This window comes from Camellia sinensis, chromosome 4 (genome assembly GCF_055761805.1).
Source record: "Camellia sinensis isolate YWXY chromosome 4, ASM5576180v1, whole genome shotgun sequence".
Taxonomy (NCBI): domain Eukaryota; kingdom Viridiplantae; phylum Streptophyta; class Magnoliopsida; order Ericales; family Theaceae; genus Camellia; species Camellia sinensis.
Window position 1 is genome coordinate 12,467,024 of NC_138964.1, and position 72,089 is coordinate 12,539,112.

The 72,089-nt window shown below is 34.9% G+C and overlaps 2 protein-coding genes across 4 annotated transcripts; one reads left to right on the plus strand and one right to left on the minus strand.

Annotated features, from left to right (window-relative positions):
* The first annotated feature begins 18,707 nt into the window (after positions 1-18,707).
* Positions 18,708-24,281, plus strand: LOC114281472 (transcription factor bHLH35). Of its 2 annotated transcripts, none has more exons than XM_028223921.2 (5): positions 18,708-19,081; positions 19,561-19,732; positions 19,982-20,212; positions 21,021-21,191; positions 23,932-24,281. In XM_028223921.2, the coding sequence occupies exons 1-5, from the start codon at positions 19,008-19,010 to the stop codon at positions 24,019-24,021; spliced, it is 738 nt and encodes a 245-aa protein (XP_028079722.2). In that variant the 5' UTR covers positions 18,708-19,007; the 3' UTR covers positions 24,022-24,281. The 2 variants fall into 2 exon arrangements, with proteins under 2 accessions (XP_028079722.2, XP_028079723.2); XM_028223922.2 differs by having other exon boundaries at positions 18,815-19,081; positions 19,564-19,732.
* Positions 24,282-25,031: 750 nt separating this feature from the next.
* Positions 25,032-57,049, minus strand: ATLIG4 (DNA ligase IV). 2 transcript variants are annotated; one of them, XR_014366023.1, is made up of 27 exons: positions 56,625-57,049; positions 54,540-54,631; positions 50,917-51,002; positions 50,667-50,803; positions 46,373-46,447; positions 45,844-45,935; positions 45,532-45,603; positions 43,895-43,974; positions 43,734-43,771; positions 43,641-43,647; positions 43,329-43,484; positions 42,434-42,509; positions 38,864-38,988; positions 38,737-38,771; positions 38,585-38,643; positions 36,973-37,056; positions 36,458-36,553; positions 35,952-36,000; positions 35,702-35,789; positions 35,319-35,522; positions 34,531-34,656; positions 34,294-34,393; positions 34,094-34,199; positions 33,763-33,893; positions 33,490-33,643; positions 26,739-26,894; positions 25,032-26,083 (listed from the first exon to the last, which is right to left on the minus strand). XR_014366023.1 is itself a non-coding variant. In XM_028223916.2 (27 exons), the coding sequence occupies exons 1-27, from the start codon at positions 56,967-56,969 to the stop codon at positions 25,378-25,380; spliced, it is 3,483 nt and encodes a 1,160-aa protein (XP_028079717.2). In that variant the 5' UTR covers positions 56,970-57,049; the 3' UTR covers positions 25,032-25,377. The 2 variants fall into 2 exon arrangements, 1 of the variants encoding a protein (XP_028079717.2); XM_028223916.2 differs by having other exon boundaries at positions 33,490-33,651.
* Between the last annotated feature and the right edge of the window lie 15,040 nt (positions 57,050-72,089).

A 72,089-nucleotide genomic window follows, 5' to 3' on the forward strand; every position in this document is an offset into this window, starting at 1 on the left:
GTAGTGTTGCTATTGTTTGTAGTAGATTATTTCATCCTGGGAGATAGACGTCCAAATTCTGAAAGCACCGTGGAGAGGACGAATCTGTCTTAAAGACACAGTGTCAAACACTAGACTTGATCAAATTATAATTCGAAGAAATTAAATCAAGTAAGTTATTTAATTTATTTTCAGTGTTTTATTATTTATTTAAATTAGATTTTAATTTTGTTTTTGTAACAAAATAAAATCTGTTTTTATTTATTTATTTTTATTTCGAGTTTGATTTTTGTAATCAAACAAATTCTCTCTTTTTCTTTATTTCTTTTTATTCTGGTTGTTATTTAGTACACAACAGAATTTAATAAATTTAAATACAGTGAAGATTGTCTTACAATCTTGAGACAGACTCGTTTTTGGAATCTTCATTGTATTTAATTTTCTGTAATCTCATAAAGACATATTCTGGTTGGAAAAACAAATAGTGTTTATGCTATTTGACAGATAGTAGTAATATACTGTCTCTTTTCTTTGACAACTAGTAGTAATATACTGGTGTCATTAACAATTGCAGAATATTAATTTGTGTTACAGAAAATTATTGTGATATTTTATTTTTCTAGTTTTAGTAACAAGGAAAATAAAATTATTTTGTGTTATAATTTATTTTCTGGTTTTAGTAACTAGAAAATTAATTTGTGTTTTAATTTTTTCTGATTTTTGTAATAAGAGATTATGGCTACTGCAACTGAAACTGCATCTGGTAGTGGTACTCCTATTGTTACACCAACACCGATCCAGAACCATGTTCATGTACCAATCAATCATGGAGAAAAATCGAAAAAATTTAACGGTACCGAGTTTAAGAGATGGCAGCAGAAGATGCTGTTCTATCTTACAACTCTTAATTTGGCCCGGTTTCTCCATGAAGAGGCTCCAGCACTTAAAGAGGGTGAAAGTGATCGGCAAGTTGTTACCGCTGTAGATGCTTGGAAAAATTCAGATTTCCTGTGTAGAAACTACATCCTCAATGGCCTTGAAAACATGCTGTATAATGTATACAGTCCTTTGAAGTCAGCAAAAGAATTGTGGGATTCCTTGGAGAAGAAATACAAGGCAGAGGATGCCGGCACGAAGAAATTTGTTGTCGGTAAATTTCTGGACTTTGTTATGGTAGACTCCCAAACGGTAATATCTCAAGTTCAAAGTTTTCAGATAATTTTGCATGATATTCATTCAGAAGGTATGTCTCTTAGCGAGTCTTTCCAAGTCGCTGCTTTAGTGGAAAAGTTACCACCAGCTTGGAAAGATTTCAAAAATTATTTAAAACATAAACGCAAAGAGATGACCATGGATGAACTTATTGTAAAACTGAGAATTGAGGAAGATAACCGAAAGGCTGAAAAGAGGAATGGGAAAAATCCCATTGAGTCCAAGGCTAATGTGGTTCAACAAGTTCATAAACCACATAACAAAAAGAGGAAGTTTACTGGAGATGGTCCTAAACAAGGCGACAACAATGGTAACAAGAAGTTCAAAGGAAAATGTTATAACTATGGCAAGACTGGACATCGAGTTTCTGACTGCCGCCGCCCTAAGAAGGATCATGGAAGTACAAGTAAGAAGACCACCAATCAGGCCAATGTAACAGAATTAGATTACATCTCTGACGGAGTGAATGACATCAACCTCTCTGCTGTGGTGTCTGAGGCTAACTTGGTTGGAAATCCCAAAGAGTGGTGGGTTGACACTGGAGCAACTCGTCATATTTGTGCGGACAAGAAGATGTTCACTACCTACAATGAGGCTGTAAATGGTGAACAACTTTTCATGGGAAATTCTTCTACTTCTACTGTGGCTGGACAAGGAAAAGTTATCTTGAAGATGACATCAGGGAAATAATTGACTCTCAACAACGTACTGCATGTACCTGACATCCGAAAGAATCTAGTTTCTGGTTCTTTGTTAAGTAAAAATGGTTTTAGGCTTGTCTTTGAGTCTGATAAATTTGTATTAACAAAGAGTGATATGTATGTTGGTAAGGGATACATGAGTGATGGTCTCTTTAAGTTGAATGTAATGACAGTTGTACCGAAAGTTGCTATGAATAAGAATAACACATCTTTTGTTTATATTCTTGAGTCAAATTTATGGCATGGTAGATTAGGACATGTGAATTTTGATACTTTGCGTAGATTAATTGGTTTAGATTATATACCAAAGTTTGAAATTAATCCTAATCATAAATGTGAAATTTGTGTAGAAGCGAAACTAACTAAGGCTCCATTTAAATCGGTTGAAAGAAAAACCGAACCTCTAGAATTAATTCATACTGATGTATGTGATCTAAAATTTATTCAAACCAGAGGAGGCAAAAAGTATTTCATAACTTTTATCGATGATTGCACAAGATATTGTTATGTTTATTTACTTAGAAGTAAAGATGAAGCCTTAGAAATGTTTAAATTTTACAAAACAGAAGTTGAAAATCAACTTGGTAAAACCATTAAAATGGTTAGAAGTGATAGGGGTGGTGAATATGATGCACCATTAAATGAATTTTGTGCACAACATGGCATTATTCACCAAACTACAGCACTTTATTCTCCACAGCAAAATGGAATTGCTGAAAGGAAGAATAGAACCCTAAAAGAAATGATGAATGCCATGTTACTAAGTTCAGGCTTACCCCAAAACTTGTGGGGGGAAGCAATATTGTCTACTAATTATGTTCTTAATAAAATACCCCGCAAGAAAACCAAAAGCATTCCTTATGAATTGTGGAAAGGTCGACCACCTTCCTACAAATACTTAAAAGTGTGGGGGTGTTTGGCGAAAGTTGAAGTTCCTGTTCCTAAAAAGACAAAGATTGGACCAAAAACAGTAGACTGTGTGTTTATTGGTTATGCTCAGAATAGTAGTGCATATCGGTTTTTGACTTATAAATCAAAAATACCTGATATAAATGTGAACACTATTATAGAGTCAAGGAATGCTGTGTTTTTTGAACATGTCTTTCCTTACAAGAAAGGACAAGAATTAAGTTCACAGAAAAGAACTTATGATTGTACACAAAGTCAAGAGACTAATGACAATCAAACACAAGAGACTAGTAATAATCTCGACTAACAAGATTTAACTGATGATGAACCAAGACGAAGTAAGAGAGCGAGAATATCAAAATCCTTTGGTCCAGATTTTCTGACGTACCTGTTAGAAAATGAACCTCAAAGCTTTAAGGCAGTAATGACAGGTCCTGAAGCACCTTTGTGGAAAGAGGCGGTTAATAATGAAATTAAATCCATTATGCAAAATCATACTTGGGAATTGGTGGATCTTCTACCATGTTCTAAACCTCTTGGATATAAATGGATATTCAAGAGAAAAATGAAAGCAGGTGGTTCAATTGACAAGTATAAAGTAAGACTTGTAGTTAAAGGTTACAGACAAAAGGAAGGTCTGGGCTATTTTGATACATATTCCCCTATGACAAGAATAACATCCATTCCCATGCTTATTTCCATAGCAGCGTTGTTTAATTTAGAAATACATCAAATGGATGTTAAGACAGCTTTCTTAAACGGTGATCTAAATGAAGAGATCTATATGGAGCAACCCGAAGGGTTTGTAGTATCAGGGCAAGAAAAGAAAGTTTGTCGAATTGTAAAATCCCTTTATGGATTAAAACAAGCACCTAAGCAATGGCATGAAAAATTTGATCATGCAATGCTTACTAATGGGTTTAAGATAAACGAATGTGGCAAATGCGTCTATGTTAAAAACACTGACCAAGGATATGTCATAGTTTGTCTTTATGTGGATGACATGCTTATCATTGAAAGCAGTCAAAACATGATCAAATCAACTAAGCAAATGCTTAACAAAAGATTTGATATGAAAGATATGGGGGTCGCAGATATTATATTAGGAATGAAAATTACTAAAACATCTGACGGATATGCATTATCTCAATCACATTATATTGAGAAAATTCTTGATAAATTTATCAAGAATGATATGAATTTAGCTAGAACACCTGTAAACGTCAACCTTTATTTATCAAAAAATAAAGGTGATGCAGTGTCTCAGTTAAAATACTCCCAAATCATTGGAAGCCCAATGTACCTAATGAATTGTACTCATCCTAATATAGCCTATGCTATCAGTAAATTGAGTAGGTACACTAGTAACCCCGGAGAAGACCATTGGAAAGCGATCATTCGGGTTCTTAGATATCTAAGATTCACCCGTGATCATGGTTTGAACTTTACTCGATATCCAGCAGTATTTGAAGGCTATTGTGATGTAAATTGGATATCGGATACTAAAGATTCAAAATCCACAAGTGGGTATGTCTTTACTCTAGGAGGTGCTGCTGTTTCTTGGAAATCCACGAAACAAACATGCATCGCACGATCCACAATAGAATCCGAGTTCATTGCTTTGGACAAAGCAGGAGAAGAAGCAGAATGGCTTCGTCACTTCTTAGAAGATATTCCAATGTGGCCAAAACCTGTGCCAGCTATTTGCATTCATTGTGATAGTCAATCTGCAATAGGCAGGGCACAAAATCATACGTATAACGGTAAGTTACGACATGTTCGTCGTCGACATAATACCGTTAGGCAGTTGTTGTCAAATGGAATAATCTCTATAGATTATATAAAATCTAAAGAGAATATTGTGGATCCATTAACAAAAGGTTTGACAAAAGACCTAGTGTATAGTTCATCGAAGGGGATGGAATTAAAGCCTATTACATAAAAGTCGTCATAATGGTAACCCTACTTATATGACCGGAGATCCCAAGAACTAAGTTCAAAGGGACAACTAAGTTATGTATGGCTCGCCAGAAATCACCAAGGGATTAAAAATTCCCTACCCACTCCTATGATGAGAGTGATATCTGCAACATATGTTGTATGCAAGGGTATAAGGATAAGCTTTGCTTTTAATGATTACTTATATCTTGATTGAGTCATAAATCAAGACGAGTATAAGGAGATACTCACAATAAGAATCACCTATATGAGTGTTGAATTGGGGCCGGTTCTATGAGAATAAAGAGGCTAAATTCTCTAGAAACACTTATGAAAACCAGGCGCGTTCAAGGCCAAACTGAACACAACAGTGAGAACCACGATGTGTTAGAAGATATTTTGTGTGAAATCTATTGTCTTGGCTTACACAAACGGCTGAACAATTCAAGGCATCGCGTCCATTGGTTAGCCAGTAAGTCCGATAGGTTATCACTAGGAAAGGTTCAAGGCCGAAAGCTACCTATCCTGATGCAAGATATTTTCGACTTATACTCTTTCGATAAAGTCTGCATAGTGTTGCATTTCCGTTGTCATCAAATTCCATTCATGTGGGGGATTATTGGAAATGGTTATAAAATTCTGGGTAAAACCAGAATTTTTTCCTAAGTTTGGTCTATTTTTTAGGTGGGCCCCGTGCGTCGATTTACGCGGGTCAAAGTGGTAACGCGTTCTATGCCGCGTTGTGATTCACGTAGTATATTTGGTTGCTCAAAATCATTACCGAGTGAATGGGAAATTGAAGCCAAAGTGTGCTCCATGGAGATGGAGTTTTGGTGGAAATTCCTTAAGGTTGTAAAATGGCTTGTCCCACATTGATTTGGTGGGAGGTTTTGAATGCGTTTATAAGGCTTGGGTTTGGTACTTGGGGTGTGCCCCAAGGGGTACCCAAGTGTTTTAGAGGGAGAGGTTATGGGCAAAATAGGCTAGACCCATTAGAACCAAAAATCACCACACACGTGCGCGCGCGCGCCGCCGCCGTCCGTCCGGTCGGGCGGGCTGGGCCTGGGCGCGGGTGCGTGGTGTGAGGTTGGGTTGGGCTTGTTCGGCCCAACACTAATCTTTTTAGGCCAAAAACATTTGAATTTAATTTTATTTTTTGGTAAAATAAAATCCATAATTCAAAATTAAACTGGTTTGGTTTTATTGTACATCCAAACAGGGCCCTTCTCGAAATAAACCAGTCTGGTATTATTGTACACCCAAACAAGGCCCTTCCCGTTTTATTATCTGTTTGAAATATAACCTAACAGATTCAAATCTGTTTGAATTCAAAACCAACAGGTTTCATACCTGTTCAATTCAAAACCAACAGCCACCTTTACATCTATAAATAGGCTAGCCTCCCATTTGGATTTTACACCAATTTTTTTCGTACTCCATCCTCTGCTATAAATCTCTGCATCTTGCTGCATTTATTTTCTGAAAGAAAGAGTGTAAACACTTATTGTGTTCATAAGGCAAACAATTTGTAGTGCTACTATTGTTTGTAGTAGATCATTTCATCTTGGGAGATAGACGTCCAAATTCTGAAAGCATCGTGGAGAGGACGAATCTATCTTAAGGACACAGTGTCAAACACTGGACTTGATCAGATTATAATTCGAAGAAATTAAATCAAGTAAGTTATTTAATTTATTTTCAGTGTTTTATTATTTATTTAAATCAGATTTTAATTTTGTTTTTGTAACAAAATAAAAGCTGTTTTTATTTTTTTATTTTTATTTCGAGTTTGATTTTTGTAATCAAACAAATTCTCTCATTTCCTTTATTTCTTTTTATTCTGGTTGTTATTTAGTACACAACAGAATTTAATAAATTTAAATACAGTGAAGATTGTCCTACAACAGTTACACCAACTTACCAAATGACATCTACACATACAGAATCCACAACAGAACAATGACCACATCACTAAAATCCCAATGTACTCCAAAGCCACATTACCATTCACATACAACAACAATACAATGTGAACCTCTAACATTATTGACCCAACATTACATATAAAAATAGACAACGAAGTCGGCAACACAATCAGAATATTTATCAAAGAAGTAAAATAAGGGCATTGAAACATATACCTGACGCCGCCACCAACGCAATAAGAAGTGTACACACACCGATTAGACGTCGGTAACATCAACCCAACGACGGAATGATGTAGTTTTTTATCCTAATCACTATATTGAGAGAAATGGTGTATTTCTAGGGTTTGAGAGGAACCGAACATTAAAATTGCCAACACAAAGATAAGGTTTAACGTTGCCACAAATCAAATAAACAACAAACAGAGCAGTCTATACCCATTAACATCGGGAATTCATAATATTTCCATCTTGTCTCTTTCGTTTTGATTGGGATGGAAGGAAACCAAAAAAGACTACAGTAAGCTTTTTGGGCACAAACGTAACTTTCACATCATCAAATCCCTAATTTACCCATAACATTTGGGACAATACGCACTAACACCATGTACAAAAACGTTAGTACAACTCAAATGAACTTACCAGTGCATAAAATAAAAGATAGGATTAAATGGTTCAAAATTTATGATTTGCGATTTTGTTAGTGTATTACCCTAAAATCTAATACATTTTCATATTATTTTTTTTTTGGTATTCAATGAATTTTTTTTAATTAAATTTACATTAGGTGCATTTAAAAATAAAAAATATATATTAAAAAAATTTATTAGAAATAAAAAAATCCAAATTAAAAATTAAAAAAATATTTGTTTAAATTCAAAAATTATATAACTTGATTGTATTTGTCCCAATACAATTTTAATATTAAAAAAAAATTAAGAGAGTATTGATAGGGTCGAATAAATTATAGGAACAAGTAGATCAAAACTATCAGATTTAGAATAAAATATGAAATTATACCACTAAAATAACTAAATTTAAAATAAAAAAAGGTAAATTAAAATTACACTCCCTAAGATTCCCTTAAAATATAAATTGTCTTCTGTGATTTTCAAAATTACAAATACCTTTTTGTCAAAATTTATTATTTAACAGAATTTATAGAACAATAAAATTTTTAACTACTCTCTTATACAATAATAAAATTACAAAAAAATAATTAATTGAAATATGTTTATGTTATCACTAAAAAATATTGATTAATTTACTGATTTATGAATAAAATTAATCATTTATTAAGCGATTAAAAATTTAAAAAGATAAGATATAATTTTTTAAACTATAAAAGTAATAAAAAAAATGATTGAGAGCTTTAAAAAATAAGCTCTAGAGGGCTCTAATTGTGATGGGTCCTACTGTGATGTGATATTTTGAAAAAATTCTATTTCCACACACCTACATATCTCAATGCATATTATTTCTTAGTACACACACTTATTAATTTAATTATTAATTATTTTTCTCAATCCACAGAATAAATATTCAGTTTTACCTTTAACTCATACGATTGTACACACACTAACTCCTTCTTCCACACACTTGTTAAGTATACCACTCGGTTCCAGACTTGTTGAGAAATTCAAGAGCTCTCTGGCACTACAGGAGCACAACCTCCAAGGCCTCTGAGAGAGGAGATTTGGACCGGACTGTAAGGCCGAGCTACGATAATGCAGGTTGGTCAAATCTCATGGTGCCGAGCTGTGTTCTCAGTTGGCGCAGCCCCCGACCTGTCGTATACATCCGAAGGGATTGGTCGACCAGACATGGATTGAGGCTTGACCGAGCTATGACTGGGAAGGCATTCGGCTGGACGCGCAGTGATTTAAGGTGACCGAGCTAAATCAGCCCGGGATAGACTAAGGGCAAGGCGAGGGTCGGCATGCCTCTAACCCGTCAGCCGAGATGGCCCAGCTTCATATAACCAAGAATGAAGGTAGAACAGGGAAAGGCCCGCATGTCTCGCGGCCGGTCAACCTGGACTGACCGGTCCTACGTAGCTTGGCCATGAGCATTGCACCCTTGCCCCTTGCCAAGGGACAGGTCGGCGATACATAGCTCGGTTGTGCTGTCTGTGGTAGCAATTCTCCACAAAAGCGATAGGTCGGTCGCGGTACTCCAATTGAGTGTGCCACTTGGGCCGATGGCGTGAGGGAGAGGAAATCTGCTCCAAGCACGTGTCAATACCGTTTGGCAGTTATGCGTGTACTGGTTGAAGGATTAGGCCTTACACGCGTAAGGTGGTGAGAGGCGAGCACTGCCACCTGTCCAGGAAAGGACAACAGAGGTAGTGCGCGCACAATCCTGAGGCTGCATGGCCAGCCTAGAAATAGGAGCGGAAGATGAACGTTAGAAGTAAGCAACTTGCGCCATCAGAAACACTTTCTCTCTCTCTAACAGCCTTCTTCTTCCTCAAGTGATCTGACTTGATCGTCAAAGGGTCTATCCGGCACACCACCACCGGGCAGCTCACCGTTCTCTATGTTGCCAGGTAAGACGCCGTCACGTGAAGCTTGGAGTCCAAGGAGCACAGAAAGCAGAGGATATTTCGTTCTCGTACAATTGGCGCTGTCTGTGGGAAGTCTTTGATACCCAAACCTTGCCCTTCAAGCTTCTTCGACCATTTCCATGGCCAACAACGACGAAACTCTGCTGTCCGTCGTCAATGGCGTCACACCAGAGTCTGTCCGACGGAGAGAAGGCCCCCCGAATATTCCAGTCATGGCGGGCCGAGAGACTTGTTCGCGAGGAGCGCGAGACAAGCGCGGGAGGAGTACTGATCGTTCGAAGAGTCCAGAGAGCCGTCGGCGGGGGGGGAACCCAGTGCGCAATGCTTGGAGCACAAACTCAAAGACCAAGACGCCCTCATTCGCAAGATGGCGGCTGAGATGGAGATGCTGAAACGCCAGATTAAGGGGAAGGGTGTTGCTGGAGAGGGCAACCTCAGTGAGCGCACCCCGTCCCCTCGTTCCAGCAGTCACCGCCAGGAGAGGACTCACTCCTTCTCGATCACCAGAAACTATGGGGTTGGAGACTCCGACCCAAGAGAGGGCAGATCCCTCACTCGCAACAGCACCTATCACCTCGCGTGCCCGTCGTCGACGTCGCGATACTCTTTCCCTACCCGTTTCAGAGATCTGAGGGATGTGTTGGAGGAGAGGGCGCGCCATCGAGGAGCTCAGAGAGTGCCGGCGTTGCAGAGGTTGAGCACCCAAGTTCGTTGTAACGAGGAAGTGGCGATGTCGGGGCCCAGGGTGATAGCCTCTGCGCCAGTGGACAAAGAGCTAGCGAGACTTACCGCTACGCTGCTGTCTCCAGAAATCAAGAGTACGCCACTCCTCGCCGGATTCCACCAGTCTAAGTTCACCTTGTATGACGGCAAGACGGATCCGTACATGCACGTGAGTCATTACCAGCAAGTAATGGCTGGACACCGGCGCAACGACGCCTTGATGTGCCTCATATTCCCAGCAAGCTTGGGAGAACTGGGCTTGAAGTGGTTCGAAAGGCTCCTGGAGGGGAGTATTAAGGGGTAGCAGCAACTAACGGAAGCCTTCGTCACCAGATTCAAAACCAATACTCGAACACCGAAGGAAGTTAACCATCTCCTGGGCATCAAGATGGAATCTGGAGGTTCGTTAAAGACATACAACGCAAGGTACTGGGAAACCTACAACGAGATCCTCGACTGCCCTACCAATCTGGCGATCACTCAGTACAAACGGGGTCTCCCAGTCGGACATAAGTTGCGAGATTCGCTCACGATGCACCAGCCCACAACCATGGAGTCCTTGATGCAGTGGATCAATGAGCACATTCATGTGGAGGATGATGTCGCCTCGGCGATCGAGAAGGCTAATCCGGTCGCGGTGGACGGGTGGCGGGGAAGGTTCACTTGGTTGGGCAGGAGGATGACCGCCCAAACGACCGGTCAAAAGATCAACGTCGTGGCTCAAACCGCAATGATAGAAACAGAGGTCGTAGAAACGACCGAGCTGACGCCCCCCGTGATGCAGAGGGGGATGCCAAGAGAAAATTGAAGGCGCGGACCGAAATCACCATGGTCTTTAAAATCTTTATTTATCGCATCTTGAGTGAGATACGAGGTGAGCCTTTTGTCCGCTGGCCGGCCAAGTTGGGGAGTGCACAGAGAGGCTTCAACTCAAGGTTTCGATGCACCTTCCATGAAGAACAAGAGCACAAAAAATGAAGAACAAATATGAAGATACGGGAAACGGAAATAGAAAATGTAATGAAGGGATAGAGAACTCACCAAAAGCAGATGCGAAGCAAAGTAGGCCTCACGAGCTTGAGTACGGCTTCTACAGGAGCAAGAATGGACGAGTTTGGAGATGGAGGCTTGAAGGGAACGATTGGAAAGCTTGGGAGCTAGGGTTTTGCTTGGAAATAAAGTGAATAGTGAGGGTGCAAATGACCCTTCACTTGTGCATAAAAAAGAGGGAAAACCAAATGGCTGCGCCGTTTGAATTTTGCGCATGGAAGACAGCTAGGTTTTACGGTCCAATGGTGTGAGGCCACGTGGCACTGAGAGCGCAGCTGTCAGTACGGCTGTACGACCCTTGACAAGACTGCTGAAGCAATGACTGACCAAATGAGATAGCTCGGTAACGGCTTCGAAGCCGATCACGCTCGGCTTGGCACTAGCGCAAATAGAGGACCGTTAGCTCAGCCATGGTGGTAACCCCAATCACGATTAGCTCGGATGGGATTAAGGGGCAATTGAGATGGGAGATTTGGACCGGACTGTAAGGCCGAGCTACGATAACGCAGGTTAGTCAAATCTCACGGTGTCGAGCTGTGTTCTCAGTTGGCGCGGCCCCCGACCTGTCGTGTACATCCGAAGGGATTGGTCGACCAGACATGGATTGAGTCCTGACCGAGCTATGACTGGGAAGGCATTCGGCTGGACGCGCAGTGATTTGAGGTGACCGAGCTAAATCAGCCCGGGATAGACTAAGGGCAAGGCGAGGGTCGGCATGCCTCTAACCCGTCAGCTGAGATGGCTCAGCTTCATATAACCAAGAATGAAGGTAGAACGGGGAAAGGCCGGCATGCCTCGCGGCCGGTCAACCAGGACTGACCGGTCCTACGCAGCTCGGCCATGAGCATCGCACCCTTGCCCCTTGCCAAGGGACAGGTCAGCGATACATAGCTCGGTTGTGTTGTCTGTGGTGGTAATTCTCCACAAAAGGGATAGGTCGGTCGCGGAACTCCGGTTAAGTGTGCCACCTGGGCCAATGGCGTGCGGGAGAGGAAATCTGCTCCAAACACGCGTCGATACCATTTGGCAGTTCTGCGTGTACTGGTTGGAGGATTAGGCCTTTACACGCGTAAGGTGGTGAGAGGCGAGCACTGCCACCTGTCCAGGAAAGGACAACAGAGGTAGTGCGCGCACAATCCTGAGGTTGCATGGCCAGCCTAGAAATAGGAGCGGAAGATGAACGTTACAGGTAAGCAACTTGCGCCATTTGAAACACACTCTCTCTCTCTAACAACCTTCTTCTTCCTCAAGTGATCTGACTTGATCGTCGGAGGGTCTATCCGGCACACCACCGCCGGGCAACTCACCGTTCTCTGTGTTGCCAGGTAAGACGCCGTCACATGAAGCTTGGAGTCCAAGGAGTACGGGAAGTAGAGGATATTTCTTCCCCGTACAGCCTCTTTCTTAATGCGAAGCCGATCCTTATCCTACTCAGCAATGACCTCCATAACCCTAATAATATATACAAATATATGTATGTAAAAATATATAGTACAGAATGAAACACAGGGAAACCTCTTTCTCACTCATTTTTTGTTTTTATTTTTGTTTTTTTGCTCAAACCCTAGAGAGAGAAGATTGTTGTACTGTTTTGTTTTCATCATTTATAAGCTTGTTTTGTTTCGGAGGTGTGAAGGACATGTGGTTTTGTGTTTATTTTTTGATTTTTTGTTTTCATATAGTGTTTTTGTTTTGTTCGGCGATGGAACAAGTGAGAGTAGGTATTTGATTGTGAAAGCTATAGAAATCTCATATAATGTAATAATTTGGCATTAGCTGTCCGACTAAAAATTACAAAAGGAAAAAAAAAAAAAAAAAAAAAAAAGAAGAAGTTATGTACGAAAAAATTAATATTTTCATTACTAATAGAGTATAAACCTAGATATTAAAGCAATATGATAATTGCTATGAGAGTATTACTTTGCAAGCAATAGATGAGTATAGAGTGTGTAGTAAGCAAATTGAAAATAATGGAAAAACTAGAGTTTAGTTTTTTTTTTACTCAAAATGTGTATATTGAGATTTTTTTATTTTTAAAAGATGTGTACACATAATATTTTTATATAATATTATGGGTATTAGTAGATGTTCATTATGGTCATTTTAATTTAGAATATAATTATCATTAAAATAATATTTCATTAAGTGTGTGTACTTCACTAATTAAGTGTATGAAAATAAATTTTTTTGATATTTTATGTTTGAATTTTTTTTTTTTAATCTTACTACATAAATAGAATTCTCTTTAGAATCTTACTATTAGACGTTTATATCATCACTCAAATTAATATATATTTTTAATAAACGTTAGAAAATATATTTATAATTTATTCAAGTAAAAAAATCACACACGAAATCTTAACGTGTAACAAAACCAGCATTAAAGTCATGATAAAGAAAAATGACTTAAAAAAAAATAAAAAGGAAAAAGGAGTGTAGACGGGTGTACCCGAGGTCACGCCGCATTACATAGAAGACTGCAAAATAATAATAAAATAAAATTATATTATATTATGGAGTGAGTGCCACGTCATTGATTTTTCGTCATCATCACTTATGACTGCCACGTGTTGTTGTGACATAATCAAAAGATAAAGTCGTGACCTCACAAAGATAAAGAATAAGGACCAAGACCAATGGATAATTGGATGGATGACTCCAAAAAGTAGACACAGAAGTGAATTTCCAAGATGCTTTCTTCTTCATTGGATCATAATAAAATAAAATAAAATAAATAGTACAACATTCCTTGCTCAAAGTATTTGTTCAATATTTTTTGAGAAATTTCCACGCTAATTGTTTATAAATATATTTTTTTAATTTTCTTTTACGTTGTGTTCGGTTGAGAAATTTAGAGAGGGATTTGAAAAAAGAAAGAAAAAATGTGTATGAAACTAGGTGAAATATAAGCATGTTTTATTCACATTTCACCTACCTTTTCTATTTCTCTTTTCAATTTTTTTTCAAATCTCCTAATCAAACACAACACTATTATTTGTTAAAAATTTAAAAATTTAGGATGGACATGATCTGATGGTCCATTTTGCCTTTCCAAATCCTGGAAATCATAGTTTAAATTCAATTATAGTGTCGGTTGTGCTTGTAAAGAGTGTTTCAAGCTCAGCTCCACGCATAATCTATATTATACAATAAATTTTTATAAATATATGTATATATATTTATGGGTAGGTTTTACATTCTTTAAATTATTATTATTTTTTTATAAGAAGATAAGGATGTGTATTATATATATCTTATAATTAAAAAAAAATTACATAATTTCATATTTTTTGAGTCATAACTAAAAAAATAAAAAATATCATAATCAAACACAACATGAGATATTACTAAAGATCTCATGAGTTATAATTAAAAATATATATATTTTAGTCATAATTAAAAAAAATAATATAACTAAGGATGCATATAATTCACTTCTGTTAAGGATGTGTATATTAGAATTTCTCTTTTTTATAACATATATTATGTGTTACTATTCATGTAAAATATTTAGGGGTTGTTTGGGATGTCTTAAATAAGTATATTTTTTGTCTTTTTAGACTAAAAAGTTGAGGAAAAAAATATAGATGTTTAGGTTAACTTTTTGACTTTTACGAAAAAATATGTATTTGACAGTGTAGGCTGTACAGTGGCAACAAGATTTGGTGGAATAGGAAATGGTTGTCTCTTTTCCGGGCAATCATTTGGACGGTACCACGGGTCTCGTTTTGCTAATCGAAATTGTTCAATGTATACAACTCGTTGAGTATTATATATTTGCAAAAAATTACGTTGATCGGATATCTATAGCTATCTGATCGGATTAGTTTTTTTGTCAACCGTTAATTATAGCACCATCCATTTTTTATACAAAACTGATTTGATCATGCAGTTAGCGATATCCGATCAACGTGATTTTTTACAAACATACAGTACTTGACAAGTTCTACACATTAACGGTTCGGATTATCAAAACGGGACCTGCGGTAGTACCCCACAGGCCCAACATTACCGTCCAACTTAGTAAATATATATATGTAATTTTTTTTTGTTCCTTTCACGATACTTTTCCATCAATTCAGTACGTTTCACGGTGTAAAGTTAGTTTGTATTAAAATATTATGTATATTAATTTTTTTTATATTTTTAATTTGTGAATAGTGATGACGTTTTTACTTCTTTTTTTTTTTTTAACTTTTTGACTTTTTAATTTTTTTTTAACATCTCAAACCAGGCCTTTTGGAAGATTGAAACTATTAATTTTGAATAGGTTAAACCCAAACCATTACATTAATTATATTTTAAAATATAACAAATACATTTATATTAAGTAATATTCGAGTCGTATAGGTAAATTTGAATTTTTTATTTTTATTTTTATTTTTATTTTTTATTTTTTTTAAGGAATAAAGTATACGCGCTTGATTCCAAACTTGATAAACACTTAAAAGGTTATATAGATTTGGCCAAAACCCAGCTCATCACGACGGTTTGTTCTTATTAAAAATTATCTCTTATGTAACTTTAAACATTAAATATAAATGTTAAGAGAGTCTTTATAATCTTTACGATGAAAAAGAGTGACAAAAACAATTCTTTATATTTCTTCATGGTGACATAATTGTTGGTCTTTGAGGGTTAAAGGTGTGACCTCATTTGAAGCACTTTCTTTTTCTTTTCTTTTTTTACTTTTGTTTTTAGCAAACTTCTTAGGTCTTTCTAAATTATAAGACCCTAAAATTTTTATTAAAAAGTCTAAATTTGAAAATGCACAAAAAAAATTATTGTCTTTTTAAATATTTTTTGCATTTAGTAAACTTTTTTTATTCAAATTTGGCACACCCTTTTATAAAATTTAAAAAAAAAAAATCATTTAATCTAGGAGAACCTAAAAAAAGACCCAATTTGAAAAAGTTTACTATATGTGAAAGAATAAAATTTGATTGGGTGGACTGTGAACAACTCATATCTCTAATGAAGTATTTCACTAGTTGGATGGAAAAAAAGGAAAAAGAAAAACGAAGAGGTAGATGCTTATCATTATGAAAACCCTTAATTTAAAAAAAAAAAAAAAAAAATCTTTGAATATATTTAGTTCTATGAATTTAATAATGATAACCCAACAGGTCTGATGCTATAAATTTTGTAAAATACAAAAAATAAAAAGAAAATAAATTACATTCACCTCGCTTAAAGTTTAAAAAATACAGTTAGTTTCACATTTTTTGACATAATTATACTAGATTCTCTTGAGATTTTAATTTATATAACAGTCATATAGATGAAAACATGAAATTATTATCTTTTTTCTATTACATATATTTATCTTTATTTATTTCATTATTTATCCACTATCTCTATTAGTTTTGATCGCTTTAACTTATTAAAAGAAAAATCAATATAATTATATCAAATTTTTAAAATTAATTATATTTTTTTTAAATCAAAAAAAATTTACCTACTTTTTAAATTAATTCTATTTAGAATTAGATGTGAGTTAAGTTTGTGGTAACATTATTCACCTCCCAAAACGGCACAAAAAGTGAAGAAAGACTACTTTAAAATGTACATGGGATGCGACACATTGGACCCTTCAAGTGCACAAAAAGTCTCTACTCGTTGGGAGAGTATACATGTATTTTTTATTTCCTATTATTTATTTATTTATTTTTTGCTCAAGTGGGACATTATATATAACGTATTGGGCAAGGAGTGTTGCTTGTCTATGGTCTATTCAACTCTTCAATTAACAAAAGGGTGAATTTGGACTTGTAATGCCTATATAGCACTCGTTTGGAATGTTGGATTGAAATAGTTATAAAAAGATAAAAATACATTTTTAGTTTTAGATTAAAAAATATCACATTCAAATTATAATTATTTTATTTTTTTCTCATAAAAGTCAAAAAAAATCGAAAAACTCATATTAAATGAGACTTTTTAGTCTCATACTAAAATAGTTAAAAAGTCAAAAAATCAACTCACATCCAAACAAACTCATAATTTAGCCTATTTTAAGAAGTAGATTAAAAACTTTTTTTTTGGCTTTTTTTATTTTTTATTTTTGAAAAAATATACAAAAAAATAGAGAGGTGATGTGACTCATAAAAATCAAAAAGTCAATAACCCTTCGTTTGGCATGTAGGCTAATTTGGCTTTTTGACTAAATTAGTTACAAAACAATAAAATAAGTTAAAAAATTAATAAGACAAAATATCGCATCTAAACTATAATTATTTCATTTTTTTTTTTCTAGTCAAAAAACTCAAAAAACCCAACTCAAACAAACTTTTATCCCTAAATAGCCAAAAAATAAAAAGTCAAAAGGTCAACTCACTTTTCAAACGAAAGCTAAATTAATTTAACCTAATTGTCAACAAAAGCATTTATGGTTCACTTCGATTATTTAAATTTAAATTTTGAAAGTTTTGTATATAAATTATTTATAAAAAAAAATAAATTAAATTAATAATTATAAGCATATGATTGTTTATAATTAATTCTTAATTATAAATTTTAAAAAATCATATATTTATAAAAAAAAAATTATAAAGTAAGCGATTTAAATCAATAAAAACGGACTCCCATATCCCACTTGCGCCATAAAATTAATTTGGTGACTTGAAGACTAACAAACCAACTGCATAGGAAGTTGAATCAACTCGTCACTCTACCAAGGAACTTATTTTTTGGTTTTGAAGCATAACTTTACCTAACATAACCATTTAATTCAATAAAAATTAGGATAAATTATACTACCCTTTTCTAAAATTTGAAAAAATATAATAACTTAAAAAAATTGATATAATTACATTAAGCTTTCTTGAATCCATTTTTATTAGTAATTCGTTAATCATATAGAAAAATAATTTATTTATTTTGCACTAAAATATACATTTTATATTATTTATTTTTGTATATTCACACCATTTGTCTTAATTTAATTTACTAAAAATGAAATCAATACAATTATGTCAAAATTATAAAATTTGTTGTATTTCTCCAAAGCTCAAGAGATATTAATATAATTTATCCTAAAAATTAAGTTTTTTTTTTGTTAATCAATAACAAATTAATTACAAGTATGATAATAATTACATCAAATTGAATAATTGCACATCGAACAACCAATATAAAGAAATTACCTAACCCAACATAATAAGGAAGAAATAAACAGAGTTAACACGTCTTTATAAAATTTAAAATCACAACTTTAAAATTTAATCCCTGATCTAAAAAAAAAAAAAATTAAGTTAAAAATTAATTTTTTAATTTTTTTGATTTTTTTTAAAAATATATATAAAAAATATAAGAGAATATAATTCTAAATGAATTAAAAATTAAAGTCCTTTTTAACCCATCTCCCAAAAAGAAAATAAAGTGATGCAATATAATTACTGTGTTCCTATGCAAATCACTAGTACACAATCTCTAAAAATAATTCTAATTACGTGACAATGCAAGGAAAAAAAAAATAAACAAACAAATAAACTATCACATCAGTAAAGTTTACATAATGTCAAGCTATTAATAGGATATTAATGATGTTGAATTAGTGATTTACGAAGGATTTTTCATAATTACTAAATCAAAACAGCCTGATTTGAAAATTAAATTGATACGAAGGAAATACTGAGTAGATTTCGGAGAAATGATGGCGTGGTAGTTGTTTAACGCGGCGTCGTAGACCACAGTCGTATTTTTGGACGGTCATGATATTTCTTCGAAGTAACTGCATCATAAAATAGCTCCCCCCAAAACCCACGTGGACTTCCAATCTCTCTCTCTCCAAGTTCCTTAATTTTCCCTATAAAATCCCACACAAAGCCTCTCTCTGTCCCCCCCTCTCTCTCTCTCTCTCCAAAAAAAAAAAAAAAAAAAAAACCAACCCAATTCACCTTAAAGGAAGGCATCTCATTGTTCTCTCTGTGTCTTCTCACTCACTCACTCAACTCAACTCTCTCTCTCTCTCTCTCTCTCTCTCTCTAAAACATACTTGAAACAATGGAAAACATTGGTGATGAATACAATAACTATTGGGAGACCAACATGTTCCTCCAAACTGAAGAACTTGACAGGTAATTCTCATTTCATCTTCCCCTCTCTCTCTCTCTCTCTCTCTCTCTCTATATTCACAACTATACATATCTATCTATAGAAGTCAAAGCTAGAATTGTTATTGATGTCACAGAATTTCTGTTTTTGAAAAGAGTAATGCTAGAGATTTTACACATTTATACTCACAAATTCAAAAGAATTGGACACTATATCACTAAATGTGAAACAAATTAAAAATTGACACCTATCATGACACATTATTGTGGATTTTCTTTTGATTTTCTAGGGTCTTAAAAAACAAAAAGAAAAGAAAAGTGATAGTCTATTCCAATTTAAGCCTATAGATTAGGATTAGGATTTGAATTTGAATTTAATTAGAGGAATTTGATTAATAACTGTAAAGTTTAGAGAGAAGTGGTTGTTTTAAGTATCTGGAAAAAAACAGAGTATTTGTGAAATTTGGGAATTTGAACGGGGGATTTTGATTTTTGTAAAATAGTAGTTGGGGATTGGAGGAAGCAGCGTTGTCGAGCTACTACGATTCAAGTTCGCCGGAGGGATCACAGTCGTCGTTGGCGGCATCGAAGAATATAGTGTCCGAGAGAAACAGGAGGAAGAAGCTCAATGATAGACTCTTTGCACTCAGGGCTGTGGTCCCCAAAATTAGCAAGGTCTTTTATTTCTCTCTCTCTCTCTCTCATCCATTTTCAATTATAAAATTTAAAAAAAAGAAAAAGCAAAAAGGATTTTGATCAAGTGTTATGAAAATTTGAAAACTAAAACAAGTGATGTTTTGAAATTTGTACAATATTTTTATAACACAGAAACAAATCACAGAATTTATTAAATGTAAATCAAATTAGAAAAATTGGTGTTAGTTAATTTAATTTTGATGAAGTGTTGTGGTGATGTTGAATTAGATGGACAAGGCATCCATAATCAAAGACGCAATTGACTACATCCAAGAATTGCATGAGCAAGAGAGGAGGATCCAAGCTGATTTAATACAGCTTGAATCTGGAAAATTGAAGAAAAATGCAATTTTTGACTTGGATCAAGAGATTCCAACCTTGTCAAGACTCAAGAAAAAGAGAATTGATCATAGTTATGATTCAAGGAGATCAACCACATCTACCATTGAAGATCTTGAAGTAAGTCTTTCATTCTCCACCTCTCTCTCTTTTAAGATTTGATTAATTTTGTTTTGGGTAGTTAATTTGTTCGTAATTTATACTATTTTAAAAAAATGAATAGAGGGATAAATTGGACATGTACATATGTATCAGTGATGTGATGTATAGTTGAAATTCACTATTAAAAATCTTAAAAGTGATTTTTTTTGTACCGGACCATTAAATCGTTATCATACATTACATCACTTATTCTAAAATTATTTTAATAAATAAAATAAAAAAATCGCTCTAAAGGATCCATACTAAAATTTTATATCAGAACTTATCTAAAAAATTTAGAAATGAGATTGTCTCCACCCAATTAGAGCATCTAGTCTGGCTTATTGTCATCCCATTTTAGATACAATTTGACAATCCGAACAGTTCATTTTGTAAGGTTTATTAAAAAAAATTATCCATATCAAAAATCAATTTGATCGGACATCATTAACTATTTGGTTGGTTTGATCAAGTGTGTACCGATATCTAATCAAATTAATTTTTAATATAAATGATATATTTGAAAAGTTTTATAAAATAAATAATTTGAATTATTAAAATGAACCTTAAATGGGTCCATATTATGCCAGACTAGACGGTCCAATTAGCTTGGACAACAGGAGACAAACCAATCACAAAAAGTTAAGGCTTAGAATCACATAAGTTTGTGTGAATGAGATTTATTTGGATGTAGATGTGACCCACCATCCAAGAAATTATAGGCTTAAATTTTGGTGACTTAGTTTTGTGTATATGAATGAATGTGTATGTATGTGTGAATATGCAGTTGAGTGTGTCATACATTGGGGAGAAGACAGTGGTAGTGAGCTTGACATGCTCCAAAAGGACAGAAACAATGGTAAAGCTTTGTGAAGTGTTTGAAACTTTGAAGCTCAAAATTATTGCTGCCAACATCACTTGTTTCTCTGGCAGAGTTTTGAAAACTGTCTTTGTCCAGGTTTCTCTCTCGCTCTCCCTCTCTCCTTTAATTTCCACAACCTTTGTATGAGTTTGGGGTTGCTTCTTGCGTCTCTTGGTGTTTATTTTTTATAACATGATAAATAAATTATTTAAGTAAAAAATTAAATTAATTAAATATTAATAACTATATAATCAAATTATTTTTTTTTTTTTAAAAGTGATTTTGAGAAGAGCTTTTTTTAATTTTTTTAAAACAAATATGATCAAATTTTATACTTATCAATATATAATTAACCGCACTTTTAACATAATGACTTACTTGACTTGTGTTATAAAATTAACCATTCAAATAACCTTGATAGACCCGAAGTGGGATAGGCTGCTAGGCACAATAGCTTGATGTGACCCTTCGTGTGGGTTAATTTCTACCTTATTTGGATGATATGAATTATTTATATTATAAAATTTATTAATTTATGAAAAATTTAAGTTATTCGGATATTTATAATTAGATTTTAATTATTTTTTATTTAAATATATAACTATTATCAAAATCATATTCGTCTTTTATTTTTTTAAAATAAATATGATTTTATATGTAATTATAAACATTTGATTAATTTAATTTTTTTAAAAAATTTTACTATATAAATGATTCTAATCATTAAAATAAGTCCAAAATCCACGGATAACAATTAGTCCTCGAAACGGCCCACCAACGGTACACTTATTGAAATTTTGATTAATATTTTTTTGTTTTTATCCTTAAACTTTTATCTAAATTGAGTCTCTCACTTGTTAATTATAATAATCAACTTATCAAAACTTTAATTCATATTCTAATGTGATTCTTCCGCCATATAAAATAAAAAAATAAATAAACAAACAAACAAAAACAAAAACAAAAACAAGATACAAAAAGACAAAAAATAAAATAATAAATTGGATAAAAAGCCTAAAAAGCATATCTTCATATCTTAAAGGCATTGGCATCAAGAATAAGGTATAATGGGAGAAATATTTTAAGGAACTTATTTTTTTCTTTCCTTTTTCGAGAGAAATTATCTAATAAGTCTGGTTTATATGTATGTTGTTATTTTAATAATAGAAATACATATAATTATATTTTTGTTACTTTTTAAATAAAAGGGTCATATGTTCTCTTACTAATATACAAGCACAATCGTAAATAAATCAGACCGAGATTAAAAATTGCATATGAATATTATTTCTCATATTTTAATAGGAGATTTGTGAGGTGTCACTAGTGTTCTTTATGCATAGCAAGTTAGCAATTTTTTTTTTTTTTTTGGGTGTGTTTTTATATTTATAGAGTGGTCCAAAAACAGGGTATGATTAGTGATTGTGGGGTCTGAATAATGGAAATTGATGGAATACTTTTAATAAAGCTAAGGAACCTCATTGCATTTTTTTTTTCCTCTCTTTTTTATTTTATTTTATTTAAATGCAATGATTAGCAGTGATTTCCAGAGTGTCTGAATAAAACCAAATTGAAAGTTTTTCACTTTAAACATTTTTTTGTGAATATTCTCATCTAATGGACCCAATGCTGGGTTTTGTGTGCCTTTTTGTAGATTATGCTTGTGTTTATCTCACCCACACAATTTATCAATTATTTGCATTATTTAGCTTCAAGAATTTAAACATTAAAAAAATAAATAAAAAATCTAGGTACAGAGAAAATCGAACACAGAATATATAGATGTGAAATAAAAAAAAAATTGCATCAATGTGAACATGCGAACTTTTTGTCTCATTTTTATGCATTTTGTGTCATATTCTCTATGTGCACGTAGTACAATCAAGCCCAAAGTATCTTAATAATGTAGATTTGTTAACTCGTCCACTAGTCATTTTAGAGTTTGTTTGGAGAGTACTAAAATAGTATCTTTTTTATCTTTTTTAAGTCATATCACCTCTATTTTTTTACACATCTTTTTGTAAAAAATCAGAACGTGCACTTATTTAAATCATCTTAAACAACCCCTTAGTGTTTATTTTCATCAAATTAAGTTTTATTTTTCAAAAAACAAATTTAAAACTGATTTTTAAAATGAAACCAAACAAAGCCTTAGCCTCTTGTAATTTCCCACATGACAAATTTGAAATGATTTATCATCATCTGCTTATTGGTTGATTAAGATAATATTGTGATTCTCTCTTGACACCACTAATCTCTGGTGATAATAAGGATAAAGTTGATTAAGACAATTATTAAATGACTAGTGCCAGCATTTGAGGAACTCACTAAATCTCTTTCACATAAACTATGTTTTGCTTTAGTACCCTTTTTCCAAAATTTTATATTCTATCACAAACATTTTAAATAGAAGAATTTGATATTCTAGGAGTAGGGTGTATTAATAGAAAATAATGGGATTATAGTGGGATTGAAGGAAGTATTATAGAAGGTTGTAGAACCTAATGATTCAACTCCTAAGACCTCTTCTTCCTCATCTATAGTCATTGGATAATAAGCATTATGATATGAGTTATTTTAATCTCTAACAAACAAAATTTTAAATAAACAAATAATAAAGTAAATTAATATATTACAAAAATACAATTATGCAAGACAATTTGAAATGTAGAGAAGAAAAAAGAGCTTGTGTTTTGGTGTGGAAAGGAGAAAAGTATTCATTTTTTTTTTTTTTTTAAATGAAGTGGGCTAGTGCTAACATCATATATATATATATATATATATATATATATATATTTTAAAGTCAATTTTTTTTTTTTTGCTTTTGTTTTTCCAGGCTGATGAGGAAGAGAAAGATAATTTGAAGAGAGCAATTGAAAGTGCCATAGCAACTCTTAATGATCCAGAAAGCCCCCTGAGTTTCTAATGGCATAAATAAGAGAGTTGCATCCAATGGTGAATCCTATGATCCTCGATGAGCAGATTGTTTTTTATAGTTTGCTAGGGTTTTTATTCTCTAATTTTTGTTGAAATGCCAATAGCTTCTCTCATTAGAAAATTCCAATAAACGAAATGTTTTCCTTTTCTTTTCTTTCCTCTTTTTTTTTTTTTTTTTTTAAATATTGAACTTAATGTTGTTCCAAAATTAGCTTCTAGTGTAATGATAAGCTTTCTATTTGCATTGTATTTTGTTTTGTTTTTTTTATTATTATTTATAATTACTTTTTTCGTAGGTAAGATATAAACAATATATAACAGAATGAGGCATTGTATCAATTTTAACTCTACAATTCGCCCATAACCACTTGCCATTCTGAGTTAAATAGTTGTAATTGGATAAGGTTATAATGTATGTGAATTAAAATCGATTGATAGTGGTCCTTAATGGGTTTGATTTCTTTGAAATTTTTTTTAAAAAAAAACAATAAATATTATAATTTTGACATAATTTAGCCCGGTCTCCCCTTTTAATAAAGGACTTGAAATATATGACTAACCATTACAAGCCCAAAACACACTCTAAAATGCAAAAATATTGTAAAGTTGACACTAACTGCTTAGCATAAATTATTCCGAATTCATCTAATCCTATTTGCAAAAACAGTTCACATACAATTAAACTCTTAATCTCTTAGTTTAGTGAGATGCAAATATTCTAATCAATTGAAGTTAATTCCAAATTGCTCGTTTAGCAGGCAATAATGTACACCATTTGAAAGCAAAAAATGTAGACATAACAATAGCATTCAAAAGAATTTTGCAGAAAGCACGGACTAGATTGAAGAATGGAACATAAACCTATAGGTCAAAGTGAAAATGAACCAACTAACATGCAAAAAAGTGTAGTAAATTATCAAAAAAAAAAAAATGATTTCTTTGGAAAAAGGAATGGGAGAGAATGGTGTATACATAACATAAGCAAGTTACAACAATGCATTTCAACTCAAAACTACTGTATACATCACTGGACATAGGTTATATATACAGCTAAGAATAGATACAAGGTTACTAGGGTACATTCTATTTTCACAGCACATTTTTGTCTCAGTATGCACGTTTTGAACCCGTTCCGATATCAACTACCAAACCAAAATCAAATATTTAGACATCAACTTTCGGACAAGAGTTTTTATTTTTTATTTTTTTTGGCTCAGAAATTGATATGTAAACATCTGATTTTTGGTTCGGAAATTGATATCTGAACGACACAACTAATCTAAACTGAGAATTTATGTGATGTACAAATAGAATTACCTGGGTTACTATGTCTAATAATAACAATTTACCAATCCCTAAGCAACTCAGTAGCAAGGTCCTTGTAGCTGACTTTCTTTTTCTCTGAAGTCTCTGCAGTGTTATGCTCTGGTGGCCTCGGTTCTTCAACAACACGATCTATACTCTCAACTTTTTTTGTCCCAAGGCTTGGTATCATGTCTAGCAACATGGACTGAACCGGATCAACCATGACTTCCAGTTTTTCACTGTTGTGGGCATTATTTCCACTGCCCAATTCAATTCCATGAGCTCTGTCAAACTGCTCTGTTATCATGCTATCTTCTATTCCTTTTTGTGATGAATAACAATCTTCTACTATTGCCTTACCTTTCAATTCCCGATCATCCTGATCTGCTATTCCATGGATTTCATGATTTTCCACTTCTATTTCAGGCTCTTCCTTAACGGCATTCTTGTCTGGAGAAACATTTACATCCAATTCAGTTTCACATATTTTAGCAGACTTACTTCCAAGACGTGCCCGTGTTCTTCGGGGTTGAATGACACTCAATTTTCTTTTGTTTATGCTCTTGCTAGTGGGTCTTCCTCTTTCCCTTTTTCCATCCTTCTGGGTAGAGGTCAAAAGTCTTGGGTTGATTAAAGCAGCTGTACTTTTTCTGTGTTCTCGGTCTTTGGTAGGAGAAGATAACATATTCTTCTGTTGATGTTCAATGTCCATACTAGACAAGTCATCTAGACTAGGATCATGTTTCCTAGAAAAGAAAATCAGAGTACATGAGTTACACATTATTTAACATTCGTTGACTAAAACAAACATACAATACAAGACAGCCAATTTATGGCATACATATTTAAATCAGTCAAGTCTAGAAAAAATTAAAAATTAAAATAAAAAATAAAAGGGTTTTGAAGAAGGGTGGCAGCGGCTAGGGTTTGATAGGAGGAGATGGGCACCAGAGATGGGGTTTGGCGAGCAGGGGCGGGGGTGGCTCAAAAGGGGGCTGCAGGAGACGGGGGCTAGAGAGGAAGGGCAGGGTGGCTGAGTAAAGGGGTTGAAGGAGGTGGAGGTGGTGGGGAGGGGTGGAGGCAGCTGGGAAGGGGCTGCCGGAGGTGGAGGAGTGCTTTCCACAAACACTAAACCCTAATCTAGCTTTGGCGACTATCTATGATTGCTTCTGGGACTGGATAATGTACCATAAGTGCTCAATCATAGTTTCCAAATATTTTCCTGATATTAGTGATTTATCACAATTTTCAGTACCTAATTCAATCCATTAAATCTTATGGGAAATAGAACTTCCATAAAACTTCCTTCACCGATAATGTGAGATACCCAGTAGAAATCAGAAGTCAAAGGGTGCATGCAGGTGTACAATAACATTAATATAAAACCCATACTCATATTACCACTCTCCCAAGTTTGACTCTTTGAAGCCAGTGGGCTTCAAACTATATATCGCTTCTTGCAATTTTTGTTCCTTATCCAAGCAGTCTTCCAACCATTGAAGCCCAACAACATGCAAGCTTTTCATATGTAAAAGATGTACTTCCGCAGATGAGAAACTGTAAAATGAGGAGAGGAAAGGAAAGGAATAACAATTGCACAAAAAAGAGAGGGTAAGATAGATTACAAAGTTTTCACAGCGAAATGAATTTATAATTTTAAGAACATCAAAAACAATTTCAATTTTACAAGTTTATAACCTGTACTTGGACCACAGTTGACCATTACGACATATATGTGTTGTTGCAGATGAAGAAAACATCTATTTTTATTTTGTATACTTGATAAATGTAATGTTTGATAATTAAAACTACAGTGAAAAAATATGTAATAATTACTGTTAACATTAATTTTTCTACTAGAAGGGATAAAAATTGAAAAAGACAAAAAGGAAAAATCAGCAAGGAATTTCATACTTCAATTTGATTCCAATATTTATTTATTTATTTATTTATTTTTATAAATTTCTTTATGATTCATTTATGGGAGGCAACACAATGACCATAGCAACAGAAGTATAAAACTTGTATTGCAACTAAAGCCTCATCCCTCCATCCCCGCCGTAGTACACTACTATGAAGCACCAACACTTCAACACAGTAAGGACACATGCCTAACACACCACGTGGCGTGTCCATATTTTCAATAATTATCTTCACTGTACACGGCGGAGACATGACTGGGACTCAAGGGAGCATGGCAGGACATGACAAAGCTAATTTCAGAGATCATATCATAATATTTGGAAACTCAGGGAAGAGCAAGTATAGCCCGGGATCAAATATCATGTTGAATGTAGAAAAACATATATATGTAGACTTAGAAAATATGAAGAAGAAGAACTCCGAAAATATGAGGAAGAAGGAATATATTTCTGTTCTATTCAAAACTTCTTATCTTACAAGACCAAATGACACTCCTTATATAGGAGATATTACAAACATCATCATAACCCATTATATGCCACTTACATATTATATATTACCACTATCTACCACTATCATATTATATATTACCACTATCTACCACTATCATATTATATACAAGCCACTATCTACCACCAACACCACTATCATATTCTATACATGCCACTATCTACAACCAACACCACTATCATATTCTATACATACCACTATCTACCACCAACACCACTATCATATTCTATACATGCCACTATCTACCACCAACACCACTATCATATTATATGCATGAACACAATTTCCAGCACTCCCCCTCAAGCTGGTTTGAAGATATCTTCCATAGCCAGCTTGCTAGTCAGCTTATCAAATTGCTTCTTGTGTAGTCCCTTCGTTAGCACATCAGCTAATTGTTCACCTGTTGGAAGGTAGGTCATACAGATTATGCCAGCATTGATTTTCTCCTTGATGAAATGTTTATCCACTTCTATATGTTTTGTGCGATCATGTAGAACTGGATTATGAGCTATAGATATAGCTGCTTTGTTGTCACAATAGACCTTCATAGGTGTCGGGTGAGAAAGCTTTAATTCTTCAAGAATTCTTTTAATCCACATTACTTCACAGATTCCATGGGCAACAGCTCTGAACTCTGCTTCTGCACTACTTCTAGCTACCACATTCTGTTTTTTACTCCGCCATGTAACTAGGTTCCCACCTACAAAGGAGCAGTATCCGGATGTTGATCTCCTGTCTGTAACACTTCCTGCCCAGTCTGCATCTGTGTATACTTCAACTTGAAGATGTCCATGTTTCTTGAATAGTAAGCCTCTCCCTGGAGTTCCTTTCAAATATCTTAAGATCTTATAAACGGCCTCAAAGTGCTCTGCCCCTGGTGAGTGCATGAACTGACTTACCATGCTGACTGCAAAGGCAATATCAGGCCGCGTATGAGACAAGTAAATCAATTTCCCTACAAGTCGCTGATATTGTTCTCTCTCTTTGACTTCTTCAGCCTTAGCAGCTTGTAACTTCAAGTTAGGCTCGATCGGAGTCTCCACCATCTTACAACCAAGCATACCTGTTTCTCCAAGGAGATCAAGAACATATTTTCTCTGATTAACGAATATACCTTCCTTGGATCTTGCAAATTCCATTCCGAGGAAATACTTGAGGGCTCCCAGATCCTTAATGTGAAATTCTTTTGCGAGTTTCTCTTTGAGGGCTGCTAACTCTGCTTCATCATTACCAGTTAAAATGATGTCATCAACATAAACAATCAAAATTGCAATTTTACTGTTTTTTGAATGTTTATAAAATATTGTGTGATCTGCTTGACTCTGCGAGAAGCCACAACTGATAACTGCCTTCCCAAAGCGTTCAAACCACGCTCTTGGTGATTGTTTGAGTCCGTATAATGACTTGTTCAATCTGCATACTCTGTCACTTCCAAGTCTCTGCTCAAATCCCGGCGGTAGGCTCATGAATACCTCCTCTTCAAGATCACCATTGAGAAATGCATTTTTAATGTCAAGTTGATGTAGAGGCCAATCTGAATTTACTGCAAGAGATAACAGTACTCTGATGGAATTTATTTTAGCAACAGGAGCAAACGTCTCCTGATAGTCGATCCCATAAGTTTGAGTGAAGCCTTTAGCTACCAGTCTCGCCTTGTATCTCTCAACGCTTCCATCTGCGTTACATTTTATCGTAAACACCCATTTACACCCAACTGTTTTCTTGTCTTTGGGTAGATCAACTATCTCCCAAGTACCACTTCTCCTTAAAGCATTCATCTCCTCCATGACTGCTAATTTCCAATTCGGATCATCCAATGCTTCCTGTATATTCCTTGGAACAAACAAGTGTGAAATCCTAGATGTGAAAGCTCTATGGTTTTTAGACAGTCTTTGATAGGAGAGGTAATTTGCAATAGGATGTTTAATGCAATTTCGGACACCTTTCCTAATTGCTATAGGTACATCAAGGTCGGAAATAGAAGGAATAGGATTACCTAAAATTTCGATGCCAGAACTCGGGTGGACATTCGGGTCATTAGGATGGACGTTCGGGTCATTATTCCTCAGATGAAATCGCTTCCTAGTATAAACCTGAAGCTCAGGATTTAGATCATTTTGTAGTACTTCTCCCCCTAAACAAGAATCTTCTTGACTAGGCACCATAGAACTTGGTTCTCCTAAGTGATCATTATCAGACAGATGTGGTTTTTGTGTAGGATAAATGACATTGGGGAGCGGGATAGAAATATCCCAAAAACGGTCTTCTACTCCACTTGTCTCCCCCTGAAGAGAAGTGTTGGGAAAATAGGATTTTGTTTCCACAAATGACACATCCATACTCACATGAAATTTCTTGTTTTGAGGATCGAAGCACTTATACCCCTTTTTGTTTGAGGAATAACCCAAAAAAACACATTTTATAGCACGGGGGTCAAGTTTTGAACGAAATTGACTGGGAACATGAACATAGGCAGTACATCCAAAAACTTTGGCGGGTAAATCAGAAAACAACCTCGTGTCAGGAAAAAAAGTTTTGAGACAATCAAAAGGTGTTTTGTATGTTAACACCTTTGTAGGCATCCTGTTTATCAAATAAGAGGCTGTTAAAATTGCTTCACCTCATAAATATTTAGGAACATGCATGTAAAACATTATAGCACGTGCTACTTCAAGTAGATGTTTATTTTTTCGTTCTGCAATGCCATTTTGTTGAGGGGTATCCCGACATGTAGATTGATGAAAAATCCCCTTTTCTTCCAAAAACTCACCCAACTGCTCATTGAAATATTCTGTTCCATTATTAGAATGTAAAATACCAATTTTGGTTTGAAATTGGTTTTCAATCATATTGTAAAAATTTGTGAATAAATTTTTCACGTCAGATTTTTTATTCATCAAATAAATCCAACATAAGCGGGTATGGTCATCAATAAATGTAACAAACCATCTTTTACCAGAAAGAGTAGTGATTTTAGAAGGGCCCCAAACATCACTATGAATCAAATAAAAAGGTTTTGAAGCCTGGTAAGGTTTTGGCAAATAAGTAGAGCGATGAAATTTTGCAAAAATGCAACTTTCACAATGAAAAGAAGAACAATCAATCCCTTTAAATAATTCTGGAAATAAATGTTTCAGATAAAGAAAACTAGGATGTCCTAGCCTATAGTGCCATAGCATTATTTTTTCTCGAACAGAGATTGAACTGGTACTATTAAAGCTCTGAGCTTTTTTATTACTAACAGGTACTTCATCAAAGTAGTAAAGACCTTCAAGCATCCTAGCACGCCCAATCATCATCCCCGAGTTCTGGTCCTGAAATTCACAATGGGATTCAAAAAATGTAACACGACAATTAGAATCCTTAGATAGTTTACTGACAGACAAAAGGTTACAGGCTAAGTTGGGGACGTGAAGAACAGCATTGAGATTAATTTTCTCAATTAGTTTAATAAATCCTTTTCCTGCAATAGGTGAAAAACTACCATCGGCTATTCTGATTTTGTCATGACCAGAACAAGGGAAATAGGTACTAAATAAATGGGAAAAACTAGTCATGTGATCGGAGGCACCGGAATCTATGATCCACGGAGAGAAGTTTAGGCAAGAGAAGGCTTTAGGATTTCTACCTGTTTGTGCCAACAAAACACTAGGAGTACCGATTGAGGAGTTGGATTTTATCAGCTTTAAGAGTTGATCAATCTGCTCTTTGTTGAAGGGACCTGAATCGGCTTCATTAGCGGTAGGAAAGCCACGATTCTTCTCTCCTTGTTTGCTGCTTTTCCAGTTGACAGGTTTGCCATGAATCTTCCAACACGTTTCGCGTGTATGGCGAGGCTTGTTGCAAAAATCACACCAGACCCGTGGCTTATCATCAAACCTGCGCTGGTAATTTGCAGCCTTGTTGGCCGCAGCATCGCTAATTAAAGCAGAAATTTCAATTGATTCACCATTACCTTTTTTCTTAAGCATGACGCTCCTTCGGCTCTCTTCCCTTCTGACTTCGGCAAATACTTCGTCAATGGATGGGAGAGGAGGTCTGCCAATAATTCTTCCTCGCACTTCATCGAACTCAATGTTGAGGCCGGCAAGAAACTTGTAAATACGGCTGTCTTCCACAGTTTTCTTGTGGTGGTTACAGTCGTCAACCGATTTCCATTCGTATGTGTTGAAGATGTCAAGATCCTGCCACAACCTTTTCAACGAATTGAAATATTTGGTGACGGAATCATCTCCTTGACGAATCTCTCCCAACTTCAAAGTTAATTCGAAAACTTGAGATTGATTTCCTAGGTCAGAATACATCTGACTAACATTATCCCACAATTCTTGTGCAGTAGTATAGCACATGTAATTAGAGCTTATATCCTCCTCCATGGAATTGACCAACCATGTCATAACCATGGAGTTTTCAGCGTCCCAATTGTCGAACAGCGGATCATTAACAGCAGGAGCCTTCTTATCACCAGTGATGTAACCGATCTTTCCTTGCCCACGGATATACATCCGGACAGATTGTGACCAGCGGAGAAAATTATCACCATTTAGGCGGATGGTGGTGATTTGGACAGAGTGAGAGTTGGACGTTTTCACCGGAATGGCAGCGGCAGGGGTTGAAGTGGTTCCGGACGTGACTTCCGACATGGCTATGACGGTTTTAGGGCTGCTGTGTTTTTTGTTGCTCTGATACCAACTTAGAAAATATGAAGAAGAAGAACTCCGAAAATATGAGGAAGAAGGAATATATTTCTGTTCTATTCAAAACTTCTTATCTTACAAGACCAAATGACACTCCTTATATAGGAGATATTACAAACATCATCATAACCCATTATATGCCACTTACATATTATATATTACCACTATCTACCACTATCATATTATATACATGCCACTATCTACCACCAACACCACTATCATATTCTATACATGCCACTATCTACAACCAACACCACTATCATATTCTATACATACCACTATCTACCACCAACACCACTATCATATTCTATACATGCCACTATCTACCACCAACACCACTATCATATTATATGCATGAACACAATTTCCAGCATGTAGAACTTACATCAAACCATCCACAAAGCAACACAAATCTAACCACAATTATGAAGTTAAGCAACTTGCTTCTTACAATCCCTGGAGCCCTAACTTAACACAGATCTAATCTCTGGCTTATTTAAATTTGGTGTGTTTTTATGTTAAATTAGTATTAGTTTTCATTAATTTTGATGGTCTATGGATGTAACATTTATATACATAGTAAATAAAAATATATAAACATTTTTTCCCCATATTCTTGCAGTGTCTACGCCCTATTTTTTTAAATCATCATGTACGTGTCCGTATCCGTATCTATGCCTCAGAGGTACACTGTATGGCACTGTGTTGATCAGTTCGCCAACTGCAGTGAATGTAGAGAAAATGACAATATTTAGGCCAAGCACACAGAACTTGGTTCACCATTCCACAACATAGCATCCAGCCCCAAATTGATGAGTAACATCAATAGACAACCCACAAAGGGATTGAAGCAATGAGAACATCCAATAGAATCCCTAAATTCTTCATGAGTTCACATATGTCAATTAAAATGGTTGATACTAGTTTTGCAACCAAGGGTTGTAAGAAATAGCATAATTCTTTTCAAATTGGTGAAATGCTATGATCTCAATTTCATGATACGATGATTCTTCGTAACTCACCTTCTCAATATCATATCAAATTCCACATTGAATCCCAGTGGCGAAATGACAACTAAATGGGTAGCCTGAGAAAGACTGCTGCTGACTTTGCCACCACCCATGGCAACTGCAAGCCTCATCCTCCTCAGAGCCAGTTCAATTAAAACTTTCGAATCTAAATTCCTTCAAGTGGATATAAAAAGGCAATTAATATTTACTTAGAAAAACAGATCTTTGATACTAGGTAAATGAAGTCCATTCCTAAGAGTAGAAGGAACTTGAAGAGAATCTTACGAAGACTCAGCTGAAGGGTGGAAGTAAATGCAGCAACCATGAAAACAAGACCATTTATCCTTCGGACAGAATTTCCTCTTATAATAGTCGATGGTTTTGGAATCTTCTGACCTATTGATGTTGCTTAAGAGCTTAAGAGGGGGGGAAAAATTAAATAAAAAAACCACACACAAATGTTAGAAGAGCAATAGTAAGAAGAGATTCAATCTAGGAAGCATGGACACGTGATAAGACACAGACATGGCACGGACACGCAAATGATTTCATACGTTGGGTTGATTGCTCATGTAAGTGAAGATAAAAGTGGCCAGTCACCTACTTAAAAGGCTACCTGTTTGATGTCTTCAATGTCAAGATCCCAGTAGTAAGGGTCAGATAATTCATCAATTTCTTCTTGCAGCTTTTTTTTTGAAGAGTCGGAAAGAGAGAGGAAGTACCTTCAAAAGAAAGAAGATAGTGAAAAGCTTCATCTTTAAAGGAGCAAAAATAACAGGGGAAGGGACATATTGAGCCTGGGAGTGAAATACTAACTTTGGCTGTAAAGGGAGGAGCTTCTTTTGTGAACAACAATCAAAGAGCCAAGAGTAATGAATAATATCTCCACGAAGCTTTGCTGCCTGAAATTTGAGCCCTGCCAATATTGTTTTAACAATCAGATATATGAAAGAAAACTTGGAATGCGAATGTATGTGTGCACACACGAGAGAGAGAGAGAGAGAGAGAGAGAGAGAGAGAGAGAGAGAGAGAGAGAGAGAGAGAGAGAGAGACCTTTACTTTCAGCTGCAATACAGTGAGTAACTGAGTTGTTCAAATTCATTGAGAAAGTTCCCCCATTCTCTGCCACCATTTTGTGCAAGGAATCTAGGGAATGTGTTTGTGGCATGTTGACAAAGTCTTTGATGTCATGGAAGAATCAACAGTACAGCACACAAAGTACTTAAAAATATGAAGGTGCCAAACTTATTTAGAGGTAGAATAGCTCTGTATAGATCAAAATTGCCAGTATATGTGAAGTATCAAGACAACTGATTATGTAAACTAAAACATTAACAATGTTGAGTGGGTTCATCAGATCAATGAAAACCTCTAAACTCCTCTAGGTTGTGTAGTTAAGATCTACTTTACTACTTTTTTTCTTCTTTTCTGTATTTTGTTCTTCCTTCTTATTTTTTGCTCTTTTCATATTAAAAAACTCCTGACGTCGTGGGGTTGGTTCTGTGGATGCGAGTTGCAGTAGTAAGAGAGTTTGTACTCTTTGTATCTCTCTCAGTACATTTCATTTCCTTGAACCTTTAATTTCATATTTTTAATGAAATTTTTACTTTGCTGAGCAAAAAAAATTTGAAAACCCCTAAACTCTCCTTACTGAATATTATACACTAGTTTAAAAGCCAGGAATCTGTGACCAACCCAGAATGCACTGCCAATTATTGGCATTACAGTAAGACCCAAAACAAAAGGTTTTGATTCAAGAGATAGCTTACACAGCGAATTTTCTCAAACAATTAGGTTGGAAAGAAAGAACTACAGAGTTGGTAAATTAGTCGAAAGGATACAAAACATCATCTTTGAAAAGACCAAGGACTCGCCCTTTACGTCAGAAATATCAGTCTGAATAAAGTGAGGAGGAACAACAGAAACACTCTTTTTCTCTCCTTTTCTTGAGGATTTCATACGTTTTGGTTTATTATCTTGCACAACTCCATAATCAGCCCCTTTTTGTGTGGTACCGTTGTTTGAATGTACCAATTCTACGAAAGCTGCAATTGAGAATACAAAACAAAATGAATCAAAAAGACATACATGATTGAAACACAATTAACCTACCAAATACATTTAAACATATCATTTTAGGGGAAGAAAACACATACTCAAAACAAGTGGAGTTAAATATATCGGATCAATTGTGTAGAGAAGCATTTGAATTTCATTGACTTACATTGCACATCAAGACATTCATGCCAGGGCTTGTCATATCTCACTCTGTCAATACGTGGAAATCTCAAGCTATATGGTGCAGCAAATACCTGGAAAAACAAAACAACAAACAACGAATATGATCAACAACATGATATCGAACAACTAAGTTGCATGAGAAAACCCACACAAGATTCCTGTGATAGAATTTTACTTATTTATGTTTGGTTAATAAACACAGAAGAAGCAAATCTCATATTGTAGGGCAATACCTCAGATCTTATTGTTCGAATATCACTGGTAATAGAAAGTATAATTGATCTGCAAATAATGGTAGAGAAAATCTCAAAAAAGGGTGAGCAACATCACCTATAATGCTTTAAAAAAAAACTTCCCAAAATCAAAAGCTATGTTACATTGACACATGTATGGTTGTCGGGTGTGGGTACGTGTCTACACATCAGATTCATTTAATTTCCAAGTCTAAGGAGACACGGGCATGGCAAAATATTCATATTTCTTAATATTTTTCTTTTACTTTCTAGGATAAAATGGTATTTACAAGGTGGCATAGAGCATTTCATGCACTATATGACAGTTTGATGCGTAATTATACAGTAAATTTGAATTACTAGACATGCTTGTTAGGAAAATGTCCAAAACACATGTCGAACACATATCCCATATCCTTAATCAAGTGTCAAGAATCTGACACAGGTAATTTATACATTTAGTACAGTCCATGTAGCAAAGCTCAAAAGAGGAAAAAGAAACTAACTTTTCAGGGCTCTCAATCCAAACATCTGGTCTTTCTTTGGAGTTATTTGTAACTTGATAAAAGTTTGGCGGTGCCTTCTTCGGGTATTCATTTTTCCTGCAAAGCCAATCGTTCAATATAATTTAGGTGGTTAAAGTATATGTAAAATGTTCATACAAATTAGAAGCAAACTAGTCCTCAAAAGCTTTCTAAACTCCAATCGATTGTGTCACCATTAGACATAAATAAATAAATAAATAAATAAAAATAAAACTGGCAACCAGCCTTACATGAGATTGATTACATATAGGGCCAAACTGATAGGCTAAAAAATGCATAAACCTGACTTCAAAAAATCACAGTTGAAACTGATTCAGGTCCAAGACCACAGATGCAACTGGGAAGGGAGATCATATTGAAAGAGCTGTATTCTTTGTTTTTAAGGCCTACTTAAAGTTGGTCATCAAACATTTTTTCACAGATCATTGCAGGCAGACACAACCACAATTAAAAAAATTGTTTGACCTAATTAGTACCTGAAATAAGGCTTCAGTTTGGTTACAACAGAATTGAGCTCTTCATCGGAAAGTCCAGTTCCCACTCTGCAAAAAGAAATGTATCTGCAACAAAATGAAGTGATCAAAACCATTTTAAGATGTAGATTCTTCAACAACTCAAGGTTAAAAATTTGAAAGTGTCAAGCAAAGAACATTACGACATAATGTAGGTGTGTCCGTAGCATGTCCTGTGTTTCCAAAATCATGATAACAGTGATTGGCAAGGTTTTTTGATAAATAAAACTAACTTTATTAAAAAAGCATCAAGATGATGCAAAGAATATAAGGACATCCAAAATGAAACTAAAAGCTTCTAACCAATAACATCATCCAAAAAATCTAAAAAAACAAATAAATTCGGATCCACCCTTCTTTCCAACTATACAAAGTAACAAGCAATCTATTTTCAAGCCACACCACCAAATGAGAAATCTCTTGAAACGTACGTCGATTCCTCTCAAGCCAAACCAACCACAACAAACAAAAAGGCACCAACAACCACACCAGCCACTGTCGCCGTCGCCGCCCAACCCAGGCCCCCACCAGCTCCACAACATCTCTAGCACCCCCCTTGGCTGCACCCAAATGATCCCGAACAAAGAACAAATAAGCCCCCGAATCGCACAGCTACTAAACAATGAAGAAACAAATAATCTACCGACTCTGCATCAGCACAACATATGCAACACCAGTTTACTAACACATGTCCTCGACAAACCAGGTTGTCAATAGTAAGATTTTGCCCCAAAGCAATAGTCCATAAAAAGAAAACCACCTTAGACGGAACCCAGCACCCAAATACTCTTCCAAGGAAATGTCCCCAACATCTCCCCCACCAAACTCCAATAAAAAGATAAGACAGAAAACTGTCCTTTAGTACCCAGTACATTCCAAACCACCCCATCCTCCCCCCTTCTTGTAATACCCAACCCATACAAGGGGAGGGTTGGAGAAACGCCTAAACCAAAACTACAGAAGCCAAAATCCACCCCTTTTAAGCAAAATTAATCCAAATCCAATACTACCATACTCAAAACATTAATTAAGTGCATAGTTCTATAATCTATAGTGACAAGTGACAACAACATTAAAGTTTATCTTAGGTTTAGTTTGGTGGAACAGAGTGCCTAACTTGATCCCAACATAAGTTTTGAGGACCATATTCACATTTCCTATACCAACTCATCAAGAAACTTCTCAAATGAGCCTCTGTAATTCAAGCAGAAATGGAAAAATTAGTATGAGTTATGTTTCATGTTAAAGGACTATGATGATTTGATTAACCAACCAACAAAAAGAAATTTGCTCTATTAAGTAGTTATGTGAATTTTTTCTTATACACATCAACTTACCAAATTTGCGATTGATGAAATACACATTTATGTAAAGGCACATGAGTGCATGCTCAAGTGAAAATGTATCGTGACAAGACTATAATAGATGCTATTCTTGACACAGCATTCAGTGGACAAGTAAAGAGCATATGAAACCCAAAAACAAACGAACAAACAAAGGTCCTGAAGCTTCAACCTGAGAAATCTAGCTCATCCCATAACACGTGTAAAAAATTTGATTCCTCAAAATTGCTTACCGCCTAGGGTACGTGTTCGATGTTGAATGCTCTGCCAGGCCGACCAAAAATTGAGCCACCTTCAATAATAAAAGCAAATCAAAAGTCAATTTTAGTGGAATGATAATATAGAGACAGAAAACAATAGCTTAAGGACAAAGATAAATGCTCACCTCTCCTCCACGACGGCCAGAGCCGTAGTATCCTCCTATGTCAAGTATTCAAAAGAAATCTTAAAATAAGCAACAAAAATGCCACACAATGCTTCCAGTAAAAGAGATGATAAACAAAAACAATTACCTATTATAAGCACATCTAGATCAGAGCCAGCTCGAACATAATCAGGCTTCAACTTTAACCACTTTCCACTTCGATCACTTGGTTCCCACTTGGAACCAAGGTCTTTCAGCACAATACCTTCATCTCTAAGAGAGAGAGAGAGAGAGAGAGAGAGAGAGAGAAAATGGTTTTACATGTGAAGAAACTCAGTATGGTGACAATCTAGGGGTCACTCACTTTTTAAATTAGTACATAGAAGACATTATCTAAAAAGTAATTATGATAACCATCTGTACCATACAAAACAAAGAATATTACTAGATAATCATACAATGTTCATCACTTGTAAAGTTGAGGTAAAGCTTGCATGAAACATGAAAATTATTATATTGACATCCCTATTGAAGCGCGATTACAACTATGTAGATGGTTCATGCTGAAACCAAAACAAAAACCAAACCAAGGGCATAATATTATGTAGGATGTTGAGAGTTTAGAAGAGCCAACTCAGGAGCTAATTAACCCTAATACATGTAGTTAATTGACATAATGGAAAAGAGATAATACACAGATTAAACTACCATTGACAAAATATCCAAATAATCCCTAACACTCCCACTCGCATCATATGAAAAACATTTCAGTAATGATAATTTTTTAAGAATACACCCACTCACATCATATGAAAAACATTTTAGTTTTAGGTTTGGAATCTTTGGATTCCCTGGAATCAAAGAGTTAGGAAATACAAAAACAACTCAATTCAACCAACCAACTCAACGTGAATCCACTTTAAGAACCAATGTTCTGTGTGTTTTCATCTTAGCATATTAATGAGCAAAAAGTAAAAATACACCTTATTTGAGTAGATGTTAATCAAATTTCATTTGATGGTGCAAAAACATTGAAACACTTTCTAACCAACAAAACTAAAAGATTAGGATGCTAACTTGAAGTAAAACTTAATTATTAACAATTTTTTACAGAAAAAACATTTTAATTATACCCAATTTTGTAGCGCCCATAGATTACATGAACGCATGCTCCAAAAACATTTTTATATTCATAAAGATCTACAGGTTCTATTGCAGGATTAGGACCTTTGAAGTGGAAATTGCAATTAAGAAGATGAAATCAAATAAAACTTTAGGACCCAATGATATTCCTATTGAAGTTTGGAAATGTTTGGATAAAAAGAGGATTGCTTGGTTGACTAGGTAATTTAGCAAAATTTTGTTGACTAGAAAAATGCCAGAGGATTGAAGGAAGAGTATTTTAATGCCAATCAATAAGAATAAAGGAGATGTCAGAATTGCAAGAATTATAGAGGAATCAAGTTTATGTGTCATATAATGAAAGTGTAGAAGAGAGTGATGAAACGTCGATTGCAAGATATAACAGAAGTGTTAGAGAATCAATTTGGATTTATACCATGTAGGTCAACAATGGAAGCGATCTATCTTTTAAGGAAAGTAATAGAAAAGGTATAGAGTAAAGAAAATAGACATTCATATAGTTTTTATCGATCTTGAGAAGGTATATGATAGAATGACTTGGGATACAATCTGGTGAGTGTTAGAAAAGAAAGGAGTGAGAAAAGGGTACATTGATGCAATTAGGGACATGTATGAAGGTGTGGGGATCACTATTAGATCACCTGCTGGAGAGACTAGTGAATTTCCAATTACTGTGGGATTACATCAAGGATTAACCTTAAATTCTTTTCTTTTTGCTTTAGTTATGGATGAGTTGACGAGAAATATTAAGGATGATGCTTAGTTGCACGAAGCGGGAGCGGGAGCGAGGGCGGGAGCGGGAGCGGGGGAACGTGACCACTTAGAGGAGTCATAAATTAGGAGCGCTTATATATTATAAATAAAAAATTATAATAAATAAGAAATAATAAATTATGTTAAAATAAATAAAAAGAAAAATTAGATAATTTATTTTATAATTTTTTTATTATATATGGTTTAATTAGATTTCTTTTAAATAATTGGATGATTTATTTTATTTATTATATGTTAAAAAGTTAAGAAATAATAATTTACAAAAATTATTATTATATATCATATTTTAAGAAATAATAATTGAATATTTTATTATATATGGTAAAAATTATAATTTATAAATTTTATTACATATATAATATATGATAAATTATATTTATTATATATATTATATATATATGATAAATTATATATGTTATATAATATATAATATAATATATATATATATATATATATATAATATATATGATCAAACATAGTATACATGGAGACGAAGAGAGAGAGTGAAGAGAACAGAGACGAAGCAGAGAACGACGAACAGAGATGAAGAGGGAGAGAAGCAGAGACGAAGACGATCAAGAGAGTGACGAAGATCGAAGCCCTCAGAGACGAAGACGATCAATCAAGTTAGGGTTTCTCTCTCTCTCTCCTTTACGATCCCATCTTGGACTGAATCGCATTTCTCTCTCCACAGAAACGCGATTCTTACACGTTTCATTCGCGGAATCGCGGAATCACGATTCTTACTCAGAATCGGCACCTAGTTGCGCGATTCCTGCAACTAAGGGATGATGTGCTATGGTGTATGCTTTTTGCAAATGATATTGTGTTAGTAAATGAGACTAGAGAAGGAGTTAAAAATAACTCGGAGAGTTGGAGAAAAGCACTTGAATTTAAAAGATTTAGGATAACCAGAATTAAGACAGAGTACATAGAGTGTAATTTTAGTAACAGTAACAATGGAAGTACAGGAGAAGTGAAATTTGAGAATTGAGAACTAAGAACTACTTAGGAATAAATATTTTCGATATTTAGGATCGATGATCACAACAGTTAAGGAGATTGGAACGGATGTGATCCATAGAATTAAAGCAGTGTGACTTAAGTAAAGGAGTGGGTCTGGGGTACTGTGTGATAAACAAGTACCTACAAGACTAAAAGGAAAGTTCTATAGAACGGCTATTAGACTAACGATGTTGTATGGGTCAGAATGTTGGGAAACTAAGAAATAACATGTAGATAAGATAAGTGTTGCTATGATGAGGATGCTAAGATGGATGTGCAACAAGACTAGAAAAGACAAAATTAGGAATAAGTATATTTGTGAATGGATAGAAATAGCACCGATAGAAGATAAGTTGAAAGAAAATAGATTGAGATGGTTTGGTCATATACAATGGAGACCAACAGAGGCAGTAATGAAGAGATGTGATACAGTAACGGTACATGGAAGTGTTAGGGAAGGGGCAGGCCTAGATTGACATGAGCGAGTATAGTAAATAGAGATATGAATCTCCTTAATTTCACTAATCAAATGGCTGTTGATAGAGTCTAGTGGAGAAGAAAGATTCATATAGCCGATCCCATTTGATGGGACTTAAGGCTTTAGTTTAGTTAAAGATCTACTGTGGTCATATTAACCTAATACAGAAGGAATATCACTATGCAGTACTTTATGTGGCCAGCTATCCAGGAATGGCCAAACAAGACTCAAAAAGACTTCTATGATACACACAATGTAAATAAAGCTCTAATGGAGTAAATATAAGGTAGGACACAAACAAATGTATAGTTTGCTAACCTGTTTTCTATAGTTTCTTTAAAAAATCTCTCAATATCATCCACATTATAAGCAATAAGCGACCAGCGCGGTTCCCCTGTATGGTGAGAAGTGAGCAATAAGAAATAGAGTAAAGCCTAATTTATAGTTGAAAAAATTAGACGAAACTACTTCCCCAAAACCGAAAATACAGCACAAATTAATGTAAGTGGAGGGAAATTCAATCAACATATGGTTACACTTCTTCTCATAACAACATTACCATACACTACTCTTGCGAAACACTTGTAGCAACTAGCAGTTATTGACCCCAAAAAAAATAAAGAAGAAGAAGTAAACAGACTCCTGAAGTTTATCAACTGAAGTTGATACCAATGAGAATGAGACAGAGAGGAGCTACATCATCTCATGAATCAATTGATACTAATGAGAGTCAGCAGGCACTGCAATATAACCGCAAGATGGATTAACACATATCAACATTACTGACCTGGTCAATTGCAGGCTTTTAAAAAACATTCAGACTCATGATTAGGTCAAGTGAGAACAAAGAGCTTAACGTGAACTAGAGTCTAGCAGCCTAAATGGAGCTCAAGGTTAAAAGAGAAGAGCTTAATGTGAACTAGAGTCTAGCTGTCGGGGACCATTTTGCGCATACGCTTACACCTGGATTGACGTGACCCACCCAAAGGCTTGAGTTACAACCCTAATTTGAATGAAATGGAACACTACCACAACAGTACAAAGAAAACTAGAACTACAACGTCAACAAACAAATTAGCGAAAAAATCATTAGGACAGGTTGAGTGTACCCAAAACTTTTTCAGCACTCTGATGGATGAATACAATAGATAGAAAAATGTTAACTAAATTCAGCAATAAGAAAAGAACGTCAATCTCTAGAAGCATCTCTTACCAGAAGTCCGATGATCATTAAGACCACCATTAGGAACCAAAATTTCCAACCGACCCTTTATAGGCTTTACAACTTTACGAAGAAGCTCATGACGTTCTTTCAAGATTTGATGAATAACACTAGTGTCTCCAACATACAGAATGTCAAAAGCAACATCTAACCATATCTCATGTTAAGGTAAAACAAGACCAAACACAATTCGATTAGACAAGCTTCAAGTTCCAGAATCACCATCTGAAGCAAATGACATCACTTGAAAAGCCAGTCACATATCTAACTCCAAAAAAAAAAAAAAATCAGAAGCAAGGATACAACATAGCTGCATAAGAAGAAAACATGAACATCAACTATTAGTAGTTTCAGAAATATATATATATATATATCAGGCATTGTACAAAAGCAAACCTGTCGGTCACTGTCAAGTCCCTCCTTTGCTGCCTTGGCTATCAAAAAATAAATAACTTCCCATTAAGAAAATAAATTTCACCTAAAACTGGAAAAAAAATAAGATAATAACAATGTAAAAAGATGGGCTAATTTTTTATAAAACAAAAAACAAAACAAACCTATCTCCTGGTTTGAACCAAACTCAGCAAAACAGTTCATAGATGTGTCCCAAACCAACATCTCACCATCAAGTATACACCTGAAAAACATAAAGCAACGCCTAATTATTACACATTAATGTGTGTTTGGGAGGGAAAAAATTGGGTACACACCTAACCTTTGGCGTAGTGCACAAAGTGGTTACCCCAAGACTTGAACTCATAACCTCAAGGAAAAAGCTAATATGAGTATGATGCGTCTGTGAAAAGTATTTTAGCTATTTAACAATTATTATAAGGGAATTTTAGTCATTAGGTTAATTAGAGCTTGATCTTTATTTCTTTGTAAAAACATGTGCTTATGTTCTGCTAATATACAACATAAATTTCCCCTCACCTAGTTGGCATCAGCTAAACATGGTATCCATCAGAGTAATCAAACCCTCTCTCTCTCGTTGCATCAATTTTTTTGCACCATATTGCATTGTCCCTCTCTCTCCTCTTGTCACGCCAATATTTCGCACCTCACATCATCTCTCTTTCTCCTTGTTATCTCACCAAGTTTTGGCATTTCGAACATTGCAGAATGCCTTCGTACCATCATCAGACTTTGTTACAATCGTCAAACAACCACATCCCACCTTGTTACATCAATGCCTTTGTCAAACAACCCTGACCAGTCTGTTGAACCGCATCACAGCCGAACTACACGACCTGACCCAACAACTGCTTTCGACAAACTCCTCTATTCGACATTGAAGCCTCTACCCAACCCAATATCAAAGCCCATATGTGACCCATACCCATCTCCTCTTTTCCGAATATGATTTCTTGCCCCTCTTTTGCTAAAGTTGCACTTTTCTCCTCTCTTTAGTTTTCAGTTCTCTTCTATTACTTCGCCATGTCTGAGGAAAAATTACAGGCTATTAGCATTTGGTTGAATGGGGCTAATAATTCTTATTGATCCAATCATGAAGAAATTTCTACTTTGGAAAGGGAAGGGTGTGACAAGTTCAACAGCCAAGCCCTTAGATTCTAAGGCTGAAGATATGATAAATCTCATACTTTGCCCTTTTCCACTACACATTCGAGAATGAAAATATCTCATACCTCAATATATCACTCACTATATGGATATTTGGCTATGGCTCCTCACACCAAATGACTCCTAACTTGTCCACTAAGTACTTGTATATCTCTGCTTCTCGTGTCACAGTTTTTACTACAAATGGTTCACCTATGGATGTTGTCTATATTGGCTCTGTTCTTCAATATTCATAGTCCTCGTCCTTGTCTATCCCTAATGTTTTCTATGTGCCACTGTTGTCTTTTAGTTTATTATATATCAGTCAACTCTGATTCAGGGTTTAATGTTTTGCTTTTTTCCATTGGCTGTGTTATTCAAAATTGGAAGCCCAAGAAGCATATTAGTATCGTGCGCAGGGCTGGTGAGTTATACATACTAGAGAGCTTGCACATTCCTATAGTCAAATACACTGAAAAGCTTAGGTCAAGTGGTTCAACTGACCAATCTAGCCATGTTTCACCATCACTGCATGATCCAGACTAACAGAATCCTAAGAAACAAAAGGTAACCACATATCATATGGTTGGTGAGTGTGAAGTTCTTGAGTGTGAAGTTGGTGTTAAAATATTACCTGTCAACAAGAATATTTTCCATGATAACATCCGACATGGAATGCGCATATTCAGGATGGTCAAGAAAGTTCCTGCATAAATGACATAAAATTGTGAATTACATTAAACTAAAATCTATTGGGTTAACAATAGTGACATCAGTTCAGATGATGCAGATACAATAGAGCATTTAAGAAGTCAAAGACAATCAATGAAATATAATGTAAATATTCCAATGTAAAGATAACAAAAAGAATTAACCAAAGTGACAAAAACAACCAAAAAATATCAAAGAGCAGAAAATTATTTGAAGCTACTAGGCCAGCAACTACCTTGAGAAGAAGTGTATCTCTTTCCCATTTTTATGGATTTGAATGCGGTCACCATCAAATTTGCACTCAACAACTACTTCCTTCCCATGAAGCTAGACAAAAGGGACAAAAGTATAATGGAACAGAATTAATTAATGGGGCTAGGACACAACCTCGTAACAGATTTAAAACAGCAGAGAAAAAAAATCCTAGCAAGAACAAAATTCAGCCAACAAGAATATTCAATCTAAAATCCATCTTCTTATCAAGCTCCTAGAATATTGTCTCCAGAACATCTTTTATTTTTTACAAGCATTTTAAATGGAAATTTTTTCTTTAAACATATAAGAGTGTCATTAACATACCTGGTTAGAAAACACATAAAAAATACATTTTATAACTCATGATCTGAGTTCTGAATCATATCAGATTACATAAAAGCAAAATGCTGATATGACTATTGAAATCATATTGGATTACATTAAACTCAAATGTTTTGCTCATCTGATTTTGAAATCATAGTGGATGGCATTAAACTCAGATGTTAAACCTTTTTCCATGCAGTGTTTGCATTACCAACCCTCATAGCCAGTTGAGGGCGCACCGGTTTTCCAACTTCTATGTCCTGAAAAGTATGTGCCAGAAACAATATCAGAAACTAAAGAAAAGCATAACATAGGCAAATGGTAGGTGTATACATATATATGTATGTATGTGCAAACAGAAAGAAATCATCTCTAAAGAAGTACAGCAACATGGAAAATTAGTAATTGATTTGCATTGCCAAGCAACACTGGGGTAGCACATTTGTTTCTTCATTACCACTTCATAGTCCATTAGCTGCTTCTATTCTTTAACACACTAGAAAAGAGGTGTATACTATCGTCATACAACCCTGAAGAACTATCCAAAATATTCCTCATATAAACTCTAAGCAGTTATACTGTAATATGTTAGAATTTACCATAAACCTACCACCACTACCACCTCACCTACTCCACTAAACCTAACCCACTACACCACTACCACCTCCACTTCACCTACTCTCCACCTACTCCCAAACACACTCCTATATAATAGGAATCCTTGTAATTGTAATAAATACAACACAATAAACATATCAATCAATAATACAATTCTCTTTATACATTGAATTACAACATTTTTTTTTTTTTCTTGTAAAAATATATATATTATTGATTGATATGTTTAACATAATATAAAAGAGAGCATATTTAAACTAGGTCTTGACAACCACACAAACAAAAGACACCTAAAAAGTTTCAAAATATTGCAGCATAAAGGAATATATTTGTTAGATACCTCACTTCTAGTACTAATGGAAAAACAAAAAACAAAAAAACTCGGTTGAAGGAAAAACTCCTCAATGAAGAGCAGAGCATGTGATATATCCATCACAATAAAATAAAATTATGTTAGAATTTCTCTCCACCTACCACCTCCACTATCACACACTCCTATCACACACTCCACACCTACCACCTCCACTACCACCTACTACACCTACCACCAATTTACCCTCACCTACTCCTCACCTACTACCCAAATCCACTTCTATATATAGGAACCATGAATCATTGTAATATATTAATACAGAATCATCACAATCAATCAATAATACAATTCTCTATTTCTCTTTATACATTAAATTTCTACATGGTATCAGAGCAGGTTTAGAACCTACTATTTTCGCTTCCCCGGCGGGCGGCAACCTCACCTTAGCCGCCCGCCGGACCTCAACCTAGTCCGCTAAGATTTTTTTACACATACCTCGCCAAAGCAAAACCTCCAACAAGCACTCATCTCCTTCCAATGGCTGCGGCGGGAGGGGCTTCTTCGGACGTGACCGAAGGACCAGTTCTCAGCCTCATCAACAAGCGTCTTGTTTGCAGAGACCCCAGATGATAGTTCCATACATCAACAAATCTGGTTCGATGCTCTTTCCTTTCATTTCTTTCAAGATAACAGTGGCATTCTCCATCTGTTTTGCCTTAATATACCCATGAACAAGGACAGTATAGAGTTGCTGGTTTGGAGCTACCTTGGCTTTCAGCATTGCTCTAAAAACTTCTCCAGCTTCCTTCATCCTCCCTTCTTAACATAGACCATCAAGTAAAGCTGTATACGTAATGATGTTCAGCTCGACACTTGCCTGCAACACTAGTTGAAGTTTGATCCAGCGATTGACTGGGTACCTCACCATTTTTCCTCTGTAATGCGCTCTTCACATTCTTTGATCAAGTTGGTGAATCTCAAATCTCACTTGACCGATTTCTCTCTCTCTCTGGTCCCTTTCTCTCCCTAGACCCACTTTAATTATACACATGATTCCCTTTCTTTTCTTTATTCTCCACCCAGGCAACAATTCAGAATACAACCACATGATTCCCTTTCTTTTCTTTTCTTTATTCTCCACCCACACAACTTTACACCCAACTCTCCAGCGCATGGGATATATGTATATATATTATATATCTTACATATTACGGTTGTGGTTCTTGATGAAAAGCTGAAAGAATCCTTGCCAGAGCCTGATACCCAACTCTCCAATATATTAGATATATAATATATATACCAGCCACTCTTTCTGTTTTTTTGCGAAACCAATTATAAAATAAAAATAAATAAATAAATAAATTTAAAAAAAAAAAAAAGGTTACTCACGTGATCCACCAAGACCACTCCACTTTCTTTTCTTTTACTATATATATAATATATATATATGTATATATTTATTATCATATATTACTTTTGCACAACCTCATATCATTTTTTCTTTTTCTCCTGACACAGCTGCGTCACTCTTTCCCTTTTGCACTCCACTCCAATTTCTTTATTTTTTTATCTTTTCTTTTTCATTTCCAACACACACAAAAAAAAAAAAAAAACAACAACAACAAAAAAAAAACAAAACAAAACAAAACAAAACAAAACCCAAAATCATTTACAAATTTGCACAACACACCATATTTTATTCATCTCAGGGATCAACCCCGTTCACTATTTTACATCAAAAAAAAAAAAAAAAAAAAAAAAAAAAAAAACCACATCCATAGGCAGAATTTTTCTTCTCTACTCTGCTGCAGGTCTCTTCTTTTTGCCTCCGTCTTGGGCGGTCCTTGACGGTATTGCCTCCGTGTTTCCCACTCCACTGAGCACGTTCACTCCCTGCTCCTCCACTGCAGCATATGGAGGCCCTCCAAATCGGAACATCACGGTGGCCTTCCGCTTCAGCTCCTTGTTTTCTGTCTTTAGCACACTTATCTCTGCTCGCGCATCCTTATACATGCGTTGGAGCAGAGCCAGCTGGGAGTTTAAATGCTGCACCTCATTTGTCCTACTCTGCAGCCGGTTCGACAAGTTTGTGACCGCCGTCATGCTTTCCACACATGCCTTCAGAGTATACTGATTTGCCTCCACATCCGACTGCACTGCCATTCTTTGCTCCACCGACCGCATCGGAAAGTTCAACGGAGCAAACTCCGGGGTGTTTGGTTGAGGTTCACTGGCCACCGCACCAGTTATTTCTCTTGTGGGCTCGTTCAGTTCTGGAAAGAGCGTGAGCAGGTTCTGGGTAGCTGGACGGGAAGAAGAGGCCATGTTTTTGGGTTGCTAAGTGTTTCAGCGAAATAGCAATTTCAGACTGGTAATGTTCGGAAGGGTTGGTGACAGAATGGCAACAGAGTGTTCCAGAATCTCTTTCTCAGAAACGGAAGAGTTTTTTCAAAGGATTTTCGGCGGTTTCAGACTGGTTTGCACAGCCTCCGCCTCAACCTTGGTTAAATAGTCGAGGCAGCCACGCGCATCGCGCGCCTCTTACCACCAGCCGACAAACGGGCACGCAAGCCAAGGCGCCCACGTGCCTCGCCATCATGTCCGGCACACCTTTTGATGAATTGGGCACGCCTTTTGATGGCACGCCTTTTGACAAAATTGGGCACACCTTTTGAGGGTGCCACTTTTACAAGGGTCCGACAAGACTCTATAAACTGTCCCGACATTTGATACCGGTTAGCTTTTTCAAGGGTCCGACAAGACTCTGTAAACTGTCCCGACATTGATTCCGGTTAGCTCCTTTATGGGTCCGACAAGACTCTGTAAACTGTCCCGACATAGATTCCGGTTAGTTTCTACAAGGGTCCGACAAGACTCTGTAAACTGTCCCGACATTAATTCCGGTTAGTTTCTCCAAGGGTCCAGCAAGACTCCGTAAATTGTCTTCTACAACGGTCCGACATGACCCCATAAACTGTCTTCTACAACGGTCCGACATGACCCCATAAACTGTTTTCTACAACGGTCTGACACGACCATACAGTGTCTCCTATCCTTTTTTATTTTTATGTATTTTCTTGTTTTGTTCCTCTCTTCAAACTCAAGTTGGTTAGTTTCTATCCTCCTTGAGTTTGCGGGGGGCTGTTAGAATTTCTCTCCACCTACCACCTCCACTATCACACACTCCTATCACACACTCCACACCTACCACCTCCACTACCACCTACTACACCTACCACCAATTTACCCTCACCTACTCCTCACCTACTACCCAAATCCACTTCTATATATAGGAACCATGAATCATTGTAATATATTAATACAGAATCATCACAATCAATCAATAATACAATTCTCTATTTCTCTTTATACATTAAATTTCTACAAATTACTCTAAAGCTTCACCTCACAAATACAATTACGCCAAATTTACAAAGGTGACACACTAATGGTCCGACAAAACATGTTCAAAAGGTCACACCAGACACTATTTTCTTGGCTACAGCAACATGCTAAAGAAGGAGATTCAATCCAAGACTTGAACAAACCTGACGTTTATGACGTTGATTTCGATCCCTCAACTTCTCACAAACCAGTTTTAAGTCACATGTGACATTGAACAAGTCTTCAGCATCTGGATGAAATTCATGAAAGATGCTCTTCTCACTAACTCCCAACTTCAGATCTGTATTGGCCAGAGAGAGGAGGCAGAGAGGGGAGAGGGCAAAGGAGAAGCTTATTGGTTGAACAGGCTACAAAGGTAAACAACATAAAATCATGATAAGAAAATGGAAAAACCTTTTAAAATTATGATTACAATCCACTTCATTTCCTGTGCATTAGTTTTCTTGATTAGATCAGAAAGAACAGAAGTCTTCTCCGCCCTGTTGCAATATTTTAAAAGGATGGTCAGTAGAAAATAGGGATATTACTTTTAAAATATGGGTGCAAAAGAAAAACAAAGACAAGAAAGAGAAAGAGAGTGATATAGGGAAAATATCAATCCAGAAACCTACAGGCATCAAAACTATACAATGCTTCAAAGCAAAATATAAAGTGATGTTTTAGCACCTTAAATTTACACGCATCACAATTGTTTAAGACCAAACCAAGAAGCACAACACAGACATGTGACGCAACACACGACATGAACACGCCGACAAGAAAATTTTTAAAAAATGTAGGACACTGACATGTAGAGTGCACGTGTAAAATATATAATTTTTTATATTTATTATATATATCCATAAATATTTAAATCAAAATAATCATTTTTGAAGTCTAAAGGAGAAGAATAAGTTTACATTGTTTTTGTTTTATTATTAGATATTTTATTCAAACTTTTATTGTTTTAAACTTTTACCTTCTTAGAAGTGTTCATACTTCTTAGAGACCAAATAAATTAGCTCAAAATAAGATTAAAAAATAAAATCCAAATATGAAATGAATAATAATAACAATATATGGCTTTGTCAATATAATTTTTGTTTAGATGTATGTAGATGATAAAGTCTCATAATCATGGTGAGGAGATATTAAGTAAGCGGCGATTATTAAAACAGCAAATCAAAGAATCCATTCAAGCATAAGCTGAAAAGTATAGTGTTTAATAACTTGATTCAGTACTTAAAACTGAATGTATTAAATGATAATCAATTAAGCATGTTTGATAACTACAATTAATATCACTTAAAATTTTAAATACTTCCTAAAGTGCAGGCTAAAACTTAAGAAAATTTTAAGTCATATGTAACTTACTTAATACTAACTGAATTTATAAATACTAAATATAGGTATCGATATAAACTATTATAAACTTGTTGCCGCTGCCGCCACTACCACTACCACTACCACCACCACTATCATGCCACCGCCACTGCCACCACTACACCATTGTCATTGTTCTCATAAATACTATCACCATTCTACTACCATTACCATCGTTACTACTATCAACTCCACCATCACCATCAACGCTACCATGCCACCGTCGCTGCCACGCTGCCGCCACCACCATCACCGCCACCACCACAATGTAAAAATTAAAATATATAATTTGAAAATAATAAATTTCAAATTTGATTTTATACCTATCAAATAACTTGTTTTTAGTTCAGCACTTAAATTTTTATCAAACAATTTTTCAAAAAATTCAGCATTCTATTTTCAATACTTAATTTTCAACTTTATTAAACACCACCAAAGCCATGACATTTTTGTGTCCTAAATAAGGTAAATCATGCCAGTTCTATGCTTATTTACGACACTAATAGAGAGAGAGAGGATCGCATAATTGTTAGAAACTTGGAGAAGCCGATACAGGGGCCCTAACATATATAATAATGGTGGATCTTAGAAAATAAAGGAGTGACAAATAGATTTGTTGAGATAAAGGACATATGAAATGGCATGGTGACTATACTAACAAAAATCATAGGAAAAGCCAATGAATTTCCAATCAAATGACCTCACATCAAGAATTAGCATTAAGCATTGATGAGTTTCTTTAGCTTATTCTCTTCACTGAGAACATTGGTTTCATTGATGGAAAATCCAAAACCTAAAGCAACGGTTGATACCAATACAAAAATTTTGAAGAGGAACTCTAAAAACAAGAAAGTTTGAGATAGGTAAGCAAAGTGACCTTCCCATTCTACACTCGATTACTCATCGGTATTGAGGGAATAGAGATGGTGCTCATAGAATAGAATTGAAGAAAGGTGGTTTTAGTAGAGGAATGTTTTTTTGGCCATGCCATGAAGTAGGAAAAAACAAAACAAAACCAAAAAAAAAAAAAAAAAACACAATAGTTATAATTCATAAAACCAGCCATGATCCTCAAGAGTGTTGGAAGAATAGAAAGGAGCATTGTCTATGAGGATGTTGAGATGGATGTGAAGCAAGATAGAACAGAAACCCAAATAAACATACCCAAAAAAATAACACCAATAGGAGAAACAATGAGAAAAGACCAAAAAGACGGTTTGGCCATGCATAATGAAGACTGATACCTATAATGATGAGAAAAAACTGCATGGCCATCAAGAATAATGCTAAGGGAATGTGGAAACTAAAATTAACATGGGTTGTAATAGTAAGGAATAGGGTATAACTAAGCTGATAACCTTAGAATGACAAAATGACATCGAAAAGTCAAGCCACCCTCAACCCATCTGGGAGGGGGTTTGCACCTATTTTTGCTAAAATTCCTTATCAATAGGTGTACAAATCAGTTTGTGATCAAAGGGTCACATGGTATAGTGGAGATGATTACATGTGTGAAATCATGGAGGCAGTTATGGAGCACTTACAAGTTAGAGCCAATTGCTAGCTTAGTGGGCCAGTTTGTAGGAAAATTGGTTTGTGAAGAAAAGGTTTTCTTTTGCGATTTAGTGTTCAAAATGATGAGGAGCATGTGGCAGTGTGGAGCAAAGTTAGTTCGACAAGAAATATGAAGAATTGTTAAAGTTTGAAGGCTTGGAAATGGTGGAGCAGTTATCAGACTAAGTCATGGACTTAGTGGGTGGCTTGCAAAAAGGGGCATGTGCAGAATGAAGATTTTTCTCTGTCAATGGGAAGCCTAAAATGTTGAGGGACATGTGGCAACATGGAGGGAGAGTAGTTCGACAGGGAAGGTTAAGGATTTGAGGAAGGTTGAAGGCTTTGGAGTGAGGAGGCAATTGCAAGAGCAATTGAGGCAGGGCCAGTTACATGTTCAGAGTCATGCGATCATGGGCCAGAAAAAGGAGGATGATATAAAAACCAGAGATTTTCTAAGGAGAGGACATCATCAACAACACAAAGAAGTAGTAGCTTTTAGACTTAGGAATAGTTCTATAACTTAGGGGTAGCTTCTCTATAATTCATATCCTTGTAAACTTTTGTGAACTTTACTAGTTTCATCTTGGAATTACTTTTTGTTTACTTTGTAACTGTCAATTGTTCCAGAGAAGCCCTCATACTTTTGAGGCATTTAAATCAATTACACAGTTGCATGGTTTCTTTGGTTGGATTGTTGGTTTAAATTATTGTTTGATCTTGTCGATTTGGGGCTAACACAATTTTTACTAACAGAGGGCTTTTAGAAAAACCAACAATCAACTTAACAATGGGGTAAAACTTCTAATTCTTACACCCCCATTATGGCTTCTTGCTATTTTGACATTTCATAAATCTGACAATCAGATGACATGCTCCTTCCATACCTATCATGCATGCCAAAGTTTATATTAATCGAAAATTAAGAGCTCTCTTTTCAGACAAATACATTTCCTTGTATAATATAATTCTAACTTGGCAATTGGCATACCCATACCCAAAAAAATGGTGTTCAGTTCAGTTAACAAATGCACATGGAAAACTGCTCTTCATCATTTGGCAAAAAACAACTCTAATAAAATGGCTACAAACACCAGGATTACCTATTTTCACTTGAAGCCAAGCGATCAAGCAACTCATTTAATTCCTTAATGGTTAGGCCACCAGAAGTCATGCCCTGCCTGCGTTGCAGCACCTGTCAACAAGTAACACGGAAATGAATTATTAGAGCACCAAATCCACAGGATTTGACATGTACATATGCTGACCATATAGACACTTGGAATGACCTTTATTTTATTTTATTTTGTTCTCTCAGAGATAAGCAGATACCTTCCACAACTATACTTGAGGTATAGGTTTCAAGGATCCATGTGCTTTCACAAGATAACTGTCATACAATATAAATTTGAATAATCGATCTAACTTAGGGTTGGTTTGGGATGTCCTAAAAAAGTGTACTTTTTGACTTATTGGTGGGTTTGGGTTGGGTTTGGGTTGGGTTTGATGTGATGTGTTAGAGAGGTGATGTGATTTAAATAAGATGATGTGACTTAAATAAGATAGTGACTTTTTGACTTTTTGACTTATTTAGTACATGCCAAACTAGCCTTTATACCTTTCAAATTAGTAAACTTCACAACAGAACCTACTCCATGAATTGTTACAACATACCAAGCAATCTCATACTGAGATCTGCGTTTGAAGCAACCCAAGTAAATAAGACTTCTGGTTGGCATTTGAATGGCAATTATAGTGAATCACAACTTTTTCCAAAGGAATGACACTCTGTCACTCTCACTCCCACTCCTCAGGCACTGCGTTTTGGACACATAAGACAAATTATTCATGTCAACAACAAGAATCCAATTTCAAAATTCCAATACATACCAGACTACGAGTTGGATACCATGACAACCAACCCATCAGGACATCAATCACTCTCTGAGACTTTCATAGTATGGCCCATTAGGTTGGAAAATTACACCTCACAATGAAACTGTGCATACGGATTTTTTTTTTTTTTTTTTTTTTTTTTGGGTTTAGTAATAGAAAACATATATCTAAATTATACATATTCTAAATAGGAAAGTATTATCTAGGCGGCTCCCTCCAAGTGATATGCACACGCCACATTGGCACCAGCTCCAGGATGTGGCAAGGAGTAGGCAAGGGTTCCCACACTTTAATCGACGACCATGGGTAAAAAAAAACTATACCAATAAAGTAGGGTACACATGGGAACTTAAAAATTGGAACATTAACAAGTAAAGGGATGGACTTGGTAGATAGATACTATGATTAGAAAAAGAATACTTACACAGCTGACCAAACAAGCCCATTGCACTGGTTGATTTTCATAGCCTAGTTCGTAAATAAGCTAATTTTAAAATTGCCCAATGCAGATATTTGAAGCAACCAAAAATGACCAAGAACACTTGAAATCCCATAAATTTAAAATTCAAATAAATAAAATAAAATAAATCAAAGGCCTCGTTTGGAAACATATTTTTTTAGTAACTTTTTGACTTTTTAGCTAAGATATAATATAAAAAAAACTATATGTTTTAAAAAGATGTGTAAAAAGTAGAGAGAAAATGAAATCTTTGACTTTTTTGTATAGATTGTTGGCCTTTTGACTTTTTAGTAATTTTTTGACTTTTTGACTAAAAAATGCACTTGCCAAACGAGACCTAAATGCATAAAATATCTAATTCATACCTAAGCTAATTTTGAAATTGCCCAATGCAGATACTTGAAACAACCAAACGAGCCAGAAAACTTAAAATTGCCTGAAAACGCACATTTTAAAATTGCCCAATGCAGATATTTGAAACAACTAAATGAACCAGAAAACTTGAAATTGCCTGAAAAACGCACCTTTGCCCAATAAAGATATACTTGAAACAACCAAATGAGCCAGAAAACTTGAAATTGCATGAAAACCACACATTTTAAAATAACCCAATACAGATACTTGAAACAATCAATTGAGCCAAAAAACTTGAAATTGCATAAAAAGCCACATTTTAAAATTGCCCAATGCAGATACCTGAGCAAGAAAACTTGAAATTGCATGAAAACCCGCATTTGCCCAATTCACATACTTGAAACAACCAAATGAGCCAGAAAACTAGAAATTATATACTTGAAATTGAAACAACCCAATGACCAAAAACAAAACCCACCTCAGCCGCAACGAGGGCGAAGTTGCCGGCATTGACGCCAGCCCTGGGGCCGGCTTTCCGCCAATTGAAGAGGCGGAGGGCGTCCTCAGACTCCCGAGACATGCCGAGGGCGTCAACGAGGCAAGTGGCGAGCACAGACTCCTTGAGGCCGTACGATCCGCGTTCTCGATCGAGACCAGGGAGGATCAACCTGATGGCACTGAAGTAGTCGCAGGGTTTGCAATAGGTGTCGATGAATTTGCGGAATTTGGATCGCTTTTTTGTTGATGTTTTGGTCTTCTGCATCCATGTGAAGAGACTACACATCACGCTGAACTTCGTATCAGTATCAGTATTATCCCCCATTTTCAAGCTTCGTTTTTTAGTACTCTTCTTCTTCTTCTTCTTCTGTGAAGTGAAGAGTTTGAAATTGTGAGAAAGAAAGCTTACGGAGGAAGGAGGGGCTTTTTTGGTTTTTTATTGAATTCTTTTGTTTTTTAAAAAATTTTAATCTTTTTTTAATTTTTAAATTTATTTAATCTAAATACATAAAATTTATAAATATTATTTTCAAAATTCATCCAATACAAAAAAATTCCATATTTTATTATATTTAATTATTTTTTTAAATTGTACAGAATTTGTAATTTTTAAACATATTTAAATTAAAAAATCATAAAACTATTTTTAAAAATTACAAATCGAACAAAGTGATATTTTTTGTTAACGGAAAAATTGAGGTTCTTTTCTATTTTTTGTTTTAGTTGATGACAAATAATTTTTTAACTATTTGACTTATTTAGCTAATATATGGGTTATTTTGAAAAGATAGTTAAAAGTCATCTTTCAACTTTTAATTTATTTTGAATTATATTATCTCTTATATTTTTTACATTTTTTTTAAAAAAAGTCAAAAAATTTAGCTTTATCTTCCCAAAACACCCCCATATATATAAGCTACATAATAGCTTATTTGGTAAAATAGTAGAATGCTCGTTTTGAACTTATAAATTTGAAGTCTAACCGGGAGAAATTATCGATAAATCTTAAATTAGGGAATGATAATCAATTTAGTTCTGTATTTTTTCTTATAAACCATTTGATCATATTTAATTGGTGAGGAATATGTTCCTTTAATTTGGCATGAGTGGAGTTTACATACTCTTGTTATGATTTTGGTGAATTCTTTTTTACTTATTTGTGTGTAATGATTGAGAGGGTAACGTTTTACATTTTCATTTTTGTGTATTTGATTTTTGTAGAGTGATATAGGATGGATGGGTTTCAATTGCTAATGTTGTTTTCTTGTAACATGAGAATCAATTTTGCTTTTTTTGGGAAATATCACGACGTACCACATCACACACTAAGCATATTACGACGTGTCCAACATAAATCACAAACATTACGAAATGAAATACCATACTGCAAGACATACACTTATAGTACACAACATATTTCCACATTGAACATATTGGTACGGCGCACGGGAAACATAACTATGTATCCGTCGATCTCACTCTAAAACCAACATGCACAATCAATGTCGAGACGCAAAACCCCATTGCTTGTATTGGATGGATGATGTTAACAACACCCACACGTATAAATTACCACAACAACAAAATGCATATCCTACATCCAAACAGAGCATTATTCCGACTATAAATATACACAATAATATCAACATACCCCTTCCACCATAAACTAATAGATAACTCTAACTATTAACATTCAATACACAATATCATAACATTAAAACCATATGAACATCACCTTTAATTGTACACATTCGATGTATGTGAATCGTCATATATCAAAAGCACAATGTTAAATTTATCCTAAATCTCACATTACATATTACATCAACCAATTAGGGCATGAAACGACGACTCAAACCACAAAATCAAAATTGAATACAAATAAAGGGTAACAAATTGCAGCACGCATCAACAATTAAAGTGTAAAACATAACACACCTTCGCCTTTCATTGTTGACGTTTGAAATTACAGCAATGACGTAATCGGTGTGTATGGCGACGAACATTGTCCAATGTATCTGTATGTATGTCTCCGAAGACGACGGCGTCAACTCCTCACTAGTAAAGATTGATCGACTATTGTTGAAGGTGGTCCGTCGGCAAAAAGGTTCCTCAAATTAGGGTTTCATTCGAATATACAAATATGGAATTTATGCGAACAACTCTCTGGAAAGCCCTCAATCATATCTAGTGTTCCAATCCCCTAATATGGAAATGTTTTAATGTAAGAATGTTTCTTGACAATGTTTCAATATGCAGATCAAACATTCAATCAAAAAAAGGGAAAGCAAAAAATGCCTATGGTGCACTTTATGTCTAAAATTGTAATTTCACCCACAACAAAATTTCACATTCACCCCCATTAAACACATAAAAAAGCACATGGAAGAAGACAAATGTGTCAATCTGATTGTTTTATGACCTTTTGGTTTAACAAAAAAAACACATGACTAACTAGTGCATAAGTTCACAAATTGGGATTTATTAGTACTTCACCCGCCTAACAATGTATTATTTATAAATTTAGATTTCAAGATTTGAGAGTTTTATAATGATGAATATAAAATAACTTGATTAAGGGTTCATTTATGATGTGGTTGGCTTTTTGATTTTTTAACTTTTTTGTTATTTTAGCTTGGGGCTAAAAAGTCTAGACTTTTTAGTTTTTTTGACTTTTATGAGAGAAAAAATTAAATGATTATGGTTTGGATGTGATATTTTGTTTTATCGACTTTTTAACTTATTCTTTTTGTGCTTAAAATAGTCTTTTAGCCCCAAAATTTGCTATGCTAAACGAGTAGTTCACATTTTTATATCACATTTAACACCTCATGTATCAGCATATTATTGATGTAATAAGTCTCATCACCAGTCGCGAAGGCACGTGAGGCCTAGGGGGGTCACATGCCCCCCTCCCTTCAACTTTTGAAAAATTATACTTATACCTCTAATAAAAAAAAGAAAGTATATTTCAATATAATCTTATTAAGTAATTGCTTGAAATTTTATATCACTATTTTCTTTACCTTTTTTAAAAAAAATATATATATATTTGATTTGTCACTCTAAATATTATGCTAAAAAATATTTTTATAAATTTTATATTAGAAAAATGTTATATGTCACCAATTTTTTTTTTTTTTTTATATCACATCCTATATAAATACTTGTCATTGGTTCATTTATTTATATGTAGTTATTACACAATTAATAACAACTAATAATATATGAGTAAATTGGTGATAAATCTAATTTAAAGATGATATAAAGCATTAGGTCCTGTGAACATTTTTTTATTGGTGAGAGATCTACCATTTATGAGATAGTTTAGTGAAAAGTTCTTTTATTTGTTTTAAAGGATATTTTATTAGGATTGAGTAAGGAATTCGTGAAATCCATAATCCGATCTGATCCAGTCCAATCTGGTAGGTTTGGATTGATTTTTTGAATTCATAGTTCAGTTCCGAATTGAAAAATTATAAATCCATAGCCCACGGATCGGTTTCGGATTGAATTTCACAATTCCGAATTAGAACCGATCTCAACCATATACAAATAGCTTATATTTATATTATACACCATCCCGTATAGTATCTTCTGTTATTCCATATAAAACTTAAATCCAAACGTAAACTCGCATAGTATCTTATTTTATTACTTTTGTTTGTTAATTTTTAGTTTTAATTTGTAAATACTTATAGTGGAACCAATTTTCTTATGGTTGTTTAAATTTTGCAGTATGTCGTTATTATAAAAAGACATGTTACTATTATAGAACTAATATGATGTTATGTTTATGTCTTTATGAAATTAAAATGTTCTGTATTTTTTTTGTTATTTAATTATGTGAATCCATGGTCCTAAACCGATCAATCCGTGTTTAAATGGATTGGTTTAGATTGATCCCACGATTTAAACGAATTGGATTGATTCCAATTTTTTAGAAATCGTAGGTATCAGATTGATCTTAATTTTACCCCAATCCAGACCAATCTAGACCATGCTCACCCCTACATTTTATTTTCAATTTTATCCCTTAATTTATCTGTTGACTTTTTTTTATCTTGAACTTTTTTTAACTATCTGTTCAAATTTATATCTACATGTTCAAATTATTTTCTATCTATTCAAATTTTTTGTCTATCTGTTCAAATTTATATATATTTGTTCAAATATTTTGACTATCTGTTCAATTTGCTTTATCTATTGAATTTGTTTCCCTATATGTTGAATTTTTTAAACTAATCTGTTGAAATTATCTATTTAAAAATCTATCTGTTAAATTTACCCACTTATTTTTTCTTATCTGTTGAAATTTACATAGCATATTTCCATGATCTGTTGAAATTATTTGTTCAAAAATTTATCTGTTAAAATTTACTAAACTTATTTTTTCTTTTATATGTTGAAATTTACAGATTTGTTGGACTTGTTTCCCAAATCCACTTTTTCTCTTATCTGTTGAACCAGGACTCCCGTTATGCACAAATACATGATCTGTTGAAAATGTTAGCTAAAATATTGAACTTGCTCAGTTTCAATCAAACAAATGGCATTCCATCTAGATCTTACCATCATAGCAATAACAAAACAATTAAAATAAAATAAAAACTAATGAATAACACATGTTTTCATATCATATTCACACACATTACAGATCTAGATGGAAAATTCACAGAGATACTCCAAGATCTGCTACTCAAATTTTCACACAGATACTCCAAGATCCATCAAAACAACCAAAGATCCATCACCAAGAAGATAACGAGAAATTAACAAATGAATACCTCGCAGAAGAGATCTGAGCCATTATCTGTACAAAATGAAGCTAAGATTTCAATTGTACTACAACAAAGATTTCAATAGCTGTAGCCATTATCTGTACAAAATGAGCCATTATCTGAAGTCGTAGCTGTAGGAACCTATCGACTGATCTTAGAGACGGGTCATCAGATGGATCTAGAAGACACTTTTTATGCTCCTTCAATTTCTAGGAATTTAGTTTCGTTATCCAAATTGGATCGTGTTGGATATTCAGTTTTATTTAATTATGGAAAACTCAATTTAATGTTTAATTCAAAAGTGATTGGTTCTGGTAATTTATGTGATGGTTTATATAAAATTACCTTAAATCATGAGTTTGCACAATCATTAGTAACTCTGCATTCGAATATTGGTTTAAAACGTGGTCTAATTAATGAAAAATCATCGATCTTGTGGCATAGACGGTTAGGGCATATCTCCAGAAATAGAATTGAAAAATTGGTGAAGAATGGGATTTTGGAAAACCTAGACTTCACTGATTTTCAAATATGTGTGGATTGCATTAAAAGAAAGCAAACCAAACACACCAAGAAAGGTGCCACAAGAAGTAATGAGCTTCTTGAGATAATTCATACAGATATTTACGGGCCACTCAACATCCCATGTCTTAGTGGTGAAAAATATTTTATCACATTTATAGATGACTTCTCACGTTATGGATATGTGTATCTAATTCATGAAAAGTCTCAGGCTGTTGACATCCTTGAGGTGTACATAACTGAAGTCGAGAGACAATTAGATAAAAAGGTTAAAATAGTGAAATCAGACAGGGGTGGTGAATATTATGGTAAATATGATGAGTCAGGTCGAAATCCTGGCCCATTTGCCAAATTCTTAGAAAAGAAAGGCATTTGTGCTCAATATACAATGCCTGGTACGCCACAGCAGAATGGAGTTGCTGAAAGGCGTAATCATACACTTAAAGATATGGTTAGGAGTATGTTAAGTTACTCAATTGTACCTATTTCAATGTGGGGTGAAGCTTTAAAAACTGCAATGTATATCTTAAATAGGGTTCCTAGTAAGGCGGTCCCAACAACTCCTTTTGAGTTGTGGACTGGTAGGAAACCTAGTTTGAGACACTTACATATTTGGGGTTGTCCAGTAGAGGCAAGAATCTTCAACCCACAAGAGAAAAAGTTGGACTCAAGAACAATATCTGGATATTTCATTGGTTATCCAGACAAGTCTAAAGGGTACAAATTTTATTGTCCTAATCACAGTACGAGGACAGTGGTGACTGGTAATGCTAGATTCCTAGAAAATGGTGAAATCAGTGGGAGTGAGAAAACACGAGTGGAGAATTTCGAGGAAATTAGGGTAGATGTACCTACATTTGACCCTTATCGAAAAGTTGTTGTTCCTCAGACTATTCCACAGGCTGAGGAAAACGAACAACATGATGAAAATCTTTCACCACCTCATGTTTCACCACTTCATGAAGATACCACCTTTGAAAATATTGTAGAACCACCACAACCGACAGTTCTGAGAAGATCTCAGAGGGAAAGAAAGCCTGCCATTCCAGATGATTACATGGTGTATCTACAGGAATCTGATTTTGATATTGGGATTAACAAAGATCCAGTCTCATTTTCACAAGCCATGAATAGTGATGATTCTTCTAAATGGGTTAATACTATAAATGAAGAGTTAAAATCCATGGAACAGAATAGTGTTGGGATCCCGTCGAATTGCCTAATAACTGCAAAAAGGTCGGGTGTAAATGGGTCTTCAAGACCAAGCGTGACGCAAAAGGCAATATCGAACGATTTAAAGCCAGACTTGTTGCCAAAGGTTTTACTCAAAAAGAAGGCATAGACTATACAGAGACCTTCTCTCCAATATCTAAGAAGGACTCGCTTAGAATCATCCTAGCATTGGTAGCTCATTATGACTTAGAGTTGCATCAAATGGATGTGAAAACTGTTTTTTTAAATGGGAATTTGGATGAAGAAATTTATATGGAGCAGCCCGAAGGATTTGCAAAGAAAGGTAAAGAACATTTAGCTTGCAAATTAAAAAATCCATATATGGCCTTAAACAAGCTTCTAGGCAATGGTATTTAAGGTTTAATGATACCATTACCTCTTTCGGATTTAAGGAAAATGCAGTTGATCAATGCATATATCTGAAGGTTAGTGGGAGCAAGTTCATTATGTTGGTGCTATATGTGGATGACATTTTGTTAGCTAGTAATGATCTTGGCTTATTGCATGAAACCAAGGAATATCTCTCCAAGAACTTTAAAATGGTCGATATGGGTGAGGCAAACTATGTTATTGGCATAGAGATCTTTAGGGATCGATCTCGAGGATTACTAGGACTATCTCAAAAAGGATATATTGATCGTGTTTTGGAGAGATTCAATATGCAGTTTTGTTCAGCCGGTGATGCACCCATCATGAAGGGTGATAAATTAAATGAAAAACAGTGTCCAAGGAATGACTTGGAAAGAAAACAAATGAAGGACATTCCATATGCATCAGCTGTAGGGAGCTTGATGTATGCCCATACATGTACCAGGCCAGATATTAGTTTTGCAGTTGGAATGTTGAGAAGATTCCAAAGTAATCCTGGAATGGAACATTGGAAAGCAGTAAAGAAAGTTATGAGATATCTTCAGGGAACAAAGGATTATATGCTCACCTATAGGAGATCAGAACAGTTGGAAGTTGTCGGATACTCAGACTCAGATTTTACTGGTTGCCTTGATAGTAGAAAATCTACATCGGGTTTTGTTTTTCTACTAGCTAGTGGAGCAATTTCATGGAAGAGTGTGAAGCAGTCCACTATTGCTTTATCTACTATGGAGGCTGAGTTTGTGGCATGCTTTGAGGCTACAAATCATGCTTTATGGTTGCGAAATTTCATCTCAGGACTTGGTATTGTTGACTCAATTGCCAGGCTGCTGAAGATATATTGTGACAATACCGCAGCAGTTTTCTTCTCTAAGAATGGAAAGTACTCCAGTGGTTCCAAACACATGGAAGTAAAGTACTTGGTTGTTAGAGAGAGAGTCCAGAAACAATAAGTGTTAATTGAAAACTTAAGCACCTCTCTTATGATTGCTGATCCATTCACAAAGGGATTGCCACCAAAGACATACAAAGAGCATGTTATCAGGATGGGTCTTTTAAGCAACCCTTGATGTGTATGGTTAATCATGAGTGCTTATTTCTTGACACTATTTGCGCAATAATAATTTTGTTTCTGTTTTTCCTGTTTCTAAAAGTGTGTGTACACATTATTTTGAATATTGATAAACAGGAAATGTCTTAACAAGACAAATTACAGGGGCCTTTCAGGCAAATAATTATATATCCCAATAAAGGACTGGGTTGGTGAAGGTTATCAATAGTGTGGTGCATAGAAGGAAATATGACATAAATGTTATATAACCGCTATGACTCACATTGGTGATATGAAGTAATCACAGTATTATAGTTTCTAATATATCTGAACTTATTGGCTATTTTTTTTTTAAAAAAAATTCGTGATCACATGTCAAAATTTTTAGTGTGGAATCCAATAAGTCAAAATTTTTTAAGTTGCATATTTAAAAAAAAAAAAAAACTCATAATTGCATCATAATCGGCTTAATGGGCCAAGTGGGAGAATGTTGGATTTATTTTTCTAGTGTGGCCCAATAGCCTACATATTTTCTACATGTTTTAATTTATTTGAACTCCACAAATAGATAAAGTCAATATTTGAGATCAAGTTCAGTAAATAGAATTTTAATATAATCACTCTTCTAAGATAAGAAGGAAACCTTGATGGATTAGGAATTCTTCTGATAGAGTTTATCTGGCCCTCTTCTCTCCTCTATATAAGAATGGGTGACTCCCCTTTCATATCATGAGTATTTTTCCATCACTTTAAGTTTTATAGTCATCCTAATTAAGAGAGACAGAGAGAAGAAGGTGAGCCAAAATTAAAGGTTCAACTCTAAAGGGGTATTTTCTCAACTTCTCTAATTTAATGGCTGACAAAGGTATATTCGTTTTATTCTTGAATTGTATTGAATTCAAGATCCTGTAAAGTTTAATTCCGCATTATTATTATAGTTACATGTATTATTAAATCTTACAGGTTCCGCCATCATTTCACACATCGACAGTGTTTTGGATGCCATCAGCTCCCACTTTCGGCGATGAATCTATCTCTCTGGCCTTCTCCTCCCGTTTTTTCTGACATCTCTACCACTCATCCCTTGTACATCCTTCCCTGACTTTCTTAAGTCAATATCTCACAGTTAATCTCACACCACCTCAACTTTGTTCTTTTGGGAGTTTTTTAGCGGGGTTGTCCTAACCGTTTTAATTCAACTTCCCATCTAATATCTCTTTTCAATTCCCTCAATTAATTCAAACTCAAATTCAAGTCCTTTTCCTTCCACTAATATGAAGGTACAATATTATAAGAGATCTTATTTGTGGCACTCCAAACCAGTTCGTTTGGGTAGGGACTATTTGCTATTACATCGAGATACCTTCTCTCCAATTGCAAAAGGGCATAGGTTTCAATTCTTTCATAAATTTGGATTTGCCATGGTGACTGTGAAAATTCAAGACCCAATTACAAATCCTCCTTATTCGAAACAGAAGCCAGTTCTTTCATCGCTATATATTCCAAATTAGAAGTCGAATGTACATGTAATGGCAAACAACGAGGTGATGGATGATGCAAGTAATAAGTTTGACAATCTTCAGATTACAAGTATAGGCTTCGGTACGCATATTCTAGCCCCCAATCAAGTCACCAATCTTGACACTTTCCAGATTAAAAATCACATGAATGTCCCAAACAACTTTGTTAAGACTCCGAACAAAATAGCCAAGGTCACTAGGAAAAAGACTTCAGTTAGTGAAGTTGATTTTAAGCGACATCCTATAACGTTTCTGGTTTAGACCCGACCCATTTTGTGTTTTGGACTCGAGTTTCATTGCCTCGTATGGTTGTTCATGTCTTTTCCATCTTATTCTTCCTTAAATTTGGTTTTTAGATTGTATTGGTCTTATTTGGAACAGGTTGGTTACTTGATTTTCAAACTTTTGTTGTCCAGATTTTTGCTCATTTGCTCAAGCGGCACTTCTTATGCTCGAGCGGACTTTGCAAACACTCAGTATTTTTGCAGACCTGCAAAATACTAGAAGTGTGTAATCCACGCTCGAGCAACGTTTCCTATGCTCGAGCGGGTGGATGCTCGAGCGGCCAATCTTGAGCTCAAACGATGTCCTTCGTCTGCAAAACTTCTGAAAGTGTGTATTCTGCATTCGAGCGCCACTTCTTGCGCTCAAGCAGACTGCATGTATATCAATTCGTGAAGATGACTTTTTACTTCGCTTTTTCATTTCCCTCTCTCTCTAAAACTTTTCAAAAACCTAGATCTTGAGTCTCTCTCTCTCTAAATCACACACACACACACACACACACTCTCTCTCTCTCTACACTTCCACCTAGTTCTAGTGATATCTCTACCCACTTGCCTTTGTTAAAAAGTTAGAGCATCTCTAGAGCTACATTTTGATCCGATTAAAGTTTGGTTTTGGTGCCTTTGAAGTTTCTCCAAATCTCCTTTTTGTTTTTTAAGCTTGAGGTAGGGATTTTCTACCATTTTTTTTTTTGGATTTTAACTTAGTTATTGGTTGTTGTGTAACAATAATGGATTTTGGGAGTATTTTGGACAAACCTAGAGTTTGGAATGTAAAAATCAAAAAAGGGGTTTCTAGTGAATATAATATAAATAGTCATGGGTTTGAGAAGTTATATTGTGTCACAATTGTTGATTTTGGCACTTGGGTTGGTATTTGGGAAAGAGGGAAGTTAACGTAAAATGATTCAAGTATTTATTTTATATAAATAAATGAAATTGGTATTATAAATATGAAATTAGATGAATGTTGGTGTTAATGGTGGAGATGGATATGCATTATCTCACACCTTTTGAAAATCTGAATAAACTATCTGTCTTGAGATTTAATATCTGTTTAGAAATATCTGTATTGGGCTATCGGTAGAGGATAACTATGATTGTTGTAGAAATTGCATAATGATTAGGTAAATTGGAACAAATCTCTTGTTGATTGTCATTAAATATGACTAAGTTTTAAATGCATTATATATGTATGATTGTTTGGGAGAAGAAATGGAATGTACTCCATTGTTTGGGAGGAGAAAGTGGATGGACTCCATTGAACTAAGTTGGTCTATATGTCTTGGGTGAAAGTCCCGAAACCGCGCGTACACATGAGTGCCGATCCCGTGGATAAAATTTTCATAAAATGACAAATTGAAGTGCTAATGTGATGATTGTGTTAGTTTGGGAACCACTGAGTTGTAGTCTCAGATGGGTTGTTTGAAAGATAATGAAATTGGCTAATGAATTGAGATAAAATGGTTTAGCTTGAACTGATGAGAAGGAAAAAGGATTGAGTTATGAAATTTGGTACATTATGATGACATAGAATATAAATATTTTCTCACTAACATTGTAAATGCACATTGTACTTATATCTTTGTTATGGTCCATATACTGTGTTAGATTGTTCCTAATGGGCTTTGGCTCACCCTATTTGAGAAAATCATTTTCAGGTGTTAATGTTATGCCTCCGCTGAGGCAATAGCTCGTAAGGAGTTTGGAACATGAGCTTCACTTTTATACTTATTTGTATAGCCAAGGGCTTAAATTGTATAGAGTTAGACTCTTTTTTGTTATAACCAAGCAATGACTTGGAAAGTTGTAAGCCTTTAGGGTATATAATTATCTGTTTAACTTTCATTCTTTTTTACTATTTGTAATACATGTTGTAGATTCAGGATGAACTATTTTTGAATATATATCGCCTATGTCACTCTTGTATAACAATTCAAGTTAATGGAAGTTTATTATTTTGATTACGTTGTTTTATATATATTGTGTTGGGTCGAATTATTGTAATTATTTGTGGGGCGTTACACATCTTATTAAAGCTATGGGCCAAATCAAGGTTATTAGTTTGTTGTTACAAAGCTTTGTGGGTAGAAAGAGGAGAAGGCAATATATCATCGAGAATAGTTTTAGCGATCCAACTCTCTTTAGAGCTACACAAAGACGAAATGTTACAGTTTGAGTATGGATAAAAGAGGAGAGGACAACATATCATCGAGAATAGTTTTAGCAATCCAACTCTTCAGAGCAACACAAAGACGGAATGTTACGATTTGAATAGTTTATTTCATTTCTCTGTCCTTCTAATATTTGCAAGTGATGGTTTTGCAGGTTTGACTAGTTTTTTCCCCTCATTGTCCTTCTAATCTTTTGTGCTACTAGACATCTGCTAGGGATTTTCATTATTGGCCTTTTTATGCTATTTGTTTAGTGTTTAGCAGACTTTGTTAATGCTTTTAATATAAAATCCTTTATTCAATATTATGGAATGAAGTTCTTTTTTTTTGCCAATATATATATATATATATATATATATATATATATATGGATAGTTTAGACATTTTGCACCATCATGTCCTTTTGAACAAAGTATCTTAGTGCTTGGACCTTTTAACCAAACAATTTTTATATTTGAATTTATGAACCCAGTGCTCATAATATATTGTTATTTAATTCAGTGATTCAAAACGGAGATAAAAAAAAACAAGTGATATATAAAAAGCCATGAATATTATTTATTCACCTTTCACTTTTGTGACAACCCTCATCACTGTTTACTGATAAACCACTGATCACTGTTAAACTGAGACTGATTATGATAATTGACTGAATTAACTGAAATCACTAAACTGATTGATTGATTGTGCTAGTTTGAATGCATATTTATCTGTTAACTGTTAAGTTATCTGTTCATGTTTTATGCTTTAAACTGCAAATTGAAGGCTTTATCGGCGACCAAATCTGAAATTGGTTAGTGATATGTGTTAATCATAATTTATGTGATTTTATGGTATATTTATCTGAAATGTGATTTGGTATGATTAAATTAGATTAAAATAAGCTAAATCCCACAAGTTGCATTATTTACAATTTTGCCCTATTAGTGGGCCACTACACCAAACATTTTGAGGCTTGTTTTCTTTCATCTTGTGCATCATCTTGTTCATTCTTCTTGAGCTCCTAGCCGACCAAGAGAGAGAGAGTGAGAGAGTTTAGTTCAACTTGTTGATTGCTTGGAAATTGGAAGAATTGTTAGAGAATTTGCCGAAATTGAGCCTCTACACTTGTGATTGGAAACCTAAGGTAGAGATTCTATCCCTTGGTTTATGTATTTAAGTTGTATCTTCATGAATCATGGAAATTTAGTGAGTTAAAGTCTATAATTGATTCTATATGTTGAATTGAAGCTCATTTCATACATGCATGCCTATATTGATGAGTTTAAAGTTGTCTTCATGGAAAATTGTCACATGCATGTTCATATTTTTGCTAAAGACCATGAATTTATCTTGTTTTGAAAAGAATTGGCTCAGTTGAGCTAGCATTTGAAGCTTTGAAGTGTTTAAATTCATGCATGTACATGTTTATCATGTTCTTGAAAGTTTGGTTTGAAATTAGATTTAATTGAACTACTTTTGGACTTTGATTTCTCAAATTGACCTTTGAAACATGTTATATTATGAGTTTTGAAGTGTTTTCCAAAAAATTAGCCCAAAAGAATCGAATTTAGTACATTAAAACTTGTTTTTGAGCTTGAGGTTTGAATCTGGAATTTCCAGAATTTGGATTTCCACTCGAGCGGGATTACTGGCGCTCGAGCGAAAAAATCGTGCTTCCAGCACTTTGCACTGTTTTACAGTCCGCTCGAGCGGGGTATTGGACGCTTGAGCGAGGACTTGTTTCACACGCTCGAGCGGGTATCGAGCGCCCAATCGAGCGTGATTTTCACACATCCAGTACTTTTTCAATACGCTCGAGCGGGAAAGTTTACGCTCGAGTGGAGTCTTTTGTTTGCATGTCCGCTCGAGCGGGGAATCCCACGCTCGAGCGAGACCCCTGTTTTCTGAAAACTCTGAAAATGTTTTCTAAGTGCATCTTTGCATCTTCATTTCATTTTAGGCATTCTTAGGCCTAGTTTAAGACATCTTAATGAGGAAATTGATGTAGAACCACACCGAGTCAAGATAGGAATTAAGTTACTATTTTTCCCAACTGTGTAGCTTAGTGGGTGTTCACTCTGTAACTGTGTAGGGTTGGCATTCGGAGACGCGCTCTAGCTTATCTGTAACCCAGAACTCTATGAGTAACAATGTTGTAAAGATATGTTCGAAAATGAATATTTTCTGAATGATCAATTGAACTGTTTTCTAAACTGTTTACTGTTAATTGAATGAATGTTGTCATCTATTCTAAGCTGTATTGTGGCATCCTTAGCAACTACTGTTACTGTTACTGCTACTGTTACAGAGATCTCTGTCGGTTCTCATGTTTGGAACCATTACTGATGGCCATCATTGACTGTTCAGTCTTTCAAGATCTACTGTTTACTGTACTGTTCTGCTATTGGATGTACCACATATGACTGTTATGACTGATATACTGAATCAATTAACTGTTTCCAATACTAAAAGGACATTCATTCTTAACCTCTTTACACATTATGTTATTCACTAGGCTTTAACTCACTACTCATATATATATGTAGGTGTATAGGCACCAGACCGGAGCTAGGAGCATGGGTTAGACTCCCTTTTGTCAAAGCCAACCACTGTGCCTCACTGCGAGGTTCCGAGCCTGTCAAGCTAGGGCTTCGGGGGTGTTTTAGTTTCCCCATTTTTGCATCTGTTTTGTAATTACTGTATAGATTGAATGACATCGTACTGTACTGTTATGGTAGGGATCCGGTCCCTAACCTGAATATCTGTATATGATGTATGTATGTACTCTTTTGTTCTGAATGTGCATATATATGAAAAGTCTTTTTGCATACAGACTGTTACAGCTCATTGGACATTGTTTATTTACTGTTTTGGCTTCCGTCATGCCCTGTACTCTGTATTATTGTTTGACTGTTAAGCAGGCCTTCGGTAATCTCGGATTACTGGCCGGTTACGGTGCTAAACTCATAGGGGCGGGTTGGGGTCGTGACAACTTTTTTCTTTCTCTATATTTCTTTTTGTGTATATCTTAAGATAATTTTGCTCTCCTATTTTGTGAAGCCATATGATTATTTTTTAAACCACGATGATCACTATATATAAAATCAAAGGGATTTGGTGATAGCCCCCTCACTATCTAATTTGTCTCTCAAAAGGACAAGAATTATATAAGTACTTTCAAAACTCCCTAATATTTTAAAACTTGTTTCTTTTACTATATTACCCTCATATCTATCAGCTCTCCTATTAAGCTATCTTCACTGTGTATTTCAGAGTAAAATTTTACTCTGTATAAAAGTAAAATTTTACTCTGAATAAGAGTAAAATGTTACACTCTGAAACTAAAAGTAAAATTTTACTTTGTATAAAAGTAAAATTTTACTCTGAATAAGAGTAAAATGTTACACTTTGAAACTAAAAGTAAAATTTTACTTTGTATAAAAGTAAAATTTTACTCTGAAAAACTAATAAATGTTAGACTCTATACAAAAGTAAAATTTTACTCTGAAAAACGAGTAAACTGTGAGAC

What these genes read in the sequence shown, in the direction of transcription:
- LOC114281472 (XM_028223921.2), top strand. Translation starts at nt 19,008, where the DNA reads ATGGAAAACATTGGTGATGAATACAATAACTATTGGGAGACCAACATG. An exon ending in TGGTCCCCAAAATTAGCAAG is followed by an intron (nt 19,733 to 19,981) that starts GTCTTTTATTTC and finishes ATGTTGAATTAG; the next exon opens with ATGGACAAGGCATCCATAAT. An exon ending in CTACCATTGAAGATCTTGAA is followed by an intron (nt 20,213 to 21,020) that starts GTAAGTCTTTCA and finishes GTGAATATGCAG; the next exon opens with TTGAGTGTGTCATACATTGG.
- ATLIG4 (XM_028223916.2), bottom strand. Translation starts at nt 56,969, where the DNA reads ATGGGGGATAATACTGATACTGATACGAAGTTCAGCGTGATGTGTAGT. An exon ending in AAAGAAACTATAGAAAACAG is followed by an intron (nt 38,989 to 42,433) that starts GTTAGCAAACTA and finishes TCTCTCTCTTAG; the next exon opens with AGATGAAGGTATTGTGCTGA. An exon ending in CACCCTTCAGCTGAGTCTTC is followed by an intron (nt 33,652 to 33,762) that starts GTAAGATTCTCT and finishes ATCCACTTGAAG; the next exon opens with GAATTTAGATTCGAAAGTTT.